This window comes from Nuphar pumila, chromosome 7, assembly GCF_984573655.1.
Source record: "Nuphar pumila chromosome 7, dmNupPumi1.hap1.1, whole genome shotgun sequence".
Lineage (NCBI taxonomy): Eukaryota > Viridiplantae > Streptophyta > Magnoliopsida > Nymphaeales > Nymphaeaceae > Nuphar > Nuphar pumila.
In genome coordinates this window covers 3,133,743-3,205,831 of record NC_143255.1, presented here as the reverse complement: position 1 = coordinate 3,205,831, position 72,089 = coordinate 3,133,743, and the positions used below count along the sequence as shown (strand labels likewise).

General features: G+C 36.7%; 2 protein-coding genes across 2 annotated transcripts; both read left to right on the top strand.

Annotated features, from left to right (window-relative positions):
* The first annotated feature begins 18,248 nt into the window (after nucleotides 1-18,248).
* On the top strand, nucleotides 18,249-25,731 carry LOC149830865 (protein MOTHER of FT and TFL1-like). Its single transcript, XM_090011898.1, has 4 exons — nucleotides 18,249-19,392; nucleotides 24,098-24,159; nucleotides 24,288-24,328; nucleotides 25,181-25,731. The coding sequence occupies exons 2-4, from the start codon at nucleotides 24,101-24,103 to the stop codon at nucleotides 25,384-25,386; spliced, it is 306 nt and encodes a 101-aa protein (XP_089868024.1). The 5' UTR covers nucleotides 18,249-19,392; nucleotides 24,098-24,100; the 3' UTR covers nucleotides 25,387-25,731.
* Nucleotides 25,732-43,734: 18,003 nt separating this feature from the next.
* Nucleotides 43,735-59,049, top strand: LOC149830864 (putative RNA-binding protein C1827.05c). Its single transcript, XM_090013529.1, has 9 exons — nucleotides 43,735-43,869; nucleotides 44,369-44,482; nucleotides 44,581-44,701; nucleotides 44,795-44,850; nucleotides 57,867-57,914; nucleotides 58,005-58,102; nucleotides 58,363-58,432; nucleotides 58,618-58,728; nucleotides 58,801-59,049. Exons 2-9 carry the CDS (start codon nucleotides 44,381-44,383, stop codon nucleotides 58,852-58,854), a joined length of 660 nt encoding a protein of 219 aa, XP_089869655.1. The 5' UTR covers nucleotides 43,735-43,869; nucleotides 44,369-44,380; the 3' UTR covers nucleotides 58,855-59,049.
* Nucleotides 59,050-72,089: the final 13,040 nt, after the last annotated feature.

The following is a 72,089-nucleotide window of genomic DNA, read 5'->3' as shown; positions in this document are numbered from 1 at the left end:
ATAATACTTTCAAAACAAGCAATATTTTGAAAATATCATATTTTTTTTAAAAGATTATATTAGTTTTAAAAAATCTTTCAATAAAAATGAGAGATTTTCAAAAGCTAGCTGATATTTGTGAGTCTGATTATGTTTTAAAGTGATTAGATGAACCATAGTTTAAAAACCCATTGGTCAACCCAGTGTCTCAATTGACTCAGCCTGGATCGCCCACTCACTCGGTCAAAAAACTTGTTGAACTCAATTTTTACAAAACTCAGTCGAGTCATGCATATATATATATATATATATATAATATTTAATATATAATTACATATATTATATAAAATATAATATAAAAATTATATATATTATATAAAAATATATAGTTATACATGTATTAATAAAATATTTATACAATAAATATATTATAAAAATATCATATAATGCATAACATATATAATATATTGGTAAAATACTATAAAATATAGATAGTATATATACATAAAGTTAACTTGACCTAGCCAACTCACCGAGTGGCTAGTCACTCAAGGATGAGATGAGTGATGAGTCACTGGGTTTTAAAACCATGGATCAAACATCTTGTTTTTCCAATGATGATAGCAAGCACAGTTAGCCAATAGAAAAAGACATTGTTACTCAACGTGAACTTGTATATTATGATCAAAATTACTGACATATCATGATCATTCTCAAATATCAACCACTAGTTACTGCAAAGACCTATTGGGAGATCTTGAGGTGAATATATTGCTTCATTGAACACACTTTTGAGTTCCATTCACAACCATACAATCAATTTGCCTTGTCAATGAGTGGGAGTTATATATATATATATATATATATATATATATATATATATATATATATATATATATATATATATAATGAAAAAAAAACAGCCAATGGCATGATCATTATCTTTTTTTAAAGGCATGGGTTAGGCAGAACCCACCAGTTACTATTAATCAACATATCACGGGTTTGAACCTGCAACGCCTTTCCGCAAAGAGACGTGGACTGACAGCTCCTACCAACCTTGCGGAGACCCCGTTGATGCTAATGACATGATCATTGCAACTTAAGTAAACAGTCGATCACCAATTGCCTTATCCACATGCTTCCATCAAGACTTTTTTGTTGCAATTAATTGCTGTTGGTAAAAAGGTTGCTTGTCCTGGGATGTAAGATTCAAGGAAATTATTATATCTTGTCAACCTCACTTTATTGCTTTGAATAAAATAAATTGTAAAAGTTTGCTCTTTCAAGTTTCAATCATGTTTACCAACAGAGGCTCTCCTTGTCTGGTGGTAGGAGCATGCGTTGGACGTCTGCCTACCCGAGATTGACTTTCAAAATAAATAAATAAAGTTTTAATCATATTTGTTGTGAGTGAAAAGGCTTATTTTTACACGAAGTGGGCACGTCTAATCTTAACATTGAAGTTCCGTTTGGGGGGTAGGGCTGTCAACCAATCGAATCAGGGTCAACCCAGACCTGCTCATCTAATTAATGACCGGGTTCAGGTTTTGCCATGTCAATAAAATGAAATCCCAAACTCAGACCCGCATAATTTAAGAAATTTACTGAAAATACATATAAAATACTCAGGTCAGGTACCCTACCAAAAAACTGGGTTGAGTTGGGCACCTGACAAAAATCACAACCCAAACCCGGCTTACATATTGCTAAGGTCCGATTCAGGTCGACCCAAATATTATTTGGTTCGGCACTTTTCATGCTCATGCCAGTGGCAGAGCCAGAAGAGTTTCGTTGGGTGGGCAGACTTTGGGTCTCGGGGACAATGCTATGGTCTTGAAGGGCGATCCATTTATTTGGATCAGTGGCTGAAATCACATTCTTTCTTGATGATTAAACCAGTCTCTTCAGAAATCAACTCATGGGACCAAAAATATTCATAAGTAGCAACAGTGTCTACAACCATATTGAGAAGAGGATTGCCAATCTACATAAAGAAACCAAAATTTAAAATAGTGAACTTAAATTCATAAGACCAACCTTTATATACAAAAATTGGCATTGCCAACTTGAATGAAAATACGAGCTCATGCCAGGTCAAACCAAATGCCAACTACTTATTAGCGCAGGGCTTCAGTATATTTGGCAATTTTGTTATGGCTTGCAAGGTCTTCATTGATTGGTAATTTATCATGTGCCATGTCAATGAGACTGGTTAACTCACAGCTAAGCCCTTGAGGTTGAACTTGAACCCAGATGAATGTCTATTGTGGTGTAGCAAAACACTTGCCAACTGAGGTATGTAGTGCCCTATTAGTAGTCATAAGTGAGGAATTGATCAAGAAACACAATCACATCACATAGACTATAAATTTATAGTGTTCAAGACTTTCTCCTGTTAGAAACAAAGCTCTTGATTTGTACTCTGGAAATTTCTCATACCATCCCACAAAAACCGAGAATACAAGCAGAAACACAGACACCCACAATGCAAAATCCATGTTTGGAGCAGAATGAAGAAGATCCATCACGTCAAAGGCCCAGAATCAAAGGAAAAAGAGTGGTAGTTTTCAAAGGCATGAGTGATGCTTATATTGAAAGTGAGATGGAATAGGGAGATTGGGGTTTCAGTCTCAAAATTTAGAACAATATAAACAAGAAATACACAAACACCATCCAGCCCCGATGGTGTTTGTGTATTTCTTGTTTAGCTCTTACGTATAACAAATTCAAAAACGCCCAAAAAAGGGACCGTTCAGAAAACATGAAAGAGAACAGAAGAAAGAAAAAGAAGGGGAAGAGAGAGAGATACCGACCTACTTCAAGCCTTCAACCGACGGTCCGGCGTTCCGGCATGACGGCAGACGACGGTGATGCTTGGGGTGGGCATGGGTGAAGCAGCAACCCAAATAAAACGGTGAAAATGAAATGGAAAACCTCAATCCCTAATTTTTTGAAATGTCCTGACTCCTGACTCGGCTGAGTCGTAGTAGACTCGGGGTTGGAAACCGAGTCAAGTTGACTCGGCTGAGTCCCAAATCGACTCGGATTCTATTTATAGGGTGGGCGACCGCCCACCCGTGGCTCCGCCACTGGCTCATGCCTGAGAATTTGGGTTCGTGTCGGGTCCGATACCTAATACAAACCTAACCCATTGACAGCCTTAGTTTGAGGGCGTTCAATGGGAGGTCTGTTGCTATATCTCCAATAACTTCTGCTGTTTGGGAGCAGAGTGTGGTGGTTTTCCCAACAACTTCTGTTGTTTAGAAGCAATGGTATTGCCAAAACACTGTCGTGGGGATGGAGTTAGCAACTTCAATACCATTCGTAGGAGAATGTTTTGGGCACCTATGTCCTCACACCACATTTTGTTTTTGAAGAGAGCAAATTAGCTCATCTCACCATGACATTGAGCTCAGCTCAGCTTGCCACAAGAATGAGCTGAGCTTGAACACCACAAGCTTGGCTCATTGGGCTCGCTTATTAGCCCTACTTATAAGTAAATAAAAAAATACCCTTTTTTTTTTACACGATTTGACTTGAAAAAAAAAATTGGTCTTAAAGTAAAATATGCCTCTACAAGAACATAGTTACTGATGATTTTCCTGAGGTGAAATTGGGGCAGTGAATAAAAGCCAGCCTATCGGTGACACTAAAGACATGCTGCAAACGTGTGGCGACCTTGTTTAGATATGAATTGTTTTCTCAAGGTGAGATACTTTCTAGAACGCTTTCATATGAATTTTTTTTCTAATTTGCCCCCATAAGTTGTCTTTTCCAAGGGAAGTTGATGCTGTCATTTGATTCAGTAAAAAATAGACATGTCAGGGCCCACCAGCCCTAACCTGAGGAAATTATCGTTTTATAAAGTTTTCAATATGACTAATATATAAAGATGCAAAATCAAAGCCAAAATGGAGTTCCCATGTGACATAGTTGCTGGCTGCCCATGACTCGTTTTCTTGTGCGGTTTTTCTCAGCTGTCTTTTTTAATGCAAAACTTTTCAAACAGCACCTTCAGTACGTATTTAACGAGTTTTTGCCGTTTCACGTATTGCTAACTATGGTTCGAACTAGAGCCGGCTTAGTCGGTCGAGCTTAACAGGCTGGTTGGTCTGTCAGAAAATCTAGGCCCGGCCAAACCGAGGCGAGCATCATGTACCGCCGTCTTATTTCTAAATCCTATTGTGCTTATTCTCACTTGGGAAACGGGGGAATACCTGTTCAAGCTGGTGAGAAAAAAATTTCATATGTAGATATGCCTCACTATGACCATCTCAAAAGTGGAATTCAAATTTCAATCATATTCAAAAGGAAAAGATGAAAGCAACCCATGATGAATTTAGATTTATCATTGGCCAAGTATATGAACATAAAGATTTTGTTTTGTTTTTAAATATTGAACATATATATAAAGAAAAGAAGCGGCCAATACCATGGTGAGACCATGTGGTCCAGCTCTTGGTCAAGATTTCACTTTCTGACGCAGGAGATCACATGATCTGATCACCAATTTCTACTAATCCAAACATGTAAATCGGGTCAGATGTGAAAAAAAATAAAAATTATTATAGTTTTTTTAACTAAAAGGCTCCTTGCCCACAAGGGTATCAAGCATTATAGCCTTTAACTACCAACTTGCACATATTTTTGTTGGTTAATTATTTCAGGATATTATAGTATGATCATCCACACCTCCTAGCATGTTATAGGAAAAAGATTAAAAAGGGAAAAAATGGTGTTCCATAACATTGAATATACTCATTTTTCGGAAAACATTTAAAATCTTAAAAAGAGAAGCATGCCCATGACTTTTAGTTCAGGTTCTTTTTTTTTTATTTATTTATATGGAGAAATCACCCCAAGTATCATAGACCTAGCCGCGCTGGCTGTATCTACCATACTTACAGTCACGGTCCTGGCAACGTAAAACTTGGTGAGCTTAACCCTTACCCCGAGTGCACAATTTTTGTGCAATCCAATCCTCTCGTGGAAGCTTGATATCCGAGATAGCAAACAGAACTATGTTATTGCTACTCCTGCGATATTGAGCTAGAGGAGGTAAGGAACAATGAAAATTAGACACTAAAATAATTAAAAAATTAACGAAAATAAACAAAAATTCAATCACCAATAACCAACGTACCTACAAATCCCACGTAGCAAATATTTACAGGCAAATGCAAACCCTAATCCTATGATCGATGCATCTTGGATAAGATCTAAATAGGAAAGATTGAGAAGAGTCTAAAACCCAATAACAAACAATGTTTGAAATGGATCCTGAATATTCAAACTCAATCATCCTTTGTTTTTTTTTCTTTTTTGGATCTCTGCAGCTCGTCATAACTGGATTTGACTCCTGCTCCAGTTCCACGAGTGCATCACTTTTTCTCATTAGATATTTAGATTTTTTATTTTTCTCATGTTTTTATTAGCAAAATATCAGAATAAAAATTAGTTAAAAACAACTGTTTAAATAAGAAAATATAAAAATAAATTTTTTTAAATAGATGATAATTAAATTTTTAATTGGTTGGGAAAATATCTATGATATTTTTTATCTTAAAAAAACATGCCAATATTTTTCACTAATTTTAGGATGATAATGTTGTGGGGCAAGAATTAAACATGCATTATAGTTTATTGGACCATTGGTTTTGAAGAATGGTATTCCTTTACTTTCCCACTCTAAAAAGGTCATAAAAATCTCTCTTTTTTAGAGGAAATAAAGTTGCCACGGGCTAAAAGCGAAGGCCCCTGTGACGTGCCCCGGTGTACCCCAACACCGAAACGGCCTTTCGAGCACACATCAGAAATTGAGTTAAACGTCGCTCATCAAGTGCGCGAGTGCAATAGCACAAGCACACACAATCACATAAAAAGAGCAGAGAGGCAAGAGAGCATAGAAAAAAGCAAGAAAGCAAAGACTTCTATTAACAAGTTAATGAGTAAAGAGAAACCCCAAAATCACCTCATACCCAGGGGTTCTTAGGTCAAAGGTCATTACATGCATTACAAGAAAGCAAAAGAGGTAACTACATCAAGCAACAAAAGTAAAAAGCTTGGCGGTCTGAAACACTCTCCCCCGCCTAAGTTGGCATCATCCTCGGTGACAATTGTGAGTGATCCTCCCTCACAAGTTGATGGTGCTTTTACATATTGATTGCTTTCTCTCAAGTAGCTTCACTCACTTGTAGACTTTTCCATTGCACCAAGTACTTCATCACCTCGCCGAGATAATTATTTGAGTGGTTGAGGATGACTTCTGTTTTTTTGCCTGGGATGTTGATTGTTGAAGTCATGCACTACAGGATCAAAACATGTTGAAATGTATTTCATTGTATATCACCTTCATCTTCATTAAACGACTTTAGGTTGGACACATGAAAGACTGGATGTACCTAAAAGTTTGTTGGCAAATCCAACTTGTAAGCAAAGTTTGCAATGTGCCTCGTAATGGTGAAAGGGTTATCATATTTGTGAATGAGGTCTCAACAGTGCACTCAGGGTAGAGCTTCACCAACACGTTATCTCCAACTATGAACTGTACAGATCAACGCTTCTCATCTGCCCACTTCTTTATGCACATTGTTGCCTTGTTTGGATATACCTTCGCCAACTCCGTCTGGTGCTATAATTTCTGACAAACTGGTATGTGTATGGTGCTTTTCCTACGTCCACGTGCAACAAGAGAGTGAGGAGTTTGTGGTTGCTAACCTATTGCAACTTCAAACGAACTATGGTTGAATGACTCACTCTTCTATAGGTTGTAGCAAAATTGTGTGACATCAAGCAAGTCCATTCAATCCCTCTAGTTAGTACTCACAAAGTACCGAAGATACTCCTCCAAGATGCCATTGATTTGCTTTGTATACCCATCAGTCTGGGGATGAAAGTTGGTGTTGAAATGCAAATATGTTCCTAACAATCGAAATACCTCACACCAAAACTTTTCAGTAAAACAAGCATCTCGATTACTAACAATGCTCTTTGGGATTCCCCAATATTTCATCACATTCTTCACGAACAACTTTGCAATGTTGATAGCTAAGCAGATAGCATGGACAGAGGCAAACACAAAGATAGCATACTTTTAGAACCTATCCACAACCACAAGAATTGAATTGCAACCCTGTGCTTTTGGCAGTTTAACAATAAAGTCCATGGTAATGCACTGCCATAAATCACTCACCACATGCAATGGCTCTAACAATCCTCTCGGTCTCTGGTTTATAGCTTTATCCTACTGGCAAATCAAGCAGGTCTGCACAAAAGCATCTACTGCATCCCGCATCTACGAATAATAATATGCATGCTCTAATAATGCCAACGTGCTCTGCTGCCTCGGGTGACCAACCTAGCATGTGTCATGGAACTCCTGCATCAAGCACCTTTACAGAGTTCCCCATTGCAAGATATACAAATGATTCCCAGTGGTGTGGAGCAAATCATCTTTAAACCAGACTCTTAGGGTCTTTCATTCCTTTGCCAATGTGATAATTTGTTGGGCTATCGGATCATTCTTCAATCCTTCTTGAACCTGCTTGAGAAGATCACTTGTCGGTTGGCTGGTTCTACCTTCTTCTTACAATGTTGTGAGTTCTACCTTTCAACTTAGGACATCTGCAACGATATTGGTTCTATCATGCGTATACTTTAGAACCATGTCAAATTCTGCAAAGAATTCCTGTCATTGAGCTTGTTTCAGACTCAGCTTCTTCTGAGTCTGAAAGTAACTTGTCACCACGTTGTCAGTGCACACAATGAATTGCGACCCCATAAGATAGTATCTCCACACACGGAGGCAATACATGATAACTAACATTTTTTGCTCATGCACAATGTAGTGTCGCTCTACATCCTTCAACTTGCGACTCTCAAAGGCACTATGATGTTCTTCTTGCAGTGACATCCCTCCAATTATAAAGTTAGACGCATCGGTCAACATTTCGAATGGCTTATGTCAGTCATGCAACTTGAGCACAAGCTTCTCAATCAACATGCCCTTTAGCTTCTCAAATGATTCTTGACAAGAATCAGACCACACCCATGGCCTATCATTCTTCAGTAGATCAGTGAGCGAGGCGACGATTAAAGAATATCCCTGAATGAATTGTCGATAATAATTGGCAAGCCCTAAGAAAAAATACAAGTCTAGGACTTTGGTAGGTGGCTGTTATTCTTGAATTACCCTGATCTTCTGATGATCCATCCTCAGCATGCCTCCTCCCATAATGTGGCCAAGAAAATGCACTTCCTTCTAGCCGAATAAGCACTTCTCCCACTTCACGTACAACTCATTACCCTTCAAAGTCTAGAACATAATCTGAAAGTGTTGAACATGCTCCTTTATAAAATTGATATACTCCACTATGTCATCTAGGTAAACCACGATGAATTTGTCAAGGTGCAGGTAAAATATTTTATTCATTAGTATAGAGAAGGTTGCAAACTTATTCGTTAAGCTGAATGGCATAACAAGAAACTTGAACGCCCCATACTGTGTCACGCAGGTGGTCTTGGCTTCATCCCCTTAGGGAATTCTAATATGCCAATAGCCTGATCACATATCCAACTTTGAGAAAACACAAGTTTTACCTAATTGATCAAACAATTCCGTGATCAAAGGAAACAAATATTTGCTTTTCACAGTTAATTTGTTCAAGGCTTGATAATCCACACATAAGCGCTTCGACCTGTCATACTTCACCTATAATAGCACAGGTGCTCCAAAGGGTGCTTTGGACGATTGAATGATCCCAGCTTTCAGCATGCCATCTAACTGTTTCCGCATCTCTTTTAACTCAGCAGCTGCCATGCAGTATGGTGCCATAGCATGTGGCCACGCACCCGACACTAGCTCACTCTCATAATCTACCTCTCTCCATGGAGGTAGCTTCCTCGACATCTCGGTGAGTATAACATCATTGAACTCCTTCAATACTGGCGTTAAGGCCATTGAGACCTCGACAATGCTCCCCTTTTTATCAATCTAGCGGATTGTCACGAGAAAGGTCTCATCCCCTTTCTTGAAACCCTACTTCAATTGGACCGTGAACACTAAGTGCTCACAAGGCTTTGCCATAGGCAATGAGGCAATCACGCAAGGTTGTTTCTCATCCTCAAAACTGACAACATTCAAATGAGGCATCAACACAACCTTGTTGCTTTAAAGAATCTACATACCTAGGATGACCCTGAAATCAACCACTGGTGTTATAGAAAATATGACCCTTTTAGACCAGCTCAAGATTCTCACTGGTGCATTGCAGACAACCCCATAAATAGGCTTGACTTTGAAGTTGGCCGCCTTCATTCGGCTCTCTTTCTTTTTTTATTGTAGCCCTAATCGCGCTGCCTCTTCAAGAGAAACAAAGTTGTGCGTGGTGCCCATGTCAACCAATTCATTGGTGAGTCACCCAATCAGAAGAACTTTCAAGTACATCAGCTCTTTGCTCATGGGTGGTCTGACGATAGGTGTCACCTTCATCGCGTTCATTTGCATAGCTGCAATAGTTGACTTCTCTACGACGGCATGCCCGACTTCAACTTGGACGACATTCACAGCTCTAGGCTTGCGGTTATCTTCATTCTCTGGATCACCATTTATGTTCGGACAACGATTTGCCCAGTGATCACACTGTAGCAGATGTAACAATCCTAACAATAATAATTTTGCCGTTGGTAGTTATTATTTCTCTACTAATTATTATATTGTCCCTTCTGTTGGCCATGATTCTGTCAGTTATCACCCTGTTAGTTCCCATTATCAGCATTGTTCCCTTGGTCATTCCTTCTTTTGTCCATTCTATTATTGTTATGATCATTCATGAATTATCTTCCTTGGGATGTCGTATTATGCCTATCAATCTCAGCAAGCTTCTCAGCAACAACAAGTGTCACAACAAGAGTATGCGGGTCTTATCGATTGAGCTATGTAGCTAGCATAAAGTGGAACAACTGGTCTGCATTACCCATGTTTTCAATGTCTAGCATCAATGAGGTGAATGCTTTAACATACTCATGAATTAACCTAGTCTGCTTCAGGGTCAACATCTTATTACAGACAATTCTACTCACATTCTTGGGCAAAAATAAGTCGTATGGTTCCTTTGTGAGGTTTGCTCACGAATTTACAACAGGACACCCACACTCAACATCACTTTTGCGACATCTCCACCAAAGTATAGTGTCATTCGAAAGGTACATCATTGCAGTGCGCAATAAATTTGCACCTTCCATCATACCCTCAGCCTCGAGGTGTTGGTCCATCAAGTAAATAAAGTTCTTGAGATCTCTAGAGTTCTGAATGCCTTTGTACTTTGCAGGCTCAGGCAACTTAATACGCGACCTCACATGTGTCGCTACTCCACCAGTTGAGGCATTCCTCAATTGTTGCTCCAACTGGTCATTCTTCTGTCGAACAATATGCAATTCAGTAGTCAAGATGTTGAACCTTTTCAGCAGATCATCAAACTTGGTGTTAAGACTCCCAATAAAGTCTTCATATCTAATGGTAAGATCTTTCACAGAATCTTTCACTTCTTCTATTGCAGTCTTGATCTCTCAATCAAGCACCCCAAAAGCAATATTAATATCATTAACCAACATTTCCACGTTGGTCACAATCGATGTCAAGTCAGCAACATCACGCATAAGAGCTATCATCAGTCATGAACTCGTCTTTGAGAGGAACCTGACTACCCTAAAGAATATCATTATGCTTCTTTAAAGGCATTCTCAATGAAGAATGTTAAATCCTTGTCTCAAACTTCAACAAGGCTCTGATACAAACTTGTCACGAGCTAAAAGTGAAGGCCCTCGTGACGTGTCTCAGTATAGCTCAACACTGGAATGACTTTTCAAGCACATAGTGAAAATCAAGCTAAATGTTGCCCGTCAAGCGCATCAGTGTAACAATACAAGCATGCATACACACAATCACATAAAGAGAGCGGGAAAGCAAGAGAGCATAAAAGAAGGCAAGAAAGCAGAGATTTATATTAGCAAGTTAACGAGTATAAAGGGACCCTGAAATCACTTTATACCCAGGGGTTGTCAGGCCAAAGGCCATTACATACACTACAAGAAAGCAAAATAGGCAATTACATCAAGCAACAAAAGTAAAAATCTTGATGGTCTGAAACAAAAGCATACATTCATTGAATGATCAGGTGAAGAGAGGTCACCCAACAAAGCGAAAGAAAGTGAATACAACTATGAACAATGGGGCTCCACTTGTCTAGTAGGAGCAGTTAGTGCACATCACCTTGTGCTAGGATGTTGCAGGTTCAAAACTCAATGGTACAATTGTAGAACTGGTAGGGGTCTGCATAACCACAACTTGCCTTTTAAAAAAAAGTGAATACAACTACTACCAACTAGGATTAATATGTATGTGAATAAGATGCCAGACCCACTAGTGATCCATTGGAAGTCACTAGTCGGCCATTTAGCTTTAGCAAAGAGCAAGATATCATTGCATATTATCATGTGAAGGCAAAGAAGATCTACCTGATTTTTGTTGATGTGCTCCTTTCAAATGTACCACCATGCCGATAGGAGCCATCATCTCCTAATTGTAAGCCATTTTTTGATGCATTAGAATTGTGGATGGACAAGTAGGAGAGATCGCAATGGGTTGGGTTTGACCTAGACTCAACTGATACCAAACCCTATAGGGTCAAGGTTTGTTGATAAATAAGAAGGTCTGATTACAAACTGAGTTGAACTTTAAGGCTCTGATTAATATATGGAGTCGAGTATGGTTTGTGAAACTTCATACCATACCTAAGCCAGACTCGAGTTTTGACTAAGATCTATAATTTTTTAATATAAAAATGATAAAAATATTACTTTACCGAGTATATATGGTTTGGGTGTGGTTCGTGTAATCCTTATTGGATCCGTGTATGGTTTTTCTTATGGTGGATTATATTGAACCTGGGTCCAGGCCTGATACCATCATCTCAAATCAGGTCTAAACCAAACCCGACCCATTGACACCTCTAGACCTGCACAAGCAATGTTGGCCAGACCCGAAGGAGGCAAAGATTTGAATGTGTCGCATAGGTGGAAGAGATGACAATAGCTCTCCAATTGAAACCCCTTAGCTTGCAACTTTATTATGGGTGTTGACCTGGTCAATGATAACCTGCCAAGCAAAGAATTTTGCCCTTGGAGATGGGTCAATGCCCCATAATTTAGTTGGGGGAAAGGGAGGAGGGGGGGGGGGGGGTGATAGGGTGATATTAAAAAATCACCACCAATGGTGATTTTTTCAATATACACCCTTATTATGGTGGTATGGAGTGAGGAGTCCTTTTAGGCTCCTTTCAATGGCATTTTTGTACCACCTTTTGGGCTCCTTCAAGGGCATTTTTATACCACCAAGGCATTTGGGTGGTAGAGACTAGGGATGCACACAAGTCGAGTTAGAGCCATGCTTGGGCTGGCCGAGCTTGAGCATGAGCAAATCTCGGCCCCTCAACTCAAGCTGAAAACTTTTAATTTAGTTTTTTTTAGTTTTTAAAAATCATGTAAAAAGCCTTTTTGAAAAAAAAATACAATGAGATTTGAACTCGGGCCACTCCCAAAAAAAGACCAACAACCTGCCCATTAAGGTAAGACTTTAAAACCATATTGTAAACAAATTAATATGTATATAAAGTTTACCTTTTTTATATACCTCTGCGAGCAAAACTTAATCAGGTTTACCGAGCTTATTCGAGTTGGACTGGTTGTTCAAGCTCGGCTTGTTTGCATGTACCTAGCATGAACCCTTTCAAGCTCAACTCATTTATTTTTCGAACAAGTTCAAGCTAAGCTTAAACAGGTCGATCCTGAGCTAGCTCGGCTCGTTGTGCAGAATGATATAAAATGTTCAATGAATAGATGATCTTACATGTCAGTTCAGTCAATAAATGTTGTATTAGAGCATACTCACAAAATCAATGATATTTTGAATTTATCATAATTTTATTTAAGAAATTTCAATTTCATTAAGATCCTCAAATAATTACAAGAAATTCAATATATCACCCGCTCTTAATATATCACAATACATATTCTAGTCTTTTAGTATTTCATATTTGCATACTTTTTATACTTTTAAGGCGTGTTTGAAATAGGGGGGAGGAGTTTTTGGAACTTATGTAGATCATATATGAGTAATGTTTTAATAGGAGTATATGAAGTGGTTGCCCTCTTCAAGGAGGAGGACAAATCAAGTGATTTGACAAAACACAATTTCCACCACCCTCCATCACTTCAATCACTACCATTCTTTGTGCAATCAGTGGGGTCCACCAAAAGTGCTGATGTCATCATTTTTATGGTTAATGATGATAATTGAAGTGATGGATGGTAGTGATTTCAAAACACAAAAATTTGTGTTTTGTCAAATCACCTTATGTGTCCTTCAAGCAGGGATGTAAAAGGTTCATATTTAGTGGTTAATACCATATTTGGCTAATCGGATGTTGGCTAAACAGAATCGGATTCAGATTTTGATTCAGTTTGTTAAAATCTCATGCCAGATTCACTTTTTTACATGGAAATGGATTCAAAAATCTGTCAAATTCGGATATTTGTTGGATTTATAGCAAAAAATCAAAACTATATATACAATTATAATTAGATATAGTTTTGGCTTACTAAATGCAATTTGAATTAAGTCAAGGGATATCGATAAAATCTGATTCATCTATATCCCTAATTGGAAGAGATGATGTAGCAAAGTACCAGATATAGACCTGAACTCTCTTGGGTCCATTCTAGGCAATTAGTTGGTTGGGTATCCGATTCATCAGGGTGCACCAAAACCTACTCGCATAACAAGCACTTGGGTTCATGTTCGAGTTATGACAGGTTGAGTAAATGAAATCTCAAACTTGACCTACATAATTTAAAAGTAACTAAAATTTTATTTTTTAAATAAAAATATTAAAAAATACTTGGTTCAAACCAGATATTTGGCAATCAAAGGCAACCTACTTGTTTTGTGGATCAGAAGTACTACACATTGGCATGCTTTCATTTGGTAAAACCTCGAGGTCCCTTGTTCACTAGCTTTACCTTGCAGCATGGGGTGGTTTGAACCATGGTCATTCTATGTCAAGTGACAAACCACCGCCTTCCCCGCGACCCCATTGCAGTCTCCTCCCCTCCGCAACCCCACAGCTAGACAGCCCAAGCTTCTCTCTCTCTCTCTCTCTCTCTCTCTCTCTCTCTCTCTCTCTCTCTCTTCTATGGCTCTGCCCTCCTTGTGACCTGGGTTGTGGGCATGTGGCCCCCTCTTTGCAGCTTTGTCTCTGCCCGCGATGGTCCGACCAGCCCTCACTCTCCTTCTCTTTCTCTCTTGATTATCTCTTGGCCTCTGCGCTCTCCACAACCCCCACCTGTGGCAGTGGCTCCCTTTTTGTGGCTTCGCTCTTACCTGCTACCCCATGGTCAGGCCTCTCTCTCTCTCTCTCTCTCTCTCTCTCTCTCTCAATTAGTGCCTTTCGCGACTCTGCACCCCCAACGACCCCACTTGTGAGCCCCTATCTCTCGCCCATAGTGACAAATATCGCGAGATTTATGAAAAATCTCACGATAATATCACGAGAAATTGCCTGAAAGTTTAAAACGGCAATTTCTTGTGAGATTTATGAAAAAAACATAAATACCATAATTTAAACATGATATTTATATTTTAAACAACTATTTATCATGAAAACCCCATGTATTTTTGTTTTTAAATAATTTTTATTAATATATTATTATAAAATATATTTTTAATTAAATTTTTTATTGTCAAGATTTTGCCAAAAAAAATGTTTGTCACTATGCACTCGCCTTCTGTGGCTCTACCCTTGTTTGCAGTCCCACAGACCCACAACGATGAGCCAGCCCCCACCTCTCTTTCTCTCTCTTAACTTTTTGAGTTTATGTGTGGCCCCCTCCAACGGCAAAACCATCTAGTGCACCACGCATGCCACTGTCGCAGCGCGCGTGCGGTCTACTCTTTATCTCTCTTGTGTTTAGGGCATAAATGCATAATTGATTATGTGAGAATTGGAGTTTTGATTAGCATTTAGGTTTAGGGATTTTTGTATTTTTTTTCCAATTAGCGTTTAGGTTTTTAATGAGATGAATATTAATTAGTATTTTTTGTATTTTTTAAAATCAACATTATACATGATTTACATGCTTGATTTTAGTTAGAAATTTGAGGGTTTTGTTCTTTTTTGTATCAATTAGTTATGTATAAAAACTATGAAATGGTGTTTGCTAGGATTAAAGTTTTTATTTTATTTTTTTAAATAGCATAAATATTTAAAAAGTTTTAGAGTTTTTTATGTTTTTTTGAATAGCATTTAGAGTTTTATTTTGTTTTAAAATATGATGAATATTTAATTTAGATATTTTTATATTTTTTAATTAACATTAAACATGATTTTATGTGCTTGAATAACATAAGTGAATAATTGATGATATAAGAGTTAGGGTTTTGATTAACATTTATGTTTAAGGCCTTTTGTGTTTTTTTTCACCCAAATTGTATTTAGGTTTTTAATGGGATGGATATTAATTTTTTATTTTTTTATTTTTTAATCAACATTATACATGAGCCACATGCTTTGATTTTAGTTAAAAATTTAGAGGTTTTGTTATTTTTTGTTTTAATTAGTTTATGTATGAAAACTATGAATGATGTTTGCTAGGATTGAGGTTTTCATTAGTTTTTTTAAATAACATGAATATTTAATTAGGTTTTAGAGTTTTTTATGTTTTTTAAATAACTTAGAATTTTATTTTATTTTTAAATAAGATAAATATTTAATTTAGTTATTTTTATATTTTTTAGTTAATATTAAACATGATTCTACATGCTTGGCTAACATATAAGTGCATAATTGACTATATAAGAATTAGGGTTTGCATTAACATTTAGGTTTAAGATTTTTTGTGTTTTTTCCTCAATTAGCATTTAGGTTTTTAATGCGATAGATATTGATTAGTTATTTTTCTATTTTTTAATTAACATAATACATGATTCATATGCTTGATTTTAGTTAAAAATTGTGGAGTTTTGTTATTTTTGTTTCAATTAGTTCATGTATGAAAATTATAAATGATATTTGCTAGGATTGAGGTTTCATTTAGTTTTTTTTTAAATAGTATGAGTATTTAATTAAGTTTTAGAGTTTTTGTATTTTTTTATAGAATAAGATGAATTTTTAATTTAGGTATTTTTATATTTTTTAACTAACATTAAACATGTTTTTATATGCTTGAATAACATAAATGCTTAATTGATGACATAAGAATTAGGGTTTTGATGTTGTATTTGCTTAAATGATATAAATTTTGGATTATGCTTTTATATTGTTATGTATTTTTCCTTTTTAATAATTGACTTTTGGTTAATACTTAGAAATTTAGTTTTTTTTAATTAAAATAGATGAAAATTTTAGTTTTTTTTAAATTAACATGTATTTTTTTTGTTTTAATTAGCTTGTATTTGTTTTAATGAATTCAGTTCTTATTCATTTCTTAAATACTTGTTACTTGTTAGTAATCATTAGTATACAATTTTTTAGAACTTATTTAAAAAGTTTCGGTTGGTTATGAAATAATTAAATAGGTTCGATTTAACTTTGTTAATATAAAAACACACATTAATATTTTTTATTAGAATGTGTGTGCAATTAATTAAAAATGAGCACGTTAATGTTTCATTTATTGACCTTATGATAAAGATAAATTGGTGAAAGACATAAAATTTATTAAATATATTTTATATTCCTCTTCAGTTTGAGTGGTTTGTATTTTTTTTATTGATTTATAAAATAATTATGATGTCATTATAGATTTTTGTAAGATTAACTAATTAATTGACTATTTATTTTTAAAATGCTTGTGTTTCTTTGTCACATCTTGCTAAATGCATTTTAAGATCAAAGCTTGAGCTTATTCACACTGTATTATTTATGAAAGGTACTTTCTTCGATCTTTATATTAAATAAAGTTAAATTTTATACTAACTTAATTTGGAGGTTCAAAATGTATTTGAATGATTTTTTTTATTTAAATATTAAAAGAAATTTATGTTTGTGTTTGAATGGTATATGTCTGTATTTGAATTTTGAATGTTTGAAAGAATTTATGAGCATGAAATAAATTTAGATTTTTGAATGAATTGATGGGTATGTTCTGAAGTACATATTTGAATGTTTGATGAACAAGTTAGGATACGTTTGAATGAATTTATATTTTTGTTTAAATGTTAAAAGAAATTTATATTTGTGTTTGATCTTTGAATGTTTGAAATAATTTATGACCAAGGAATAAATTTATATTTTTGAATGAATTAATGGGCATGTTATGAAGTTACATGTTTGAATATTTGATGGACAAGTTAAAATGTATTTGAATGAATTTATGCTTGTATTTAAATGTTAGAATGAATTTATGTTTATATTTAATGAAATTTATGAGTAAAAAATAAATTTATATTTTTTTAAATGAATTGATGGGTATGTTATAAAGTTACATGTTTAAATGTTTGACTAGAAGGTTAAAATATCCTTTTTATGAATGTTGGAAGCAAGACCTCAAGTTACAATGGGTTCTATGAATATTATTAGACTGTTTATGTTATATGATTTATAGTTGGTTGTTTGATACTTTGATTTATTTTTAATGAATGATTAGATGTAGCTTAATTATAACTTAGTATGATATTATTTAATTTATTTAGTGATTTTAAAAAAAATTATGTTATTTTCTCACGTTTTTGTATTTAGTTGATTAATAATATATTATTTGTATACAAAATCAAAAGTTAACAAAACTCGGATGAGTCATCGAGTTGACCTGCTTGGTTCATGAGTCACTAGCGAAAGAGCCAATTCTAGAGTCACTAGGTTTTCAAACTATGGTTATTAAATAATTTTCTTTATTATTAAAAACATTTTGTTTAGTTTCAACAAAGGTTCCTAATTATGAATATGATGTAGTTCTTTTTTTTTTTGCACTTGAATATAGTTTATTGTCATCAAAATTATTATTATTATTTGATAGCTTAAATTTCTTGCTCCAACCTGATTTTGGGTTCAGATTACGGTTGGGACTTATTAGTCAAAATTGGTATCCATATTCGAGCCAACCATGATCCGGACAGTATCGGATCCGTTAGTAGCCCTGAGGCCATTGAGATATGATCAGTTGATTTCCTGCTTCAAGAATTTCAAAACTTCATTACCCAACCGAATGGATTGAGCAATAGGGTCACCGGGGAATTCCTCCCTCCGATTCCTCTACAAAATTGCACCACCATGTAGTAGCTCAAGCATTTCCATGCCCCCATCATCGCAGACGGCCTTGACAACGATGATGTCTTCCTCCTCGACGGCACCTTCGCCTTTTGCGGCGACCTCGATTCTGGCAATCTCTACTGTGCCCACTTCCTCTTCACCCAAATCCATGAATTCATGTTTTTTCTTTTGAACGTCATAATCAGAGGATACCAACTGGTCCCAACCTCATTATTCCATTCAATTCTAAACCCAGATTCGGTGAATGAGTCTCCTTCCGATCTCTAGATGTTCCCCAAAGCGTCCTAGCAATTGTTGAATGTCCAACAAGGCTAAATGGTCGATGGATAGTGGATAATTTTTTGTATTTAGTGCCTATTTGTATGTGTAGAATACATTGATTCATGAGTATATGTTTTCTGGATATGTGGAAATTTCACGCCAGCTATTCGATGAAATTCCCCAATGAGATATTTGATCTTGGAATTCAAAGATTTTGAGGTGTGCTAAGCGGGCCATTGCCTATGAAGCATGGACACTCTTTAATGTGATGCAGAAGAAGAATGTGATCCAGTGGAGTTCCATGATTGCTGGTTATGTACAGCTTGACTCTCTAGGGATGCTTTATACTCTTGGTGTAAAGCCTGATGATACTGGCTTATTGGGATGCTCTGTGCTTGCACCCTTGCTGCCTTAATGTTTTAGGGGCGCTACTCTTTTGAGTTCATGAGTTCGATGTGTGATATGAATCCCAAAATCGAGCACTACAGTTGCATGATTGATCTCCTTGCGTGTATTGGGCAACTTAATTATGCAAGGGAGATGGTAGAGAACATGCCGATGAGTCCTGGTAGTCTTATCTGAGATGATCTAATGGCTGGATGTAGGCATATGGAAAATCGGATCTTTCATACTATGTGGCTAAGCATTTGATGCAACTGGAAACTAGCAACTATGGAGTTATTACGTTGGTGATCTGTTGCATCCCCAAATAGGGGAACTACAAGCAGCCGGTGGAGAGATAGGTCAAATGTTTATGGTTGTGAAATTTCTGTTCAACATTGAACACAGTTTCACTGCTTCAAGGAGGGACTTGCACTGATTATTGGTAAGCATGCTTGTCTACATTTTTCACCTGGAAAGTGTTATAGAATAATTTTTTGGTTAATATGGTAAATTTTTCCTTCATTTTGTTGTTAATTTTCCTTGGAAAGTTCACAACGCTCTCAAATTTCCATCTTCACCTTTCCCACCTATTCATCATCTCTTGCACACACATGTTGTAACTACATTCAATATTATCATGCAAATCTTTGGTGTTATATGCATGTTATTTGCCTTTCATTACTCTGAGCATAATGCCAGAGCTTCCCATGCTTCATGATCAGTAGCCAGTAGGATGCGTACAACATTGGCTCTCGGGACTCCCATATCCAGGTTACGGCATGACACTATAGTCAGCTTATGAGCTAAATAGCAATGGAATTCTGAAAAGTTAATGCAGTTGAAGCACAAGCAGTCAGCTTCATGTTTCATTGGCCTGAGTAGACCAAGCACACTAGCTTATTGAGAAGGCACGTTATTAAATAAAAACTGTTACATATTTTTGGAAATAAACCAAATACTGCCATATGCCCTCATATTGAGGAATAAGCCACAACACACGCAATTCCTCTTATTACTATATTTATTTTTTCTGCAATTAATGGTTCTATATAGGTCAAGTTTTAATACTTTCTTTTTTCCAAATAGACTTGTTCTAGCATGAATTCTGCACTTTCTCACTACGCCACCCAAAAAATAGTCCATGTTCAACTACAGTCTGTCCACAATAGACATCACAAATCAGTTCTCGAAATGAGAATCAGTGAAAAACATGAAGCCTAGTCTTCCATCTTCACTTGAGAATCAATGGTTTTTGTGCAATGTCGAAAGGGCCCTGATGTAGTGGGATTGTTTGGATTGTTACAACCTCTAGCAGATGGTTCGAAATCTGTCACATAGGTGCGGGTGTGAATGCGGTATTTTAAAAAAACTTGGGTGCGGGTGTGAATGCGGTATTTTAAAAAAACTTGGGTGCGGGAGTGCGGAGAGGATATATATATAAATATAATTTTGAACAGTTTCAAGTTATCACTATGTGTATGTGTGTGCATTTATGTATTTATATATATGATCTAGATAAAACTGGACTTGCTTAGGGTTAGTTGAATCTACTTTTAAACAGAAATGGACCTCAGTGTGGTTGACTTCACCTGACACAAAGGAAGCCGTGTCCAAGTGTCGCACCCGCATGGGTGTGGTGCTCTGTTAGAAGAGTCTGTATTACATAGTTCGAAATTGGTACGACGTCAGTATATATTCTGAAAAGACTATTCTCTTATTTCCTTGGATTTAGACATTTTATGCACAAGAATTTTGATGGAATGACTAGAAGGTAGAAATACAGAAAATACAAAATGCAGCAATTCAGAAAACAAGAAATCTCATCGAAAAATATTTCGAAGAATACCTTAAAGACAATGCACTTTTACCAAGTTAGCCTTATCTTTTAAACTTCTATATCTGAAGGAAAATAAATAAGGCCATAGCCTGTTCTATCCCAAGCAAAACAAGGAAAGGAAAAGATGGATAGAAAAGGAAAAGGAAAAGGAAAAGGAAAATGATAATTGTGATTTGTGCATCTCAGTATCTCACTGATCCTTTCTAAAATTGTTATAGACTCTAGATTTGTGAGTCATTATTATTGCTAGAAATTGCTATGTGCACACACACACACACACAAAGAGGAGTTAGGTCTATTTTCGGGTCCAAGTCTGGTTTGATCTTAGAGTAAGTGGGTCTGTACCTGGTTCATTGGCAATTGAGCTTGGTCCATGTGATCCACATGCACCTGTAAACAAGCAATGATGCTACCCATAGTTACCAGGATAAGAAGCAGATGCGAGAAGCGATACACGAAAGCACAAATTGAGAATCTTTTAGAAAGACTTGGACGAATGAAGCATGAGAGTTTAGGAAGCATAAAGATAAGAAAGTGAGAAACAATAATAAAATTGAGTAGAAAATAACATAAAAATATAATCATAATTTGTATTCTTCACTTAAAGTAAATTGCGACTATTTTTACCAACAGTAATGCAAGCATACATTTAAAAAGGAAAGTTCAATTTTTAACATGAGAAAGACATTAATAATATCAAGAAAGTACATTTTTATATTGGGAGAAAAAAGTTTTCCATTTTCAGGAAGCTAGTTTTTCCTACAGTTTCAGAAGCATGAAAAAAGTCTGGTTTCATGCTTCCAAAGAGAGCTTCTGAGGTTTTAAAAGCTTCCAGTGACTATAGTGCTTCCTACAAAGCAGATAGTCACGAAATTAATAGTCAGGTTAAGATTCATTTACTTATTTTGCATTATTCTGAACCTCATCTTTTGGTGCATCTGAACCTCAGGTTGCTATGAACCACAAATTTATTGTTTAAAAGAAACCGACATCCTAAATTAGTACTAGTAGGCCATGCCTAGTAGTGTGTAGGCACCTGGAAACCAGGTTGGAACCTGGCTAGCCCAAATCCTTCTGTAACGGATGCTTCAGGACAGAACTTGCTTAGCATGTGGTAAGTGAATTTACTCTCCTACTTGAAATAGATTATTTCATTGAGGCAATAGTCAGGCTGGGTCCAAGTTTACCCTGGTCTTCTGAGTCCAGCTCAAATCAAGTCTGGATTAGGGTATCATATCCTGGTCCAGGGGGCTCCAAAGCAAACCCAAGTTACACAGGAGAAACATTTTTTTTTCCAATCTTTTGATGACAAACTGTACCTTGCTTAGTTCTTGGTTCAAATCAAAGTTTCAATTAGAGATTCAGAGCTTTCTGGTTCAAAACCGGTAAGTTTTTTGGGTCTAACATAGGCAGGTCCCAATCCATTGAACTGCTTTATTTTTCACCTTCAAAATTATCCAATAAAGGAAATAAACTCTTCGCCCTTTGATACAACCACTTGCCGCAACCCATCTTTCCCCTTTGGGCCCACTCATTGCTATAAAGGATGCACAGGCTAGACAAGCTGGCGTCTGCCATCTTCTCTGGTGAGGTCTGAGGGCACTGCCAGCATGAAGCGAACGTATTCTCGCGTAGTGAAACCCTGGTCCTATGACAGACCTGATCCTCTTCTGGTCGAGGGAGTCATAGGAGATGTATTGAACTATTATGTGCCCAGTGTGAAAATGGTGGTCCGCTACGAAACCAGGCTGGTTGTAAATGGACGCAACATGAAGCTCTCAGATGTAGCCAAGGTACCACTGGTTGAAGTCTGGGGCCTCCCAGGTGATGAAGCCCTTTATACTCTGGTATGTCACATACCCTTCATTTGTATAGGATAATGATCCATGATTTTGATTTTCCATGTTTGATCTGTGGGTATTTGACCGTTTGATCTGTGAAATGAGCCCCATAGCAGAGTATTCGCAGAGTCAGGTCTGGATCATGGTGGTTTAGATTGGTCCAGAGTCAAGGATGCTCACTGGAGAGGTTGAACCATGGATGTGATGAGTCCAGGGTCCATCCATGCATGACTGGTTAGTCAGTGTATTGAGTCATGCAGATGAGTTTGCATGAACCATGTGCATGTTGCTGCTGGATATGCACTTTTGGTCTACTTTTTGCCTTGTTGCATTGCATCTTGGGACAGGTGGGTTAGCTTGGGTGATTCCGCCTTGAGCCGGTTTTGCTTTTGCATGTTGAAGATGGGGGGAGCTTTTCACAGATCCTTTATCAAAATTCATCTGAGAAAACCAACCTAGCATGCTTTTGTTATCACAGTACAATTTGTTCTCACAGTACAATTTGTGCTATGTATTATCCAATTAATTGACTGGGACACTGTGACAATGTAATGGCCAGGTTTTAGCAAACCCAACCTGATTTTTCACCTGAAAAGAGTTTTGGAACAATTCTGATAGATCTCATAAGCTTTAGATCGGCTAGTAGCATGCATTATTATTTGGAACTTTGTCTAGCTTTGGTTGTTTTGTAACCTGTGCCTATCTCTGATCCAAGCTTGGACTAAAGTCAGATACAAAATGCATGCAGATTTGAGAAAACCAACAGGGATTTTTTCCTGATTCTATCCAGTTTGGTTTTGTAATGAGTCAAGCCCAAAGCCAGGCCTCGTTATGCCTTTGCTAGAGTGGTCAGATTTGCACCTACTTTGTCTGGCTTGAGCCTGACCACCGTGGTGATTTTACCTTAGACTACCAGATTGGTAGGCTCACCCTGGTTTCATGCTGTAGTAACTGATAATCAAGTTGGCCAATATCTTTTTATAAGGATATAATGCTCATAAGATTTGTTAGGGTATTTATAATAACCAAATCAGATCCAATTGGATTTAGTATTATTGGGTCTAGACCTCAGGGTTGAATGGTTCAAATTTGGTTATCACTCTACTCTTATCGAATCTAAATTTATGCAACATAGCTTAATCAGATTATTTTTATTGGATTTAAACATACTTAGGCTTGCAATGGTTTTATAGCAGAAAATTTGATGCCATCCAACCATTTATCTGATTGGATCTGGTCGAGCCATGGAGACTTATCAAAGCCTATTTTTTCTTTTTGTTTGAGATTAAACTTACCAAAGCCTATTAAAGGGGTTTCAGGCTGGTCGGATATCCGATCCAGAGCAATGCAACTCACAATCGTGTATCTCTAGCATGTGTATGTGAATTGAAATGTAACAAATTTAAATTATGTGGTCTTCTAAAATGGTTTCACATTTTTTTGCTTTCCCCTTTGATGCTATCCATCAGATAATGGTCGACCCAGACACACCCGGTCCTGATGAACCAAATTTGCAGGAACGGCTGCTCTGGTATGCTGAATTTTCTTTTGTAGTTGTAAATGAAGTTCTTTTTCTTCTCGTATTTTTTATCATGAACAATGATTGTGCAAAAGAAGAGAAAATTGGCTCCTAACTAAGAAAGCGCAATTTTTGCACAGGTTGGTTACAGACATACCTGCTGGTTCCAATTCATCCCAAGGTTTGTGCCTTGTAAGCTCTTGTTTTTTTCTGTTTTATCTATCAGAGGTGTACTTTGATGCATTGTGCATGTACTTTTGTTATGGTAATTCTTACAGTTTTATGGCTCCATTTGAGCATTATTGTTGTCAGAAGATGACGCCGACAGTGTCATCATGCAGCCCTTTCTACAACATCATGATGCCTCCTGTGATGAGGCCCCATAGGAACATGACATCATGAGCAAAAAATCACTGTAATAAGTTAATAACTACAGAGGAAAACTGTGTATTTTCTCTATCACTTGATCTAATTGCTTTCGAGGCACATAATACATGCATGCAGGATACTACTGTTGCCACTATTGATAATAATGGTAATAATAGTATCGGTAACTGTGACAATGAGAACAACAGCAAGGAGAAGTATTAGAAAAAGAAGACAAGGATGATAATAATTCGGACAACCTTATTTTTATCTTCCACCTTAACCATCACTAATTGCTTAACTTGAAAAAGTTAAGAGGGATTGGACCAATCTGTGATTTGCACTGTTTTTATTGATTAAAAAATCTTGCTTACTATGACTGGAAACTGAAATAGCATTATTTGGCAATTTATATTCATGGTTTTCTTGGTTATTTTTGTTATTTACACTAACTATGAGGAAAGCGTATGTTCAGTGGTTGGAAGATGTTAACCAACTTTACATGTCAGATTGAATAATAATATCTAGTGATTTTCTTGGTCGTTCTGCTTTGACTAAGTTGGAAGATCTCTTAAATTTGCCATTAGATGTTAGATAGATACTATACATGTGTGTGTGTTGAGAGAGAGATTAGCATTGTGATGTTTCCGGGTTCATTTCCAAACAGGCACCGAAGTTGTTGAGTATGTGGCTCCTGACCCAGAGATCGGCCGCCACAGATATGTCTTTGCTGCTTTCAAGCAGAAACAACCGATGGGAATGCTTGAACCCATCCCTCCACGTGAAAATTTTTCCACAGATGCCTTTTCTGCATGTCTAAATATGCCCAACCCATCTGGGGCCATCTTTTTCAAAGCTGAACATGAACCGTAGCTTGCTGATAAATCATCAATAGTAGGCATGCTTTTACAGAGGCACAGAAGTTATTTGGAGGTTATACAAATATCTGGATATACGAAACACAAACAGTGAGATGGGAGCAGGGGAGTTAAGCAGCAAATGATGTTCTGGGAGCATGAGAGGTGCAAGGCTTCCTGCTACAAAGACATGGTTGAATTCATCCTTCAGTTACACCTGCTAGTTTCTTCTGCTATAGTGACTGCATGACTTTCTTGGCATTGACACTGGAGAAATGAGAACCCAAACCTCTGATTCAGTGACAATGCTCCTTAGAGATAGAAGTCTGATTTTGTTTGTTCATTAAATAAATATTTGTCATCTGTGCTTCTTTTTCATAATCCATCCTTCAATTACACCTGCTGGTTTCTTTTGCTTTTTTTTAGAGAACAGAATATATTGCATTAATGTAGATAAGTACTACAGATCTTATCAATAAGGCGACGTGTGATGAGATATCACACCCCTATAACATAAAAATAAATGAACATACAGATCCACAAAAACCATATAAAGGAGCAACAGAAAAATCCATACAAAAGACCATCATCTAGCTCACACCATGCCCCATCTCAGCCTTTGCCCCAGGCGGCATCAAGAGACCGACCAAGTCCCTCCTAGCCAGTAGATGGGGTGATCCGGCTATTTGTGTCTCACTCTGTCGTTGACCTCCCATCTTAGCTGGAATAGAATGTAATGAAGACTGCAAGACTTTCCTTTGAAGATGTGTTGATTCCGCTCTAGCCAAATTAGCCTCCAAGCTGTCAAAATCCTAACGTGCCAAACAAACTTTCAATGGTAGCCTTTGGACTGCATATAGGTTGCAATAAAAGCCTCCATAGGAAATGAATACTGTCTCACTCCAAAAAATGGTCCTTTCATACTTTATTCCGCAGGGAATGCATGAAAATGCAATTCCAAAATAGGTGGTGAGAGCATTCTTCGCAATAACAAAGTGAGCAATGACTAGCAAGGTGAAAACCCCTCATTTTGAGCCAGATTTATGTATTAACTGTGTCATGAAGTAGCATTTAACCCTTAAGGAATGCTCGGAAAGGTAGACCCACTTCCCATAAAGCCTTTTTCAAAAGCTATCAAAGTGCCGGTGTGCCTAGGGACTGGATTTTTTTGCAAATTTTATCTTCCACTATGTTCTAATGTGATTCCCTAGATACCCCCAAGTGAAGTGATAGGCCTAACTATTTCATTGGTAGGGCCCCTTCTTCCCAATTAAATATTGTTGTGGCAAGCTTTTGCAAGCCCCCATATTGATCATTGAAAACCATGACTTGACTCTTTTCTTCATTAATACATAGGCTCAAGATCTCTGAAAAATATTTAAAGATCACCTATACGGCCCACATATTTTTCTTTGTGGCTTTCCCAAAAATCAACAAGTCATTCGTGAAGAGAAAGTGTGATATATTAATCTATTCCGATCACCTTCCTCATTTCCACTTGAAATCATCATCGATAGTGCTTCCGAAGCCAATATAAAGAGAAGAAGGGAGAGAGGGTTCTCTTGCCGCAACCCCTTTTTTGGTTTTAAAAAAAATATCATTTTCCCCATTGATTGTTACTTCAATCAAAGTTGCAAAAAGCATTCCTTCCACCCAATGCCCAGGCTTCTCACCAAACCCCATATATTTCATACAATAAGATATGAATCTTCAATCAAGTGAATCGAAAGCTTTTTTTAGGTTAATTTTCAAGATAAAGGAATTCGTACCTGATTACTTGATAGAGAAGATAGCTTCATGTGTCAAAACACGAGTCATGAAACCGTCTATCGAGAATTAAGGCACTTTGCCATTTTGAGATGAGTTGTCCTATTGAACCTTTGATTCTTGTTGTCAAAATCTTGGAGATAATTTTAAAAGTTGAACCAACCAAAGAGATGGGTCTAAACCTTCCAATCTCATCGATACTTTCTCATGTAAGCTTGAAGAATTCTATGGAAAAACCATCACACCCTGGACTTTTGCCATTTGGAAGAGACCAAATCACATTATTTATCTCCTCCAAAGTGAAAGCACTAGAGCTGACCCTCCTTCCCTTCTTTGCTAATGAAAGCCAAGCTGAAGAATATATGGTATTCCACTGTCACCACATTAGTGAAGCACTTTTTGAAGTACTCGGTGGTGCTATGCAAAATGCGTGATTCATCCTTTCGTACTCCAATTATCATAGGTGGGATGTTATTTACGCTTCTTCTCGTAGAGGCACAATGGTGAAAGAAGTAGGCGTTCAACTTTTTCACTTTGAGCTATCGTAAGCACTCCTGCATCCTCTACTTCCCAATGAGATCAACAAGCCTTTGACATTCTATTTTCATGCATCCGAATTGTTTTCTTGCTGGTGTTGTATAGTTTTCAATTTAGCCTCACATTCATCAATTTGCTTGAACTTTTCTGAACAATGCTCTTTATTCCATTTGATGAGTTTAACTTCTCTCAAAACCAATTTTAGCATTGATTCTTTGTGCAGCCCATCCACTCACTTAATTTCATCATTCACATAATAACTCCACAAAGTGGGGCTCCCTGGTCCACCAAAGCTCTATAAGAAATCTTTTACTTCGAATGCCACTCATTCCAAGATAACCAGGTCCAACATCTGCAGCCCTCAAATCATGGTGTTGTTGAAGTATGTTTATGGGAGAGGGTGATGTATGCTCTCCCCCGATGATTCACTCAATCCCACGTCTGTGTTCGGGGGTCTGAATGAGCACCACGTATATAAACACATGGGGCTCGTATTCCCGTGTATGTTGACATCACTTAGCATTGGAGTGTGGTGTGGTTGCAAAGACTTAAGTAACCTTTCTTGTTATTCTTGCCATAAAATGATGGTTTGAGAAAATGACAAAAATGTCCTTCATTCAAAAAAGGAAAACAAACGGTTCAAAAAAAGGACAAACATGTCCTCCATCCAGAAAGTCGATGATGGTGTTGACTCTTTAAAGTCTACACAGCGAAATGAACCTTAGCCGACGATCCGATGGTGATCCGGCGAAACGATGGTGAGTCAGCGATCCGATGGTGATTCGACAAAACGAACCTGAGCCATCAAAAATGTTTGTTTGAACTTTTCATCATCATTTTCTTCTTCTTCCTTCTCCGTAAAACACTGTAAAACCCTCTCTCTCTCTAGAAAAGAAATCAAGGAAGGCAAAGAGCTGGCAATCCGATGGTGATCATCATCATCTTTCTACTAGCAGTAGCATCATTCAACTTGATGAGTTGTGAAGCTTGATTCAGAGTTTTTACCCTTACAGGAGGGGGGGTTGGGGGCTTCTCCCAGCGTGGGTAGCATAGTTTTTGTCCTTACAGGAGTGGGATTTGGGGGCTCTTCCCAGCGTGGGTAGCATCATTCAACTTGATGAGTTGTGGAGTCTGATTCAGAGTTTTTGCCCTTACAGGAGGGAGGTTTGGGGGGGTCCTCCAAGTGTGGGTAGCATCACTCAACTTGATGAGTTGTGGAGCTTGATTCAGAGTTTTTGACCTTACAGGAGGGGGTTCGGGGGCTCCCTTCGGCGCGGGTCCCGCTGCGCGGTCAGCGGGCGGGGGTCTAGGGAGGGCCGCCCTTGACGGGGGGCTTGGGGGTCAGCGCCCCCCAGACCAATTTTTTTTGGGGCCTTTATATGATATCTTTTATAAATCGCTACTCTCTAATATGATTTTCACTGTAAATCACTACTCTCTTATCTGATTTTCACTGTAAATCGCTACTCTCTGATCTGATTTCTACTGTGCAACACCAACCCATCCTTGTGCTATAGCAAGAGGAACAATCATGTCCCGACATTTCTTTATTTTTTTTTATTATTCTATGTTTTGCTTATTTAGTAAATCTGCAATTTCATTCAGCTTTTGCTTATGTTGGCAAATATGTGTTTCATATCCCATCCTATTCTTGTGTTAATTCTCGACTTTTGCTTTCATTTCAATTTTCTGAGAGTTTTAAATCTTCTGATTCAAGTTATTACCTCTGTTCCAGCAATTTGAGTTCCCATTTTCATTGGCCACTACATTTCTTTTATGTTGCGATTTCTTTTTTTTTGGGCATTTTTTTTTCGTATGATATTGATTACATCTCTGTATCAATTCCGATCTATCAGAACATTGTTAAAGTTTGATCCGATTGATTCCTTGGGATATCAATTGACTGTAATTGGGTTTCTAGCAAATTTTGCGATGCATTTAAACAATTAAAGAAAGCAACCTAAAGCTCAAGGCTCTCCAGGCCCTTGATGATTCATTTAGACCATCGATGCATCAACATGCTTCCAAATGCATATTTATATATGTCAATTTAACCATGTGTATGATATATCACATTCATATGCATGTGTTCACCATTCATGTCCATGTGTCTTTACGAAATCATTCCACATACATGCATTCACTCATGAATCATCTCAATTGGGACAAGTGAACAACGCATGCATTTATGTACATGCGAAACACACAACAATGCATGTATGCACATGCATTTGAAACAAACTTCATATAGTATGATGCTTAAGCATGTCACATCAAGTCAAAGCATATAAATAATTTTAATTCTTGACATGTCTCGGAAACCAAAAGTACATGCACACCACACATTTTGAAAATTTATATGCACATTCAGAAATGCAAACATATATCATGTGTAAGCCACAAAATATTAATAAGCATGTCTTTGTTCAATTCAAATGCATACTCAAGTCAAATGCATACTTTTATTCCTGAACTAGTTTCAATTAAAATATGTGAACATGCATGCCATGAGGTACATGCCAAAATACAACAATTCTATGTATGCACATGCATATGCAAGCAACCTTGCACTAATGTCTTAATCAAGCATAACATGTCGATTCTAAGCACAAGAGAAATATCATTCTTTCCTTGATTCACCTCTAGCAAAACATGCATACAAGTATATAAGCATGCGAGTGCAATAACAATAAACTTTCATGATCCATGTTTTCAATACAAGCACATGTCCATACATTCACATGCGTAGAAAGAAAAACTAAATCTCTAACACATGTAAACCAGGGGATAACATGAACAGTTTTCATATGAGAATCTGTATATAGTCATATGCAAATTGCTGAGTCAATGAACTTGAATTTTTTTTTGCAAACCTAATCATCACATAAGCGTTGATCTTAACTGTGCCTAAAAAATCAGTTTTATAAGCATCGATCAAGTCATTCAAACTATATCCAGCATGAACCCAATTCAAGAACAGAAAACGCAGATTAAGGTATATATATATATATATATATATATATATATATATATACAAGCATAAATCTTGATCATAACAAACATAAATAAATCTCGATCATAACCCAATATGAGTCCGTTTTTGTATAAAAACCCCATACACTGAATTTTTATGTGTAAAGAACAAAAAATACCCATATAAAAGGGGATCTATGGATCCTCATCCATGTAATTTAGAATGAACACATAGAATCACTCTTTAACCATGGATTTGCACTAAATATTGCATGGAAATCGAATCGGTATCCGATTTCTCATATGATTCAAAAGAAAGAACCCATACCTCAAAATCGATGCTTGAAGGAAAAAAAATATAGGGATGCTGATGGCGAGGAACGGCCCAATCAGGCATAGTCGGAGGTGTCTACCGAATATAGGGAAGAAGTCACGACAGGGAAAAGATTAAACGAAAGGAAAAGAGGAGAACAATCTTACCAGAACACGGACCTAAGTCTGCTGCCCCTGCCTAAGGTTTTTGTCTTCACAGCGTACGCGAGCTTATCCCCTGCCCCCAAGGCATCACCACACCTCGGCTCGCACAATAAAACCACATTTTCCCAATATTTCATTGTAAAGGAGGCAACTGATTGACCACCCACACCTCGTACTCTAATAAGGGAAGCTAACACCATCTAAGCCAAGAGGATAAAAATTAACTGAGAACCGCCTATAGACCAATTCCACCAACAGTGATGTGGATTCCATCTAAAACAAGTGCCTCCCCTGGATTAAGGAAAGGCAACATTGGTACCCTATATTTTAATTATCAACATGGTTAGAATCAATTGAAATCTAAATTTTGATGACTTCGACATGTCTAAGATAAATATGGGAAATACCATTAGCTAAATCGGATTAATGCAGAAACATAACCACTGACTGATTAAACTTATTAATCAACCTAAACCTACTGCAACCCTACCCTAACAAAAGGATAATTTGTAGAAAACCAAAGCAAACCTGCCTGACAACCCCGATGGAAAGAGGACTTTATCATTATACCTTAACCCCATTTCCAGTTAAGCTATGTAGCGTGAAAACTCATGCCAACACTACCTTACTGTAGAAATTAATATTTGCAACAAGGTTTTGTTAGTTAACTAACAGAGAACTCTCATGACATAAAAAGAATTTATCTAACTAACATACTTAACAATTTGGATCACAGAAATATTTTAACACACTTGTTTAATAGCGTATGATCTAAATATCATATTAGGAGAATTAAGACCCTCTTTCATCTCATAAAACATGCAGCGTGTGATTCATTTTTACCAACATATAAAGCGAATTCAATTATTATGTTTTTGCCCATGAAACCATAAAACACCCTATTACACTACTGTCAAATCAAAGTAATACCCGAACTGAATGAATAGCCAAAACCCCTTAGCATAACCTCATATATATATATATATATATATATATATATATATATATATATATATATATATATATATATATATATATATTCTGATCCAAACCATCGGAAATTCCCAAATTGCTCAATTTGGGGTTTTCCGACAACCCCCCACAACCACTCCTTCATAATAAAAAACTGAAATCCCTCCGTTTTCATATTAGGGTTAACAACACCCCTCTTAAACTTAGAAATTTGAAACCCTTAATTTCCATATGCAAAACCCCCTTTTTTTCTCTTCGATTTGGGATTTCTTGATCTCCCACTCACTCAATGACACACTTAATACCCTAAAGAAATCAACAGCAACCCTACATCGAAAATCTAAAATCTCAGAATTAGTCGATTCGGGATTTCCATTGTAATAAGCCCCAAATCCCCTTTTCACTTAGGGATTTCCGGTCGTCCCCATAAAGCATGTCAGACTTACGATACCTCTGAGGAAAAATAGACAGTAAAACCTACCTGTTCTGAGGATTTGGAAGTCACTGCAGCGAGAGGATGGTTGCCGGCGTCGGTTTCTTCTGCAGCCATGCGCGAAAAAGTGAGAGACGAGAGACAGAGGGTAGGAGAGAATGAGAGAGAGAGGTAAGGGATGAGAAGCAGAGGAGAGTGAGAGAAACAAGAGGGAGAAGGATAGCGAGAGGCAAAGTGGGCAGGTGAGGGCTCTAAATAGGGAGGGTGATCCCCGAAAAGGAAGGGGATTTCCACCCTCCACCCGATGGCCTCACACCCCACCTGATTCGCACAGCGTTAGGGTTTTGAAACCCTAAGGCTTTCCCTTTTTCTTTTCAGTGTCGAGTTCAACCTTGTAGCAGCTGAACCCCTTTAACTTGTTTCTTTTATTTTTTTTGTTTTTTATAAGCATGCGAGCTACGGGCCGGGTTCGAGACCCGGGTCCCGCCGTGATTTTGGATCCGCACCACCCACGCGATATAGATCCATGAGTTGGATCTGAATGGATCCAATCGTGGATCCCTTGATATACATATATATATATACATTATTTATTTATTTATTTATTTATTTATTTATTTATTTTATAAGTATATATATAAGGTATTGTACCTATATATAGAGAGATCATATATGGATCCTGGATCCATAACTTGGATCCATGCCTGAATCACACAAATTACGCCTTATTTATATAAAAATATTCAAATAGTTAACGAAAAAAATACAGTTATTACATCTTTTCCCCCTAAAAAGAATTTCGTCTTTGAAATTTCATTGCAGGATTCCCGTAGAGATCGTAGTATGAGGGGATTGGTATGACAAATCTATTGATTTATGACAAGTTATCTCCATCAATCTTGGCAAACCCTCATAATTTACCATAACACTTTATCTCGCTTTGATTGATTCGTTACGACCATGTCGATGGAACCTGGGCCAAGCCCATACTCAAAGACATCGGTCTAAAAATCGAGCCTCAAACGATTTTTTTTCCAGACTTAGCTAAATTTTCGAAAATCTCATGAAATGAATAAGCACAAAAATATGCGATATTACATCGTTAACCCCTCAAGATTGATCCCAAACAAATTATTTTCATACAATCACACTAAGACTTTTAAATTCACACCAAATGAAAATTATGGATGTAATCAATCATAAAGAGTCCATATGCTTTAAATAAAAGTATTAAATAGCCTTACCAGTGAAAGAGACTGTTCTTGTATCAGAGCCACTACAAAATCTTACACTTTGATCATCTTTTTAACATTAAGTTTTTAAATTTTGGTAAGTGAACTCTGTCCTGAAATATCAGCAAGTCGTGCCTCGTACTTCAGATCAGTCTTCTTCACTGGTAAGGCTATTTAATACTTTTATTTAAAGCATATGAACTCTTTAAGATTGATTGCATCCATAATTTTCATTTGGTGTGAATTTAAAAGTCTTAATGTGATTGTATGAAAGTAATTTGTCTAAGATCAATCTTGAGGGGTTAGCGATGTAATATCGCATATTTTCGTACTTACTCATTTCATGTAATTTTCAAAAATTTAGCTAAGTCTGGGATAAAAATCGTTTGAGGCTCGATTTTTAGACCGATGTCTTTGAGTATGGGCTTGGCCCAGGTTCCATCGACAAGGTCATAACGAACCAATCAAAGCGAGATAAAGAGTTATGATAAATTGTGAGGGTTTGCCAAGATTGATGGAGATATCTTGTCATGAATCAATAGATTTGACTTTTAGTTATAGCGAAATTGGATCATATATTTTTTTTTTAGATCTTGATACGATGTTATGTTTATGTCTTTCATGGATAGATAAGCCATTATGTGAGAGAATTATGCCTTGAGCAAGGTCTCGATCGAAGACAACTAGCTGCGCAAAGCCCTGAAAAATAGGAATAAGTGGAGGTTATTCAGGACAAAGAGTCTGTTAGAATTAGCAAGGACAATAAACAACGACGCGATTGTGATAAAATAAAGGAAACTCTATCCAATAATCAAGAACAAGCTAAGGGAATAACATGTTGTGTCTATCATCCGTGACTAAACAAGTAAGAAGTAGTAAACATACACTCTAACAGTCTTAGGTTAAGATTCTCCACTGATTTAGTACAGATTTTGCCATCAAAGAAATCATATATGAATTTTGTCGAGACCAACTTTTAGCTCCAAACTTCTCTTAGAAACTCATTGCGTGTTGTCTTGATCCTTATATGTTGGGATATATGTTGGGAGCTCGTACACATATGTGCAACCTTGTTGATACCAATCTCCTCAGACTACGATTTCTACAGGAATCCTGTACTGAAATTTCGAGGGCGAAATTCTTTTTAGGGGAAAAGGATGTAATAACTGTATTTTTTCGTTAACTATTTGAATATTTTTAAATAAATAAGGCGTAATTCGTGTGATTCAGGCATGGATCCAAGTTATGGATCTAGGATCCATATATGATCTCTCTCTATATATAGGTACATTACCTTATATATATACTTATAAAATAAATAAATAAATAAATAAATAAATGAAATATATATATATATATATATATCAAGGGATCCACGATTGGATCCATTCGGATCCAACTCATGAATCCATATCGCGTGGGTGGTGCGGATCCAAAACTGCGGCTGGACCTGGGTCTCGGACCCGGCCCGCAGCCCGCATGTTTATAAAAAACAAAAAAACAAAAGAAACAAGTTAAAGGGGTTCAACCGCTACATGGTTGAACCTGATACTGAAAAGAAAAGGGGAAAGCGTTAGGGTTTCAAAACCCTAATGTTGTGTGAAACAGTTGGGGTGTGAGGTCGTCGGGTGGAAATCCCCTTCCTTTTCGGAGATCACCCTCCCTATTTAGCGCCCTCACCTGCCCTCTTTGCCTCTCGCTATCCTTCTCCCTCTCGTTTCTTTTGCTCTCCTCTGCCTCTCATCCCTTACCTCTCTCTCTCGTTCTCTCCTACCCTCTGTCTCTCGTCTCTCACTTTTTCGCGCGCGGCTGCAGGAGAAACCGACGTCGGCAACCATCCTTTCTCTGCAGTGACTTCCAGATCCCCGAAACATGTAGGTTTTACTGTCTATTTTTCCTCAGAGGTACCGTAAGTCGGGCATGCTTTATGGGGACTACCAGAAATCCCCAAGTGAAAAGGGGATTTGGGGCTTATCACAATGGAAATCCCGAATCGACTGATTCTAAGATTTCAGATTTCCGATGTAGGGTTGTTGTCGATTTCTTTAGGGTATTAAGTGTGCCAGTGAGTGAGTGGGAGTCCAAGAAATCCCAAATCGAAAAGAAAAAAGGGGCTTTGCATATGGACATTAAGGGTTTTAGATTTCTAAGTTTAAGAGGGGTACTGTTAACCCTAATCCGAAAACCCCCAAATCTATGATTTGGGGGAGGGATTTCGAATTTTTGTTATGAAGGAGTGGTTGTGGGGGGTTGTAGGTAAACCCCAAATTGAGCAATTTGGGGGTTTCCGATGGTCTGGATCAGGAAAAAAAAATATAGTATGTGGGGTTATGCTAAGGGGTTTTGGCTATTCATTCGGTTCGAGTATTATTTTGATTTGACTATAGTGTAATAGGGTGTTTTATGGTTTCATGGGCAAAACATAATGGTTGAATTCGCTTTATATGTTGGTAGAAACGAATCACACGTTGCATGTTTTATGAGATGAAAGAGGGTCTTAGTTCTCCTGATACGATGTTTCGATCATATGTTGTTAAACAAGTGTGTTAAAATATTTCTGTGATCCAAATTGTTAAGTCTGTTAGATAAATTCTTTTTATGTCACGAGAGTTCTCTGTTAGTTAAATAACAAAACCTTGTTGCAAATATTAATTTCTACAGTAAGGTAGTGTCGGCATGGGTGTTCACGCTACGTAGCTTAACTGGAAATGGGGTTAAGGTACAATGATAAAATCCTCTTTCCATCGGGGTTGTCAGACAGGTTTGATTTGGTTTTCTGCAAATTATCCTTCTGTTAGGGTAGGGTTGCGGTAGGTTTAGGTTGATTAATAAGTTTGATCAGTCAGTGGTTATGGTTCTGCATTAATCCGATTTAGCTAATGGTGTTTCCCATATTTATCTTAGACATGTTAAGATCATCAAAATTTAGATTTCAATTGATTCTAACCATGTTGATCATTAAAATATAGGGTACCAATGTTGCCTTTCCTTAATCCAGGGGAGGCACTTGTTTTAGATGGAATCCACATCACTGTTGGTGGAATTAGTCTATAGGCGGTTCTCAGTTAATTTTTATCCTCTTGGCCTAGATGGTGTTAGCTTCCCTTATTAGAGTACGAGGTGTGGGTGGTCAATCAGTTGCCTCCTTTACAATGAAATATTGAGAAAATGTGGTTTTATTGTGCGAGCCGAGGTGTGGTGATGCCTTGGGGCCAGGGGATAAGCTCGCGTACGCTGTGAAGAGAAAAACCTTAGGCAGGGGCAGCAGACTTAGGTCCGTGTTCTGGTAAGATTGTTCTCCTCTTTTCCTTTCGTTTAATCTTTTCCCTGTCGTGACTTCTTCCCTATATTCGGTAGACACCTCCGACTATGCCTGATTGGGTTGTTTCTTGCCATCAACATGCCTGTGTTTTTTTTCCTTCAAGCGTCGATTTTGAGGTACGTGTTCTTTCTTTTGAATCATGTGAGAAATCGGATACCGATTCAATTTCCATGCAATATTTAGTGCAAATCCATGGTTAAAGAGTGATTCTATGTGTTCATTCTAAATTACATGGATGAGGATCCATAGATCCCCTTTTATATGGGTGTTTTTGGTTCTTTACACATAAAAATTCAGTGTATGGGGTTTTTATACAAAAACGGACTCATATTGGGTTATGATCGAGATTTATTTATGTTTGTTATGATCAAGATTTATGCTTGTATATATATATATACCTTAATCTGCGTTTTCTGTTCTTGAATTGGGTTCATGCTGGATATAGTTTGAATGACTTGATCGATGCTTATAAAACTGATTTTTTAGGCACAGTTAAGATCAACGCTTATGTGATGATTAGGTTTGCAAAAAAAAATTCAAGTTCATTGACTCAGCAATTTGCATATGGCTATATACAGATTCTCATATGAAAAGTGTTCATGTTATCCCCTGGTTTACATGTGTTAGAGATTTAGTTTTTATTTCTACGCATGTGAATGTATGGACATGTGCTTGTATTGAAAACACGGATCATGAAAGTTTATTGTTATTGCACTCGCATGCTTATATACTTGTATGCATGTTTTGCTAGAGGTGAATCAAGGAAAGAATGATATTTCTCTTGTGCTTAGAATCGACATGTTATGCTTGATTAAGACATTAGTGCAAGGTTGCTTGCATATGCATGTGCATACATAGAATTGTTGTATTTTGGCATGTACCTCATGGCATGCATGTTCACATATTTTAATTGAAACTAGTTCAGGAATAAAAGTATGCATTTGACTTGAGTATGCATTTGAATTGAACAAAGACATGCTTATTAATATTTTGTGGCTTACACATGATATATGTTTGCATTTCTGAATGTGCATATAAATTTTCAGAATGTGTGGTGTGCATGTACTTTTGGTTCCCGAGACATGTCAAGAATTGGAATTATTTATATGCTTTGACTTGATGTGACGTGCTTAAGCATCATACTATATGAAGTTTGTTTCAAATGCATGTGCATACATGCATTGTTGTGTGTTTCGCATGTACATAAATGCATGAGTTGTTCACTTGTCCCAATTGAGATGATTCATGAGTGAATGCATGTATGTGGAATGATTTCGTAAAGACACGTGCACATGAATGGGGAACACATGCATATGAATGTGATATATCATACACATGGTTAAATTGACATATATAAATATGCATTTGGAAGTGTGTTGATGCATCGATGGTCTAAATGAATCATCAAGGGCCTGGATAGCCTTGAGCTTTGGGTTGCTTTCTTTAATTGTTTAAATGCATCGCAAAAATTATATTTATTTTTATTTGCACTATGTTGTAATGTTCTATGTGTTACCACGGGTGGGAGTCCCGTGATGGTTTTTGCAGGTGTAGATGCGAGCTTTTGCCTTGTTTTTTCATGCTGAATTGCAAAACTCAATAATTGGTTTTTAATAAAAAGATAATGAATAAGAACAATATAATATACGTTCTGGGATCTCCCATCTGGAGAATGAGGATATTAGAGATCCGGTCTTGGGGAGATTGTGAGGATACAAAAACTCTGTGTGCTTTATTTTTGTCTCCTGAACTCGATATTGAGGTTCCTGATCTCGGCCACGGTTTTAGGGAGAGTCCGCCACTTTACCTGGGGTGGTGTGCTTGACACAATTGTTGTTTTGGTATACCAAGGAAGTGTCACTTGTGGGCGTAGAGTGTCCCTAGTGTTCCCGACATTAGATGTGGAGGTCTAATGTTCTGAAGGTGATTCAATCGAGGGCTAAGTTTGAAACCTAGTAATAAAATACAAATTGTGTGTTAAGCTACCCCGGGAACCTAACTTAACCTCGATGATTTTACCTGTTTGGTATATTCGTGTGCAACAGTAATTAATTAAAAAGAGGAACTAAAATTATATGCATTTAATAGGGCATGTATATGGAAATAAAAACTTTATTGAAAAATAATGAAATGTTTATGCATTGCACATAAATCATGCATATTTCTGCTATGCATTAGAACATGCATATGTTATCTGTTCCCTTAATTCTTACATGTTGGTGGATGCATGATGTTTAATCTCTATTATCTTGCTTACTTAAATTGTGATTCATGCTGTTGTTTAATGATTCTTCATACTTAGAAATTATTCCCTATTGCATGGATACTTAATTGAAGTTATGAAGTTGTTATAATTGCTTCACTCTAAATGATTGCATGAAGCATGGATACTTCATCGATGGTGAGTTTTTCGATTTTGGTATGTGTGGGATAGAAAACCAAAAGTATGTGAGTTGGTCGTGAGTGCAAAGCGATCACTTGAAAATTAATTCTCATCATAAAGAATGTGAAGGATGGTGTTGTAGAATTGATAGGGGCCCTTCGCTATAAAAGCCCTTAAGATGTATTAGACGAAGATGATGTTTTTGCCCATTCAATGTATGAGCAATTTCATTTTGTGAAAGAATGAAATGAATGTGATGTATGAGCGACTTCATTTTGTGAAAGAATGACGCTTTATTTCTCAACCTTTTTTTTCATCTGGATGCCCTATTTTCGCCAACCTTGAATCTCGGCTCCAACAGCTTTTTTGGTGAATCTCCTGCGATTGGTGCAGGCAAACAAGAATTTTTGGAAGAAAAAAGAATTTTACACTCTCCATGAGAAATTTTACTACTTCCATGCGATACTCCTTGGAAATTTTGCAAGCTTTTAGTAAGTTTGCACGGGGGTTGCGAAATTTCTCACAATTTTTGCATCTATAGTGCAAAAATTATGACACTAGTGAAATTTGTCAAGATTTTTACGTTGTTGGATGCAAAAAGCTTGAAAAGTTTGTGAAATTTCTGAAATATTTGCAGAATTCATGAAGTTTCGCATGTGGTGATGTGAAACTTTTTTCAGCTTGCAAAATTACTGTCGCATTAAATGCGATGTTTTATTTTTGGCAAAACACAAATTGACGACACTTCATTAGTGTCCTTTATCTTGTAATTGATTTTTGACGTAGAAAATAAAGGATCCTGAAAAAACACAAAAAACAACAAATATTTTAGACGAAAATACCTTTTTAATGATATTTTATTCATTGAAAAATGATAAACGAATGCTGAGATACAACCCCGAGAACATTTATAAGATAGGAGATAAACGCGCACAACTGCTCCTATCCCGGTAATTTTATGTTAATTTTTGACTACTTGTGCCAATAATTAAAAAAAAAAACAGAAAAAATAACAGAGAAAGATCAAGATGTTAACTTCTCAATGCCACCAAGCTCATAACGATATGATGAATGGTTGAAAAGAAATACCTTTTGAAACATAGCCTGCTTGGTTGTAATAGTCTGCAGAATAGTTTTCTATTTCAGTTTTAAATCTCAGAAATGAGAACCCTAGAAGAGTTTTCGGTTTTGACTCAAAACTGAAAAAGTTCATGATTTGTGCCTTTGATTTCTTATGATTATAAAAATAAGTTTTTTATGTCGGATGACTGAGATATAGATTTGAGAACAGTGGTTGCTCTGAAGATTTTTTAAAAAATTCTCATTGGGGTTGCAAAATATGTGAGGTTTGCACATGAAAAGGGTAAAAAGGTGCTGAAATTTTGAGAACCTGTTCATTTGGTAATTTGTGGGATAATTTTAAAAATACATCATTTTTGTCATATAGTAAGGTAAATTTTAGAATGTGTTTAACATAGTTTATTTACTATGTTAGAAGGTTTTGTCATATCTAATACACTAAAAGATTTCATTTTTGAGAAGGTGAAAATCAACAACTCACAGTTCATGAAAATAATTGTAGTTTAAAAATCATATAAATTGTTATATATGAGTCATCACATGAAAATAATAAATAGAGCATAAACATGATCCAATGGTCAAATTTTGCTTTCGGGGCTTAGACCTATGTAAATCAAGTGTGTACCACCACGAAAGTGCCCCATGTGTGTGAACTTACCTAAGGGCTATGCGTGATAGATAGTCTCCTATTTACAGAGAGAGAGAGAGAGAGAGAGAGAGTTTGGGTAGGGCTGTAAATGACCTGGCAGAACCGAACTCGAGGTGTTCATACTTGACTCCTTTTGGTAGCGAGTTGAGCGCGGCTCGAGCTAAACACGCTGAGTTCCAAATGACTTGTTTAAAGAGAAAAAAAATGTCACACAGCTAAAAGCAATAAGATTGGAACTCTAACTTGCAAGCCAAACACTTTGTCTATTTATATTATGTGATAGGAAATAATAAATAAAGTAACATAATAGAAAATAAAAAATAAAGTATATTCATCACTATTTAATGAGCCTATACAAGTTGAGTTGAGTCTAACACTTGTTATTGGTGGTTGTCTTGCCGAGCTCATTTTCTGAGTCTGAATGAGATTAGGAAGTAGAGTTGAATCCATGAAATTCTGACAAAAAATTTCTTAATGTGCTGGGCATCTAGATTTTTCGATCATGACCACCAACCCAGCCACCTAACCCCACCTTCAAATCTCTCTACCTACAAAACTTGAGAATTCTCACAAAATTCAACAAAGGGCACCATTAGACCATGAATTTTCTTTCATCTAGGAACAGTGTGACAAATATCGTGAGATCTACTAAAATCTCGCAATAATATCGCGAGAAATTGCCTGAAAGTTTAAAATGACAATTTCTCGTCGCTAGATTTATGAAAATAACATAAACACCATGATTTAAACACAATATTTATGTTTTAAACGGCTATTTATTGCAAAAAATTCATGTATTTTTATTTTAAATAATTTTTATTAATATTCTCTTATAAAATTTTTTTATATATTTTAATTTATTTTCTTATTGCCGAGATTTTGCCGAAAAAATGCGAGATTTATGGAATTTTTTCAATTTCTCGTGAGTTTTTGAAAAACGAGAAATTGTCGGTAAAAGCGTTTGTCACTATGTCTAGGAAACTTGAGTTTAAGATATGTGTTGTGTGTGTGTGCGTGCACGTGCAACTCGTTAGTCTATAGCTACTACCTTGATATGATTCACATCACACTTCTTCTGTAGTATTTGTACTCTCTCTCTCTCTCTTGCATTATCTGGAGTCAGTGGTTTAGAAAATAACATGACCTTGTATTAAGCACTACTATTAAGGGTGTCAACGGGTCGGGTTTACCCTAACCAAACCCTATGGGGTCTGGGTATGGTAACAAATAAGAAAACCCGATTAAGATTCGGGTTTGGACCCAAAGGTCCGATTAATACATGGACTCGCGTATAGTTTTTGAAATTTTATACCCGACCTAAGTTCCGATTAAGACCTGCAATTTTTCAATGTAAAAATGATAAAAAATATTATGTTACCGGGTATGGTTCGGGTCTAATTCATGTAGTTCTTATCGGGTTTGGGTATGGTTTCTCTTATAATCGATCTGATTAGACTTGGGTTTGGACCTGATACCATACCCAAAAATCTGGTGCAAGTCTGATTCTACCTGGGTCCGAACCAAACCCGACCCATTGACACCCTAACTACGAGCTTAAATTAAGCAAAGTCATGAGTAGAGTCATATAAAGTGTATTAGAAAGCAAATATCATGTGATTCCATTTGACATTAGATTTTGGATTCTTCTCGAGCTAGTTCAGGATGAGCCAAGCTCGAACTCAACTCGTTACGAGCTAACGAGCCCAGCTGGGCCAGGCTTGTTACCTGACACGAGTTGGGTTTGAGCAAACTAGGCATGTCTTTTTTTTTTGAAACAGGCTGAGTTCGAATATGCCAGGCTTGACTCGAGCTTGTACACCAGCCTACTTCTAGGTCCAATCCTACCCTGATCTAAAGTCCATAACTACTTGGATCTGAAACTAATCCAACCGAATCTTGGGTACAAATGGATTCGGTATAGTAGGATATCTTATTTGAATCTATTACATATTCTTGGATATAAATCTTGAAATAATATCCAAATGTGCATCTAGAGAGAACCCAAACCTTTCTGGATTTGTATTTAAAATTTAACTAATATTATCCACAGAATCGAAGCTGATCTTCTTTTTACCGGACCCAAATATCAAATTTGGATCTAGATTCAACTCTTATACATCGAATCTAGTTTGTGTCTGGTCTCTTACTCGGACCTGCTGTTGAAATTTTGGATTTTAATTCGGGTTTATCATGATCCCGTCATGCCTGATCCATTTGCATTCCTAAGGAATCCTAACTGGAGCAGGATCACAATGAATAACCAAAAACTACAGAAGTTAAAATCTTATATTTTCTTATCACGCACTGATTAGGACCAATTTAACGGTCTAAGTGAGGATAGTAAATAGTCGTATACTATGGACAAAAGAAGCCCTTTATAAGCAAATAACGTTTTAAACCAGATTTTAACTCTGTCAACAAATGTTCCGTTAACTTCAAGTTGATAAACAGTGCTATTTTAAAATAACGTTAGTTGATAAACGACGATATAAAAGAAAGACAATGTTAAAGAGAAAAAAACTAGATTAGGGTTTTCCTCTTTGGGGAATAGTTTTTCCCGCCACACCTGGATAAGTGTGGTCGGAAAAAACCATTTCCTGCGGGTTTTGAGTTTTCCGGGTAAAACAAACACTTGAATCCCTTTCCTTTTCGCTTTTCCGGTGAAAACTTCAAGGTGCGTTTACCTCTATCTTCTTTCCTTTTTTTTCATTAGCTGGAATTTTTCTTCTATTTTCTCGTTCAAATCCCTAAGATTTAGTGGTTTACCTTCCACCGACTATCTCCATACCTCCATACCAACTTATTGTGAAGGTTAGGGTTGATATCTTTGTAGATTTCTGCCAAATTTGTGTAGTTTTTTAAATTTTAAGTTAGGCTACTGAGTGTTGGGTTTTAGCCAATTCTCATCTTCGATTTTTAGCTTTATGGTTTCTTGCAGTGAGTTTGGGAAGTTCTCAGAAATTTCTAAACAAAAAAACTAATAAATTTGGAAAAACTGGAAAGGACCTAAGAAAAAAGATTGCAAAACCTAAAAAAAGAATCTTTTGTATGAAAATATATATTTCTTATCGCGATATTTTCAGTAAATTGCTACATTTCTTCCCCTTTTAGAATCCTCGTATTGTGTGATAACAAATTATTATTATTATTTTTTAAAACTTTCTTTGGTTAAGCCAATTGCTGAAATGGGGAAGAAGAAGCTGAAGATGCAGATGAAGGCTAAACGGAGTAGTGACAGTTTAGGAGGAGCGCCTTCGCGCCGGAGAAAAGAAGCTTCTGACTTCTTGGTATTGCATGATCATCTCTGTTTTTTCTTTCAAAGTTTTTTTTCTTTGTTTTCTCTGCTGCGATTCAGTATAGTTCTCATTTTTGGTCTCGTTTCAAGCCTTTGGAAGGCGGTCCAGGGAGGCGTTTACCTGAAGAAGATGAAGAACCAGCTGCATTGAATTCTGCAGTTTTGTATATCGGTCGCATACCTCATGGGTTCTATGAGGAACAAATGCAAGGTTCTAATCTAAGTTCTTGTTTTTTTTTCCTCCAAGCAGCTGTTTTGGATGAACGATTTTTATGACAATTTTGTGGTAAATTGTTGTTTGCAGGTTTCTTCAAACAGTTTGGAACTATTAAGAGATTGCGGGTGGCGCGAAACAGAAAGGTTCTGTTGCAAATTTGTACTCAACATTACCATCGAATTCAAGAAACGTTCTTTAGTACTTATATATTTTCATGATAATAGATATTTTGTATTATAAATTCATTTACAGTGACCTTGTTTTTCATCGTGTAATTTTCCTTACAACTTAGACAAAATAGAAGTTTGTGGGCTATTTCTTTGAACACATATAGTCTCAAGGTTAGGTTGTCTTACACTTGGAATTAGTTGCTTATTATGTATGTGGGGAATAATAACTATTTTTTGGGTAGTATAAGTTGTCATATGTAATCAATTTTATGGTACTTGGCCTAGGCAGGGATGGATTATTTTTTATTGGGTCACAGTTCATGAAGTAAGACAATAACACTATTTGTTCTATCATTTGGTATGAGGTGGCCTAGGAACACAAATACTGCATTCATGATTTAAGATGCTACGAAGTGCCATTTCAGATATTGTTTGGTCTAGTAAAGTTAAAACATAAATGATCTCCTTCCAGATTGTGAGTATTGAATAGGATAAGTCTTATGCTTTATTAAGGATATCATGTGTATGTCAAATCATTTAGGATTAAAATAATCATTTTCTCATGAGATTTTAGGCAGATTCATCCTATTATCCTAAAACAAACATTTATCAGGATCTTGATTTTGTAAGTTATGACGAACACATGAGGGCTTATAATTGATCTTGGATACCGAATTTTTTCTGTTGGTAATGAGGATGAGACTAAATAATAACAAACTGATCAGGGAGCCAAACTCACCATAAATATAAACCAGAGTGGACAGGCTGAAGTCCTTAACTCACCGTAGCCAATTCAAGGACGGAGTTGCATAATTTGGAAGGAGTGATGACTATAATTGCAATCAACACAATGAATAAGATGCATCCGATTCTGTAGCCACAATATTGTAGGAGATTGTTCTTAAAATTTGTGTAGTGATGAATGATTCAACCATTTTTGCTGAAATGATTTCTCTATTGGTGTAATGTAGTGCAGAATGTTTATGCGCTAACCTACCGAGAATTTCCATTGCATATTTGAAGCAATGATTACTAGAATCTTCATGATTAAAAATTATATGTAGATGTCTGGATTGACTAAGAGTAAATGATTTCTAGTTGACATAACGCCTCATATTGTGATTAATAAGGATAGAGAACCAATTGTTAGCATGTTTACACCTGAACCCATTACATGTAGAGGTATATGTTCTCAATAAGGTGTTTGCTATGATTAGTATGGGCTTGTTTTAGTAAGGAAATTTGACATTTAGATTTAAGTGTGTATCTAATGCAAATCATTTGTTGTAGTAAAAGGTCCAATTTCTCATTGTCAATAAGTGGAATTGGGTGAAAACTCCTATAACAGGAAAAAGTTAAAAGGAATAAATATCAAAATTGTGCCATTCTGGTAAGTGCACTTGAAATCAAGTTAATGAAAAAGTAGAATGGAGAGGAAACATGGAATAGTTCCTTCATTTTAGTTTGAAAGAGTTTTTAAATAATCTGTGAATTTTGAGAAGTCATGGTAACAAAAGAAAAAATAACCCAAATTAACAATATATAACATCTAAACCAGGGTTGGCAAAACCCACCGGCTTAAAACGGCTGACTCGTTAACTCGTGCTGAGTGAGCAACTCGCCGGCAGTCTGTGACTTGCTTGACTTTGCACAAAGCTCGTTGCTACTCAGTTGGATCTGGGTGACATTCAACTGAGTTAATATATTTGGCAAAACTTGACGACTCATAAGTTATACTTTTTGCAATTATTATTGGCTAGTCTATTTTTTGTTTAATAATATAATTTAAGTTGCTGGGTCCAAAGGGACAAGACATCACAACATGCTTTTTCGTGGATATAGCTGTATTGGTTGTGACCTATTCAAGCTAAACACCTAAGTGGTTCCATATTATTAGGTATAATCTAATATGGTATGAGTCATTGACAGAACTTGTAGTCGAATCTTGGTTTGGATTAAATAAGATCATAAATAAGTATGTTGCAGCCTACTTCTATTAAAATTGCCAATAAATGAAATAGATTTTGTTGATAAAATCCGAATAAATTTAACTTGCGAAGTTTTAAAGAGTCTTTGTTGGTTTTTAACATTTATTGATTTTTTTAAAGATGACTAGGAGTTTGGCTCTAAGACTAATTTTTATTCCCAATTGTATTTTTTTATCATGCTAGTTGTATTTTTTTATTTTTATTATGTTGTTTTATTTTTTAAATGTTATAATTTTTTTTAGAAATTTTATTTTTAAAATATCTAAAGGTAAAAATTTCTGAGCCAAACTAGTTGACTCAGCCAGTCATGCCAAGTTACGAATTGGAGCTCAAATGGTTTTTTCCTGAGTCACTAGCCCGACCAACCATGATCTAAACAAGTACCGTATTGGAGCATTGGAGCCAGTGTTGTGAAAAGTGTTGAGGCGTAGCGAGGCGCTCCACCAAAATCTGAGGCGAGGCGTAAAGCGTAAGCCTCAATTTTTTTTTGAAAACTAAAAAAAACTGTAAAAAATATCTAAAATTATAAATAAATAAAAAATGCTTTATTGATGAAGCAACAACCAACAAGAAATAAAAAGTCTCAAATAAATACTGAAAAAATATGAATTTAACATGTAAAAGTAACATTAATGCAACAACTTGATCTAATTAAGTATCTAAGAAACCAGAATTCACTCACAGCATGAGATCTTCTTATTTATGTTGTTTTTCATACATTAGAAACCAAAATTATCTTCAATTAAATTGATCTCTTGCCGCATTTGCAGGAAAAAAACAGAGCTAAAAAAATATCCAGAGAATAGCCATATGTAGTAGAGAAAGCATGGGCCCCTTCTGTGTTCAATCCAATTTCAGCAAGTAATGAAGTTAACTGACGCAAAACCGAAGCATAAGTGTTATCAAAATCTAGATAAAATCTCTCTCTCTTTGGGTCTCGGCTACTTGCCATTCTTCTACAGAGGAAGAACCGAAAAATCATTTCCTTATCCCAAAAACCCTTCTTCAGATTTCAAGGTACGTCGGTTCGTCTAGATGATGAGTCGTGGAGCCTGATTCAGAGTTTTTGCCCTTGCAGTAGGGGGTCCGGGGGCTCCCACGACGCGGGTCCCGCTGCGTGGTCAGCAGGCGGGGGGTCCGGGGGGGCTGCCCCTGGCGGGGGGCCGTAGGGGGGTAGCGCCCCTCGAAAGATTTTGTTTTGGGCTTATGTTTGCAACCCGATCTGATGATTAGCCCATCTCCATCCTCTTGATTAATTGGGGGGTGCCACCATGACTTGCGGTGGATTCTAAATCTGGGGCCGCTCGCTCGGGTTTTCGTTGTCGACAACCATCGACCGATCCATTTGCATAATCTCAGCAGCAGGAACATCCACGTCGTCGCTCTCTACACTAGGAACGATGAGGCCATTGTCGATGTTTCCTATGGTGTTGACGTTTCGGAGCTCGCTGATGCAGTAGATTTGGATAGCGACCCCATTTGACCAAAACAAGGTGAGGCGCGCCTCGCCTCAAGGCGTACGCCTCAAGGCGTATGAGGCGTGCACCTTAGGGCTTTTGCGCCTTATGCCAGCGCCTCAAGGCACAAAGCCCCTCGCCTTGAGGCGAGGCACGCTTTTTGCGCCTTGAGGTGCATTTTTAATAACACTGATTAGAGCAGTTATTTTCATGTACATCTAAAATTTGAACTTATATCAAGGAGCTTTTTCCAACGTTAAACGAATGAAAAGGAGGGGCATAGGAGGATATTTAAAAATTTAAGTGTGAAGAAAAAGAGATACAAGATGAAAATCTACGGGAGGATTGCAGTTTTGAATTGTTGGAGGTCAATGAAGTCAAGACTCAAAATGGAAGCAGGAATGAAAGAGAGGGATGGTCAAGGTTCCAATTTATTGATTTGAGAAAGAGTATTTGTTGAAGGGTTCTGGCCTATGTCACACGGACCCGCGCGGGGGCATCCCCCGGACCCCCCTTTGTGTAAGGGTAAAAATTTGGTAAGTTTGTGTTGTTAAGAATTACTTTTTTATTTTTGCTTTAAATTTTACAATATTTATGTGTTAATTTATTGTCAGCCGAGTCCCCGTGTCCAAAAATTTTGAAATTGCACTGGACCCGTGCCCCCACCCGCACCCATGTGACATAGGTTCTAGCTTATTGAGTATGGAAGCATACAACAACAACAACTACGCCTTCATCCCAAAACAATTGGGGTCAGCGATATGAACCAAAAAAGAAATTCATTTAGGGTCTTCCACATGAATCATTTTCCTCCAATCATTTCTATCCAATGCCATGTCCTCGGTGAGGTTCAAAGCATTCATATCCTTTCCTATCATCTCCATCCAAGTCTTCCTAGGCCTACCCCGACCTCTTTTAACTAATATATTTTCCCATTTCTCCAACCTTCTAACTGGAGCATCATTAGGCCTTCGCCGAATATGTCCAAACCACCGTAAACGATTCTCTCGCATCTTATTTTCAATGGGTGCAACACCTACCTTCTTACGTATCTCCTCGTTCCGAATCTTATCTTTTATAGTATTTCCACACATCCATCTAAGCATCCGCATCTCAGCTACACTCATTTTTTGAATATGATGTCTCTTGGCAGCCCAACATTCCGTACCATATAGTAAAGCGGGTCTAATAGTCGTCCTATAAAACTTTCCCTTCAATCGCAATGGCATTCTACGATCGCACAACACTCCAGTTGCACTTTTCCATTTCATCCACCCAACCTTTATCCTATGATTTACATCTCCATCAATTTCTCCATACTTTTGAATGATGGATCTCAAATATTTGAAATAATCATTCACCGGTATTTCTTGCTCACCAAGCTTCACTACACTCCCATCACTACTTAGTTGCTTACTAAACCGACATTCCATATATTCAGTCTTACTCTTACTCAACTTAAAACCTCTAGCTTCCAATGTCTGTCTCCATAATTCTAACTTAGCATTAACCTCAGCTCTAGACTCATCAATCAAAACAATATCATCAGCAAACAACATACACCACGGTACATTTTCTTGAATTGATCTCGTAAGCTCATCCATCACTATCGCAAATAGGAAAGGGCTTAAAGCAGATCCTTGATGTAACCCAACCGTTATTGGAAAATTGGTTGTCACCCCTCCACAAGTGCGGACATTGGTTACTACTCCTTCATACATATCTTTAATTATTCTAATGTACTTGAGAGAAACACCTTTCTTCATCATTGTCCACCAGAGAACGTCCCTAGGTACTCTATCGTATGCCTTCTCTAAATCAATAAAAACCATATGCAAATCTTTGTTCCTCTCTCTATATCTTTCACTAAGTTGTCTAAGAAGATGTATAGCTTCCATAGTTGATCTTCCAGGCATAAAACTAAATTGATTCTCCGATATCATGACAACCTTCCTCAACCTAGACTCAATCACCCTCTCCCAAAGTTTCATAGTATGACTCGAGTTTTATACCACGATAGTTTGTGCAATCTTGTATATCACCCTTATTCTTATATAAAGGCACCAAAGTACTCTTCCTCCACTCATTAGGCATCTTATTTGTTCGCCAAATCAAGTTAAAAAGATTTGTCAACCATTCTAAACCTTTCTCTCTCAAGCATTTCCAAGCCTCGATAGGTATACCATCTGGGCCAACTGCCCTTCTTGATTTCATTTTCTTCAAAGCCTCTGCAATTTCTTTCTTTTGAATCTTGCGCATGAAGTCACGATTAATCTCATGAAAAGGAATGGATAAGTCTCCAAGATCTTGAGCATGACTATCATTAAATAGCTTATCAAAATAATCTTTCCATCTCTCCTTAATCTCCTCATCTTTGACTAAAACCCTTTGCGTTTCATCTTTGATACATCTAACCATACCCAAATCCTTCGATTTCCTATCTCTCATCTTTGCAAGCCTATAAATATCCTTCTCGCCTTCTTTGGTATCCAACTTGTCATAAACCTCCTTATATACCTTAGCCCTCGTGTTTCGAACTACTTTTTTAGCTTTCTTCTTTGCTATCATATACTTCTCCAAATTCTCATTATCCCGACTCTTACTTGGATTTCTATAACACTCTCTTTTAACCTTAATAGCTAATTTGACATCCTCGTTCCACCATGATGTATCCTTACCTAGTGGTGCACCGCCTTTAGACTCACCCAATACCTCCTTAGCCACTTTTCTCATGCCACCCGCTATCTTATTCCACATTGATTCTGAATCCTCCTCGAGACACCAATCAGCTTCCTTAACTACCTGCTCTACAAACATTCCTTGTTTAGCTCCTTTCAGTGCCCACCACTTAATTCTAGGATCTATCCTATGTCTATCCCTTTTGCGGCATTGTCTAATTCTAAGATCTAAAATTAAGACTCTATGTTGTGCAGCTACACTTTCTCCCGGTATAACCTTACAATCGATGCAACAACCCCTATCTCTCTTTCTAAGTAGGAAAAAATCTATCTGACTCGTATTAACCCCACTTTTAAATGTTACTAGGTGAGACTCCCTCTTCCTAAACCAAGTGTTTGCTAAGATCATATCATAGGACAAACAAAAATCTAAAATCCTTTCTCCACTTTTATTTCTTTCTCCTATACCATAGCCTCCATGGATACTCTCAAATCCTACTAATGCCTACATGTCCATTAAGGTCACCGCCGATGAAAAGCTTTTCTCCATAAGATATCCCTTGTACTATTCCATCTAAATCTTCCCAAAATTGATGCTTAATGGAATCATCTAAACCTACTTGAGGTGCATAAACACTAATAATATTAATAATATCCGTACCTAACACTAATTTAATAAGTAAAATTCTATCACCCTTCCTACGGACCTCAACTACATTATCTATAAACTGACGACTCATAACAATCCCTACGCCATTCCTATTCCTATTTATTCCTGTATACCAAATCTTATATCCCCAAGGTTCTATCACTTTAGCTTTCTCACCTACCCATTTGGTCTCTTGAAGACATAAAATATCAATCTTTCTACTACACATAACATCTACTAACTCTACCAACTTACCAGTTAAAGACCCTATGTTCCAAGTGGCTAACCTAATTTTATGGTCTTGGACTAACTTCTTTACCCCCACCTGTCCAACAAAGTGAGGGAACCCTTGCCTATTTGACACCACACCCGGGCGCCGGTGTGACGCGTCGCTTCTGGGCGACGACCTAGCAACCCTTGCCCATTTATCACTGCCTCCGGGCCTAGAGAGTACAACGCGTCGCTCAGTAGGGAACGCCCCAACGAAATTCTCATATTGGTTCATTTTCATAGGATATGACAAAGTTTTTATGCTGGCTGTCACAGGCCTACCGCAACCCTCCTCCTTTATCCGGGCTTGGGACCGGCAGTGTATAACTAAACAGTTATACACAGGCGGAGTTATTGAGTATAGAAGCATGCTATAGTAAATTAAAAGTGTAAAGAATTGTATGTGAATTAAATTTTTAGAATATAATAAATGAAAAATGAAAAGAATGTTGCATCATAGTGCAATAGTTTCAGAGTACATCTAAACTTTGTAAAGAGTTGAGGGACTAAAAGGAAATTTTAGGAAGTAGATAAAAGTCATGAGTATATCTCACATGAGAGTTTTTTGGTTTGAGTTTGATGTTCATGTAAAATGTAAGTGATGTCAATTAACATTGTAATCCTAGCGTCTCCATGTGGACACGTGCCAACAAGCCCATGAGGCATGTGTAGGGATTATAATAAGGGGTAAAAGAGTTATGTTACAGTTAGGGAGTTAAGAATTTACTTAAGAGCAAGATTTGAGTAGCTAAGAAGTTAGAGATTGTGTTGTCCACATTAGAGGTAATATGTCATATGGTGAGGCGTCCTAATGGATTCTTGTATTGGATTTGGGGGAGGATATATCTTATTAACATCCAATCCATAATAGTAGCCCATAGGTGGAAGAGTTGAGTATTTCTCTTCTAAATTTTGAGATTTCTTAATAAGAAATTCATTAGAAGTTTTCCTCCCTCGAAAGGCCTTTGGTTTCTCAATTCATTCCTTTTCATCTTATAATCTCTCAATTTCCTTCCATTCTCACCGTGCAACCTAACTATGAGGGCCCTCTCCATCACATCTCACTACCACACCTCTCTGCTGTGCTGGTTGTCCCTCCATCATAGCATCTACTCTCTAGCAAGCGGTGCAACAGTTGGTATCAAAGCTTGAACCTGTCCTTGGATGATTGGAGAAGTCACTATTTTGGTAGCAATATTGAAAATACAGAGATTACCGAATAGCTGGCTAAGAACACTAGCGAATTAAGCTTTTCATAGAGCATTGCACCACCATTTCGGAGGTCTGCAACTTCATATCTGTATAGTGTAAAAAGTCATAGGTTGACAGAGTTCTCTTTCATAGGATTTAGCTCATGTCAGATCAAAGGGATCAATTCCTTCAATTGCCGAGAAACTTACCCTACCTAATTGGGGACCAGTTGCCAATTGATGAGACTTCGCGAGGATGGCAACATGAGCTGCCTAAGAATTACATGATTCACTAAAAAAAGAAGTGATTGAATTAAACCATGTGGAGTGTGGAATGAAGAATTCAGTTCATAAATTGAAGCCAAGAGATAAGGAATTCGACATATGCAATTCTTAGCTGGTTGAGCGGTTTCAGAATCAGATCATAGTGCATCACCGATGCATACAAGAATTCTACAAGATGAAGGCTCCACTCGTTGGAAGGAGTTATACATGCCTGGCAAACATGACTAAAGTTTTTAAAGTTTAGTGGCTCAAATCTCATAAGTTGGTTATGCAAAACGGAGGTTCAAGAATCATTGTGGCATACCAACGTCGGAATGCCTTCTATGTCTCTCTTCAAAAGGTTCGGACCATCAACTATCATAAACCATAATGTGGCTATATGTAAGATCGACAAATCGGGAGTGTATTGGATTATCAAGCCAAATTTGAACATGCTTGAGCAATTTGTAGTAAGATGGCCGGAAGGAGCTCCCATTGGTGTGCTCATTTCTGATATAAATCCTGAGATTGCCCTTGAAGTGTAAGGCCACATATCCTACAAGTTTTGTTCCGATGCTTTGATGTAGCGAGACTTGCCAAAGAACAAATGTGGTTTGCGGAACAACAAATTTCACGTGGAGATTTTCAGTTACTCCAAGAGTGTGGGTGCATATCTCAAATAATCTCACATACATTAGACTTTAATTCCAAGCTATGGCAAGGTCGTGGTGAAGAAAGTCATTGATCAAGCCTTGGAGGAGCGAAAACGATATGGATTATGTTACCATTGCGATGGTAAATGGAGTTTGAAAATGAAAGACTTTTTTGAAGAAGGTAAGCCTCCAATAAAATTCTTATTAAGAAATCCACAAAATTATAATAGAAAATAACAACAAACAACAACAACTACGCCTTCATCCCAAAACAATTGGGGTCAGCGATATGAACCAAAAAAGAAATTCATTTTGGGTCTTCCACATGAATCCTTTTCCTCCAATCATTTCTATCCAACGCCATGTCCTCGGTGAGGTTCAAAGCATTCATATCCTTTCCTATCATCTCCATCCAAGTCTTCCTAGGCCTACCCCGACCTCTTTTAACTAATATATTTTCCCATTTCTCCAACCTTCTAACTGGAGCATCATTAGGCCTTCGCCGAATATGTCCAAACCACCGTAAACGATTCTCTCGCATCTTATTTTCAATGGGTGCAACACCTACCTTCTTACGTATCTCTTCGTTCCGAATCTTATCTTTTATTGTATTTCCACACATCCATCTAAGCATCCGCATCTCAGCTACACTCATTTTTTGAATATGATGTCTCTTGGCAGCCCAACATTCCGTACCATATAGTAAAGCAGGTCTAATAGTCGTCCTATAAAACTTTCCCTTCAACCGCAATGGCATTCTACGATCGCACAACACTCCAGTAGCACTTTTCCATTTCATCCACCCAACCTTTATCCTATGATTTACATCTCCATCAATTTCTCCATACTTTTGAATGATGGATCCCAAATATTTGAAATAATCATTCACCGGTATATCTTGCTCACCAAGCTTCACTACACTCCCATCCCTACTTCGTTGCTTACTAAACCGACATTCCATATATTCAGTCTTACTCTTACTCAACTTAAAACCTCTAGCTTCCAATGTCTGTCTACAAAATTATAATAGAAAATACCAACAAAAAAATGGCAGTGCTCAACTCTTCTACTTAGTTTGAGTCTTAATTGGATATCATCTTCCAACAATCTAACAAGAATCTATTAAGATAAATCACTGTGGTTGTAGTACTTATGTGACACATTACCTTTAATATAAACCACACATTCTCTTAACTTCTTAACTACCCACTCTGGTTCCTAACTAATTCTTAACTCTCTAAAATATGACATGATTCTTTTACCTCCACTACGTATCCCATCCCATGGCCTTCTAAACATGTGCTCACATGGCACATGGTGACACTATGATTACAATGTTAATTGACATCACCCAAAGTAAGTACTCATGTGAGATATACTCATGACTCTTATCTACTTCTTAAAACTCTTGTTTAGTCCTTCAATCATTTATAACGTTTAGACTCAACAGTCTAGAGTCTAGACGACCCACTTCTACTAAATGTATTGTTCATAGGCTGCTACAATCTTCAAAAGTAGTCTAGCATGTTAGATACTAGTACAATATTATTTGTATGCTATTTAGATCAAATAGTGTCTACTATGCTTGTACACATTCAAAGCCAAGGGTGTTATAGGAATTAGCCAAAAAAAAGGTGAGAGGCACATTGCAGCTTTGTCTAATTCCTGGATATGAAAATTGTTACTTCATGATATTCAGTGTTGCATCTACTTTCCACCAGTTGCTACCTAATGAAGATGATTATGACATAAGCCAATGGTCCTACCATGAGAACTATGTCACACAGACTCTTCTAACAGGGCACCGCACCCACACCTAGGTGGGTGTGACACTTGGATACAGCTTCCTTTTTGTTAGGTGGAGTCAACCACACTGACGTCCATTTCTATCCGAAAGTAGATTCAGTTAACCCTAATCAAGTCCATTTTATCTATATTATATATAAATACATAAATGCACACAAATACACATAGTGTTAACTTAAAACTGTTAAAAATTATATATATATATATATATATATATATATATATCCTTCCCGCACCCCCGCACCCAAGTTTTTTTAAAGTGCCGCACCCGCACCCACACCTATGTGACATAGCATGAGAATGATAATAACTCCTGCTGAAGATGGGAATCCTGGTTTCTCTCTAGGTCATACTTGAATTATGAGATATTTCCCAGAGCATCTTTAGTAAAGCCTGCAAAATTTGTCTATGAGATGCCAGAACTTTATAGAATATGTTTTTTTTTGTCTTTTCACTTCGTAATCTTCTTGATTCTTAATAAAAACTGAATGTTTCTAGACTGGGTTAATCTTTGAGATTGCTGTGGGTGGTCATGATCTCGATCTGATTGTCCAACTGAACTTTTTCTAATTTTCTTTCCTTTGTGATGGATTTTGCAACCTTGCTAGCTATGTTTAGGAGCCAAAAGAGTGGTCGGTATGAATTTGATTTCATTATAAGATATTCAATTTAGCACTTGTCTGTCATTCGCTGTTTGCTCTTAAAAACTTGAACCAAAGAAATGCTTAGATGAACTCAGGTAAAACAGAAAGCGAACAAGCTGATGTTAAATATTTGAGATACCAGCTATATAAAGGTTGAATGTGTAAAGCATTTATTTATTTTGCTCACTTAATATTATCGGCAGAACCTTCACAAGTTGGGCAAGCATTATCAGCTTAATTTTTTTTGGACCGACTTTGCACAATACATCTAATGGAATTGTAACTACTACCTACTAAGAAAGGTTCACCTATAGTTAGGGCTGCTAAATGTGATGAGCTGCTCGTGGCTCAGCTTGTAAAGAGCTTGTTCGAAATCGTGAAATAAGCTTGGCAAGCCGAACATGAACAACGAGTGTTCAGCTCGGTTCAGATCGTATAGGCTCGTTAACTATTAACATGTATTTTATTTCATATAATGTACATGGTTGAAGTGTCTGAATTGCAGCAAATAAAATTAGTGTTCAAATGTTATTGCTCACAGCTTTGAAACAATGTATTTGTTTGTAGATGAGATAGTTTGAGCTTAGCTCAGTAGGTTTAGAGTCCAATTTCTATTATTTTCAATATTAGAATATGTACTCTTTTTGTTAAGGAGCTGGCTTGAGCTTGGCTCATCTAAGTCGGGCTTGCCATGTGCTCCAGCTCATCTTGGCTTGCCACAAAGAATGAAGCCAAACTTGAACACCCTCTGTTCGGTTTGTTCGGCTCATTTACCAGCTCTATCTGTAGTTATCTCAAAATCTATCTGGATTCTGTAGTTATCTCAAATTGTTGCCTAGTGAGTTACCTCTATACATTTTTGCTTGACTTAGATGTACCCTCCAACTACATTTTCTTCCTTTCCTTCAATTACATTTGCCGCTTCATTCTGCTTCTTTGTGGTGGCCACACTTTGAATGTAAAAGCCGAGAAACAGACAGAGCGCTCCACATGCACTAAAATCATAAGGTTTTCTGGAAACAAATAAGAAATCAGGGTATTTGCGAGAAAGTGATTTTAGTGGCCAGTAGTTGATGACTGGATAGCTACATGAAAAATAAAATGCTTCAATTTCAGTAGCATATTGCTGAATATACCAAATATGTTATCATAATATAATCATGATATACTACTTGTTCATACTTCTCCGCCGTACAAGTTTTAAACACAATAGGTTGGATAAGGTGCACAATGTTCGGTTGCGTGCCATATAAGATATGATGGGATAAGGAAATATTTCACAATTGAAAATTGGTCCATAAAAATGAATGATCTGGAGCTGTGCTTCATTGTTTGCAATTTGAAAAATTTCTTGTTTTGGCTTTTTTATAACTCCAGTTTAATTTTCTAGACAGGAAAATCTAAGCACTATGGATTCATTGAATTTGAATCACCGGAGGTATGACAGCTTATGGACCTTTACTTTTTTTCCCCAACTTCTCCCATACTGTGGTTAAGTAGGTGACTCCCTCCCTTGCTATTGCTGCAGGTGGCTAAAATTGTGGCTGATTGTATGCACAACTATTTGCTGTTTGAGCACATGCTACAAGTCTATGTTGTTCCACCCGAGAAGATTCATCCAAAACTGTAGGTTATTTCCTTGGTTGTTGTGCTGCTTGATTGCTCCTTTTCTTAGTGAACATTGACTGTGATGGTGAAGGTGTTGGTGAGAATGTAGGGCATGTGTTTGTGAGTCTGTGCTTCCATTCATACTGAGAGAGAGAGAGAGAGAGAGAGAGAGCTATCACAAAATGATGTGAGGAATCTGGTGCTGTTTCCAAGCGTTTTGATGTTTTATAGGCTTATGTTCTCTGATTCTTTCCATTGGAAAAATTTCCCATTGTCAGGTGGAAACAAGCAAAGCGTCATTACGATCCATCAAGAGGGAGAACAATTGAGCGGATGCAGCATAACAAGGTTTTTATCCAACATATGGATTCCCTTCTCTTTTGTGGATTTTAAAGTTACATAGTACTATATAAAACTTTGAAAAAAAATGTCTGATTACGTGGATCTTTTGTTTTCATTAAATGATAGAAATGCTCTCTCTTTAACTGGCCTACTTTAGATTGTACATCAGTGCTTGTTATGTTGCGTTTCAGGATAAGACTGCTGAGGAACACAAGAGAATGTTGGAAGCTATCTTGAAGAGGGATCGTAAGAGACGAAAGAAGATAAGAGCTGCGGGCATTGACTATGAATATCCAGATATTGTGAGTAAATCTTGCATGGAATTTTGATCTTTTGCATTTTGCTATGTGCTTAACAAGTCTGGGATTTTACAGGTAGGGAGCATGCAGCCTATTCCCAAGAAAATTAAGTTCTCAGAGGAAGAGTAGATTGATGTTTTGTTCATTTCTGTTGGTAGTTCATCTTAAAGGTGTAGTTTGGTCCCGTTGTTCATCTCCTGATACGCCGTTATGAAATTGCTAAATGTTCCAGATGATTTCCCTAGTTAATTGTAGGTACATGAGTAAAACTGATATATTGTCTATGATCAGAATACATAAAAAATGGATAATGCCATTTTAACCTGTGATTTTGGCGTTGGTGGATACACTTTTGACTAGAAGAAACGGAAAAGAAAAATAAAAGCTTGTATAGAAAATGAACCAATGGTTGGTTTAGCCAAAGGAACCAGAATCAGGATCGGGTGCAATCACATGATAAAATTTGTGCATTAAGCACCTGATTTCCATCAGATTGCACCTGATCTTTTCACAATGAACCATGATGGATTGGCAGCTGGTAAAAACAGTCAAACTATCTTGGCTGCCCCCTCCATCATATGGTGGCCTCATAACTGGCAGTCCCTAATCCGAAGATGGAGGGTGATCTGGTGCGGTGGGACACTATGGGTTTGCACATTTCACCTGATCTTTTTTCTGCCGTCGATATTTGGAAACTGTCTGTTCAGATCTGTCAAATCATTTTTGGAAAGTGATTTGAATCCTCACCATTCAATGTTTCAATCCCACGGTCTCCTGTGCAGGTTGCGGAGCCCATTAAAAAGTGTCTGCTGACATCATCATTCTCTGTCATAATGGTAACCATTGATCGGTTAAGATGTCAGATCACATTCTCAAAGTGATTTGACAAATCACCTGATCATCTGGCTGGGATGGGAATTATACATTTGGAAAGAAAATGCGTCTCTCTTTGTATTTGAGTGCCGATCAGGTAAGAGTGGCCTCTGACGCCGTCCATACATGTGATGATGGTTGGACCGAGCATCTCTTAGATGGGTCCCATTTTTTCTTTTTCAGAACCGTTGATGCCTTAGATGAACGGTGTCTAGGGTTTGCAAAATGAATGGCTTAAAACATGATTCAGCCACAGTATTTTGGATGTCATTCATTTCATGGATAGATGGCATCAGAGCGACCTCTGGTTCTCTGACCTGATCCCCACTTTGAATTTGCTCCAGGCCGCTGTCAACTTTTTTGTTTTGTTTTGAAAGTCTAGCTGGGGTGGGCTTAACCCTTACCAGATATCTCTTAATTAAGCCCAATGTGGCAGAGGGATTCGAACCTGGGCTTTCAGCTTGGCACAGGACCCCGCTTACCACATGGGATACCACCTCTGTGGTGGCAGCTGTCACTTTTCCAAATGCATAAACTCCCTCAGACTGCTATAGTTTCCAAACAGAGCTGAAGATCTTTCCCTTATATAGGTAGTCCAACTTAGCCGTCTTTGTTGATGTATCGTGTGCAGTTCATGTATAAAGTTTATACTATAAACTTAGCAACCGCTTGTTAGTCCATTACGAGGTACAGCCCATGGAGGACGTTGGCTTTTATATGTCCCTAAAACTTCAAGGAACGTCTTGCTGTTAGAAAATTATTAGATAGAGGCATCTACGTATTCAACCACAATACAAGGTATAGCGGTCAGGAACTGTGATCAAGGTTTTAACTGATCATTATGCAAAACATCACAGAGCATGTTCACTGGTAAATTTGCCAACATACAAGTGCATACATGGAAAATTTGCATACTTGGCATAAAAAAATTTGCGAAGTCTTTACAAAAACTGCTTAACGTGTCAGCTTCTTGAGGTGAATGCATTTCAAATACCGGCCGAAGGGACAAAATCATGTTTTTTGTTGTTTCTTAAACCCCACGGTGAGGGCACTTTAACTGCTTTGCTTGTCTAAACAAAGGTCAACTGAATGATTTTAGGAGCAGATGTGCCTTTCAAACATATATGAAAGCAGCTTGTTAACCCCTCGCCCTTCGTGCGTTTGTGCATGCTGTATTGTCCCAAACAAGTCATCTATTGTTTCATGGGGACCTTTGCAAAATTCAGCTTTCATATCCTCTATCCCCTATCCAAACGAGGCGAGGTGGGGTGGGGCCCCATTTTCTCCCAGTCCACTGCCATGCCGATGTGGTTTGTATAACTTTGGCATAAACTATAAAAGCTTAGGCTCACACTAAAACAATCATGGTTAAGTGTAAACAAAAGAACTGAAAAGAGTGTTTCTGAAGTTGTATTAATAAGAACTGAATTTTAATGGATCAAACTTTGAGATTTGGAGAAGAAAAATGCAATACTTATTAATTCAACAGCCGGGGAGACACCAATGGCCTCCCCGGCCAACCACAACACCTTGTCCCCGCCCTCCCTCTCTCTCTCTGTTTGTGTGTGCAACTCCCCTTCCCGTTCCCGACTCTCTCTCTCTCTCTCTCTCTCTCTTGTGCAGTGGTCAAACAACGAGAGTGTGACGGCAAGGCCAGCAGTAAAAGGCTGCTATCTCTCTCTCTTTCTTCCCCTTATTCTTCGTTCCTCTCTTTTTTTTCCTTCTCTCTTTCTTTCTCGTCTTCTTCATTCCTCTCTTTCTTTTCTTCTTCTTTATCTCTAATTAGGACTTTGATTAGAACTTGAATCAAATATTTTCTTTGATTAGGGCTTGAAACAGATTTCTTTAATTAGAGATTTTTATAGTTAATTTGATTGTGGCTTTTCATGTATTTGATTATGGTTATTTTTATTTTATTAGGGTTTGAATTTATGCTTTATTTTTCTTATAATTTTTTGTTTATTTATGACTTTTTATAGTTAATTTGATTATGGTTTTTCTTGTATTTGATTAAGATTGTTTTTTTTTCTTTGATTAAGGTTTGAATTTATGCTTTATTTTTCTTGTAATTTAGGGTTCTTGGTTTATTTATGACTTTTTATAGTTAATTTGATTAAGGCTTTTCTTGTATGCAATTATGGTTGTTTCTCTTTAATTTCTTTTATTAGGGTTTGAATTAGGGTTTTTATTTTTTTAATTATGGTTTATTTATGCTTTTTTTTATTTTATGGCTTATTTATAGTTTGTTTTTCTTGTTGTTTAGTTTTTTTCATTTATTATGATTTATTTTTTGCATTTTAGGGTTTTATAATTTTTTTATGGTTTTTACATTTGTACATAAAAAAATTTGAATTCTTATTTTTTTCTCAAATTGCCCAAAGGTTAAACATTTTTTTCATACTTGGATCCAATTTGAGATTCATATTTAGTGCTAAAATCCATAATTTTTTAATAAACTTTCATAATTAGATGCAATATGACATTAATTAAAGCATTTATATATCAAAAAATATCAATTCTTATTTTTTAAAAATTACCTAAATTTTAAATATTTTTTTGTTTTTAGAGCCAATTTGAGATCCATATTTGGGGCTAAAATTTATAATAAACATGTCAAAACATAGATAATAGTGGGGCATATTAGATTGTATGACCCATTATCCATGTGTGTCCAAGTTGTCTGCACAGTATAAATCAAACAACAGACATAAGGAACACAACTTTTGTGTATGGTTAAAACAACGTTGGATGGAGTACAGTTGTTATAGATTAGACAGAACACATGTTTTGTCTATTTTGTTCGTTCATTCCTATCTCAAGCCATCAAACATACCCTATATAAGTTGTTGCTCTCTTATGTTGAAATTTTCTTTTTATAATTGTAGATGTTTTTCTTTTTCTTTTTATTTTCTTTTCTTTTCGTTTCTTTTCATACTTATTAACATGGGAAATGACTCCATAGAAGAAGGTCAAAATGGCAACTAATAAAACATGATTTTTTTTTCACAGGTTGGTGACATACATACCTGGTGGATCCAATTCTACCCATGGTTTGCCACTTACAACCTCTTTCTTTTCACTTTTTGTATCCATTGAAGGTATATATAGTTTCATGCATTGCATGTATTTCAATGTGGTGTAGACTTGTAGTCCCCAATCACCTTGACATTAGGGTTGTCAATGGGTTGGGTATGACTTGGTTCCAACACGATTCAAGATTTGGTAAGAAAGGAAAGGACAATTAACTATATGAAATGGACCTGTGAAGTTCGGTTAGCGTATGGAGTTGGGTATGGTTTATGAAATTTCATACCAAACCTAGGTCTAACGCGAGTTTCGATTAAGATTTGTAATATATATATAATTTTATTGAGTAAGAACTGGGTCTGGTTTATATAATCTTTATCGAACCTTAGTATGGTTTTTCATATCGAAGATCTATTCAGGCCTGGTAGCAGCACCTTTTAGTCAGATCTGGGTCTAGCCCCATCCAATTTTAGTGGAGCCCGTTGACTCTTCTATCTAGGGCTTATGACTTAATTAATTAGGTGAGAATAACTGCTTAATTATATTTGTCGGTGATGAAATGTGACCACTACATGTACCTTGATATGAGATGGCATGGATTAGCCAAAACTGGCATTACTGTTTTGTTATATATTATTATTGATAGGGTATGCAAAGATATATATGTTGGATCAATCGGTGACCAAAAAGAGGATTTAGGAAAATCGAGATCTCAAGCCTAGAGGAACGTTCTTAAAATCACTATCTTTGAAACTTTAATCGCCCCATTTCAAAAAATCCGAAGATGCAAAAAGGGTTTGTTACTATTGAGTTCTCAAAATACAATTACGCTTGAACATCAAGAGAGTCATTGTTTCACAAGATTAGGTGACCTCTCCTACACTTGGCAAGCCAATTCAAAAATAAAAGTATAGAAAGTGAAAGATTGAGAATAAAAAAATTTGATGATCAAAAAGACAAAAAATAAAGAAACTTATAGACTTTAAGAAGGCCAAGACATTTTTGTAATAAATGAAATTAAAGATCATAAATCTAGCTGTTTAAAAATTGGACAAAAATTATCCTGAACGGTCGCCCGCCTTTGACTAACGATCAAGGACCTCCAAACTGTGCAACAGTCACAATGCCCCATAAACGTTATATAAATGCATCGTTAAAGTCTTTCAAATGACCATATCATTTGAAAAATGAAAAGTCAAAAAATGGCTTGGTCAAAACAGACCTCAGCACCTCGCCATTTTTTGACTTTTCACCCACATTTAATTTGCTGCTGTACTTGATCACCCACCATCTTTGGGGTACAGCCTATCAGTTTGTTGGGCCCAACAGGAGATGGTGGGTGATCAGGTGCAGCAGCACGCTTTTAAGTGTGCCATCATATTACATTGCACCTGATGATAATATGCCCTTCCATGACCGGGCCCCATTGGCAACTTAACGGCATCATAAGAGAAATTATTCTGATAAGAAAAGTGTCTTAAAAGTTAGTTTTGTCATTAATTTGATGTAGATGCTAAGTTGGACTTATAAAAAAGAAAATATTGATTTATTCAGTCCAACATTTTAATATATTTTTAGAAACTTAGCTGTGCTGGCTTAGTTCAACGGGTCGGGTTTACCCGAACCTGATCCCAACCAAACCCTATATGGTCCTAGTATGGTGATAAATAAGAACACCCAATTAAGACCCAGGTTTGGATCTGAAAGTCCGATTAATACATAGACACGGATATAGTTTGTAAAATTTTATACCAAACCCGGACCCGAGCCGAGTTCCGATTAAGACCCAAAATTTTTCAATGAAAAAATGATAAAAAATATGATTTTACTGGATATGATCCAGGGGTGGTTCATATAGTTCTTATTTGATCTGGGTATGATTTTTCTTATAGTGAACTTGATTAGACCTGGGTTTGCACTTGATAATCGGGTCCATGTCTGGTTCTGAACCAAACCCGACCCGTTGCACCCCTATCCATGAGTGAGTCGATTTGTTTCCTAGCCCTACTTGAAAAACAATGGACTTTGGTGTCACATCAAACGGATAAACTCATGTTAGATAATTGTATGTAGACAAGTTGTATCGGTGTGAGTGTATCACTTGATCTGCTCTCCACAAATAGACCCCAAGGGGTTGCCCACTTGGCTTCGAGCTTGGGGATAGGGACTTTTCCTCTTATTCCAAATTCGAATTCCCATGTGGACACTTCGTTCTGCAGCACCAAGGGACATTGACCATAGGTACAGTAGGCTAAGACCAGATCGACCAGGTCTCTGGTTCCAGAAGTGGTTTTTCCACAATCCCATGGAAAAGTAATCACAAATCTCATTGGATTTCGTCGGAAGAATCTTTGGAAACATTGGTATGTAAAATTATGTAGTGAACGTATAAATAATATAAGAAATCGTCCTCAAAAAAACATTTTTAACATGATTTTAGAAAGTTAAGAATGTGCTATGTCAAAAATAGGTGCCATTTGAAGATATTGTATTTTTAAAACCATATTATAATGAGATTTTGAAGATATCACTATATTTTAGCCCTTTAAGACAACCAATACACCATTGTTCTTTTTACAAAGTTTTCAAATATTGCTGAATGCTGATATTTTTTGTCATAAGCATAGCATCCCCAAACAGTTTTGGGATGAGACCTAGATGTGTTTGGATCCAGACCCGGTATCAGTAATAATCAGGCTCACATAGCATCCCTAGACAGTTTTTCCAGGCACACATTCCAAGTTCGGTGAGGGGGGGACACCCTCTGCTTGCAGAATTGCAAGTACTGACCCTCTGATTTGCTATGTAGTTCCAAAGGTATCTCTTTAATGTATCATTACTCTTTTCACAATCACCTTTTAGTACTCCCCAATTACCAAATCAATCTAAACATCTGCACGTAAAGAAAGGCACCACCTTAAGGTTAAAAAAAAGAGGTAAGGATTAAAGAAAAGGCATTGGAAAGAGGCCCACGCTCACTGTAGGCACGTAGCTTTGCTTGAATACTTACAGGCTTTTGGCTTGAATTATTGTTCATGGATGTCATACACTTTTACTTTCAAACTTTACTTAATGGTTGATAGTAAAAAAAGAGACAAAGGAGCATAATGATAAGTAGGGGTGCCCTAGCTTCTGGTTTGTCAAGGTATAAAGTTGCCCTACTCCTTCGGGTACTTGATCATTCTATCCTTAAAACTTTTTGCTTATACTAAAAATGATAGTACTATTTTTGTAAAATGGCACGTCTTAAAAAATGCCTCGCAATTTGTTGAAATTCCTTCAATGTCTAAAATTTTGTTTTTTTAAATTGTTAGAACATTTTTACCCTTTGCAAACTTCTTCTGAAATGCGATGAAAACTCAAAAAATAGGCACGGTACTAAATGACTCTGATTTTTGGTGTTTTTTTTAATATGGCCATAAAGATGTGATCTATATGCTTGTTTTTATATGAATCACTTTTTGGAGCATTTGATTCTGATGCATGGATAGGTTTTTATAAGGTTTCAAAAATCAAAGTCTTATAACTTTTATAAATTTTTTAGGCTCTAAATACTAATTTTCATATCCAAAATACATAATCTAAGTATTGATTTCTAGTAAATCAATCATGTTGAACGCATCTATGATATTGTAATTTCGAAAAAAATACCAAAAATCCAATATCATGTTTCATTTAGCATCGTTCCTTTTTTTAGATTTTCATTTATATATATATATATATATATATATATATATATATATATATATGTGTGTGTGTGTGTGTGTGTGTGGACCTCTTGACATTCACACAAATATGTTGTAAACCTGACATTCACATGCAAACCTCCTGACGTTTGCATATATATATTGCAAACTTTCTCATCTTCGCACAAATATATGGTAAACCTCTTTATGTTTGCATAAATATATTACCAATCTCTTGACAATTGCACAAATATGTTGTGAATCTTCTTACACTCACACAAATATGTTGTAAACCTTTAAATATATTTGCATGAATCTCTTAACATGTCACAAAAATATATATGAGTAATGCACTCGTTCGGATTGTTAGGCCCCTTAAAATTTAATAGTTTTTAGTATTTTTTCACATCTAACACCATTGATGTGAGCTGTAGGTTTTGTTTAGTGGAAACCATCTTTTGGATCATCAGAATCTGACTTGTAGATAGGTTTTTCTGGTGACCAAAATCAATGGCTATGGAGGCATTAATTTTCTCTTACTCATAAAAATATATTTTTACGTTCAAAACATATGATCCAAGAGTTAATTCCCACTAAATCGAGCAAGTTAAACATATCTAATAGTTCAGATCTATCATAAAATACTTCAAACTATGGGGCCTAACACGAGAAAAGAGGGCCTAATATGTTTAGTTCTCTCTCTCTCTCTCTCTCTCTCTCTCTCTCTCTCTCTCTCTCTCTATATATATATATATATATATATATATATATATATATATATATATATATATTTGTGTGTCAGGAGGTTCACAAAGAGTAAAAATAACTTAAAAACTTGGGAATCACAATTTTGAACATCGAGAAGATTTTGGCAAATTATGAATTTACAAGGACATACAATAATTTTTTGTTACTTATGTTGAATAACATGCTTATCAAATGGTGATTAGGTCATTAAAAGTAGAGGGCACATTTAGTTTCACTAGAAAGTTCTAAGTGGGCAAGAGCCATTTGCATTATATGGATATGTGGATTTGGGGTTCATGAATTCTACGGGTGGATACTAGGGTAAGTGTTTTCTATAATGGATTGTAAACAATTGACTTAGAAAAGTGACATTTTTTTTGTCATATCTAACATCATATTTGTGTTTTACATGTTTTGTTTAGTAGAAACCCGCTTTTGGATCACAAGAATCCAACCTGTACATGTAGGATTTTCTAGTTATCGAAAAAACCATCAGTTATGAACATATTGATTTTTTACTCATAAAAAAATTATTTTTTATTCAAAAAATAATGATCTAAGAATCTATTTTTACTAAATGGAGCATGTTGAACACATCTATTAAGTCAGATTAAGTCAAAACAACTTGTTGTTGGGGATCCTGTAGCTGCGCATAACAAAATCAGAGTGAAGGGGTACCTGAAGAAGCCATTGAAGAACCAGATGATGCTTGGTGGTTGGAACGGGATGAGCTTCGCTTCCCAGCCAGATTGCAGCCCTCCAATGAGTGTAGGCTCCTTCGGCAATTGGTGAGCAGGATCCCTCTTCCTTCTCTTTATGAAAAAATGCTTCAGAAAACGTAATTTCTACATTAACCCCTTTTTTGTGTTTTTCTCTTGATTTTGCTTATACAGGGTCGCTCATGGATACCCTTCTATAGCTGTAGCAGGGGATCGGTTAGCGTAATTGTTCCCTCCCTATATGTTTATCGGATGGAACACCAAAAAGAAAAGTTATCAAAAAGTGAGTAACTGCCACATATCGTGGCTTATCCCAACATTCTCCCACATGTTTCGATGATAAACCAGTAAACTTTATGAGAATTGCTTGATGAATAGATTGGCCTTTAAAAATCTATTCTACAGATCCTTAGTTAAATCTCTAATCTTTATGAGATTAATAACAACTATAATGAGAATCAATAAACTGTATGTGATCACTTTATTCATATGCATATGTCAAAATAAAGAGTTTAACAAGCTCATCCTCAATACATGTTCGAAATATAATCTCAGTGTTAGCCCTTTAATAAGAGGATCAACAATCATGTCTTTGGTATCAATATTAACAATATGTACTAGATGATTCTTTGTCCTTTCTTTAACAACAAAGTACTTTAATTTCATATGCTTACATAATGTAATACTTTTATTGTTATTCAAAAAAGACACCACAACTTTTTTATCACTGTAGACCTTTAGTGACTTCTCGAAGGAATCGACCACCTTTAACTGTGATATGAAGTTCTTTAACCATATGGCCTGCGAAGTAGTCTCATACAATGCTATGAATTCTGCCTCCATGGTGTGAGCAACAGTGGTCGTCTGCTTACCACTTTTCCAAGAGATTGCGCCCCCAGCAAGTAAGAAGACATACCCGGTAGTAGACTTTCTACTATCAAGACACCCTCCTCAGTCCACATCTGAGTAGCCAGTTACCTCAAGGTGATCAACTTTATGATACGTCAACATATAGTCTTTTGTCTCTTATAAATACTTTAAGACTTTTTTAGCAGCCTTCCAATGGGATATGCCTAGGTTAGATTAGAATCTACCAAGCATCTTTACTGCAAAGGAAATATCTAGACGTGAACAAGTCTGCGCATATTGCAAGCTGCCAATAACTGATGCATATGGATAAACACTCATTTGTGCTTTGTCAATTTTATTCTGTGGACAATCCTTTAGGCTCAATTTGCCACCTTTTGATATGGGTATTGTACTGGGAGAACAATTCTCCATTCCATATCGCTTTAATACCTTATTTATGTAGGATCTTTGGGAGAGGCCTAGAAAGCCTTTTGCTCTGTCTCGGCGGATATCTATGCCAAGTACATAAGCAGCCTCACCCATATCTTTCATATCAAAATGTGATGCAATAAACTGTTTTATCTCTGTAAGTAACTTTATATTGTTGGTTGCCAGCAAAATGTCGTCCACATACAACATTAATATAATGAACTTACTCCCACTTTCCTTAAGGTATATACATTGATCAATAATATTTTATGTAAACCCGAAAGTCATAATGACTTGGAAAAATTTAATATACCACTGTCGGGAGGCCTGTTTAAGTTCATATATTGATTTGTTAAGCTTGCAAACCAAACGAGCATCTTCAGAGAAACCAAGAGGTTGTTTCATGTATACCTCTTCATTCAGATTCTCATTGAAGAATGTTATTTTCACATCCATCTGATATAGCTCTAAGTCATAATGAGTTATGAGGGCCAAAATTATCCTCATTGACTCCTTAGCTGAGACTGAAGAAAATGTCTCATTATAGTCAATGCCTTCCATCTAGTGAACCCTTTAGCAACTAATCTTGCCTTCTGTCTCTCTATGTTACTTTTGGAGTTCTTTTTTGTCTTAAAGACCCATTTACACCCTACGGGTTTTACTCCCTTAGGTAACTCGACAAGATTTCACACTTGATTCTTAGCCATAGAGTCTAACTCTTCTTTCATGGCTTTTATTCAGTGCGAAGATTGTCTGCTTTCAACAACTTCTATAAAAGTCAACGGATCATCATTTATATCTATGAAATCATCAGGCTTCTGAAGGTACACCACATAATCAGGATGTATGACAGATTTCTTAACTCTTGTGGATCTCCAAACAGGTCATTCTTAAGGCTCAGATTGAACATGTTTATCTTGTTCGTGCTCTTCTGCATTGTCCATAATAAGTTCACTTTGGATTTGTGCATCAACAATCGAGTGATCAACTACATCATTATTAAGAATAACAATATGGTATCTCTCGGTGTTCTCCTTAACAAATGGTGAGACCGGATCATGTATTTCCTCAAAACCAAGGTTTTAAAGTGCACTTAATCCAACTGAACCATCTTCAAGAAATTTTGCATTATCCGTTTCAACAATCTGTGGTGAATGAGATGGGTAATAAAACTTGTATCCTTTTAATCTCTCTAGATAACCAATGAAATATCCACTGGTTATTCTTAGATCAAAAGCTTTAATGTGGAGGTTATACAACTTAGCTCCTATAGAACATCTCCATATGTGCATATAAGACAGTGATGGTTCCCTACCTATCCACAATTCATAGGGAGTTGTAGGCACTTATTTTGTATGAATCTTATTCAAAATGTGCACAACAATCCTTAAGGCTTCACCCCACAACTTCATGGAAAGTGTTGAATAATTCAACATGGCCCTGCCCATTTCTTTAAGCGTACGATTTCTCCTTTCAGCTACACCATTCTGATAGGCACTACCAGACATGATATATTGAGGCACAATGCCTTCCTCTTTGATAAATCGCGTCAATGGTACTTCCCTTTGCCCTATCTCAGCAAACCTACCATAATATTTGTCACCTCTATCAGACCTGACTATCTTAATAACTTTATCGTTTGTTTTTCTACTTCTTTCTTAAATTTCTTGAACATCTAAAAAATATCAGATTTTTTAAAGATCAGGTATAGATACATATACTGTGAATAGTCATCAATAAAGGTGACAAAATATTTTTCGCTTGTGTAACAAGGGGTAAACGATTCACATACATTCGTATGAACTATCTCTAATATCTCACTACTACGTTTGGCACCCTTTTTATATGTGTTCATATGCTTAGCCTTTATGGAATCAATACACGGGTCATTATCGATAAAATCTAGAGATTTTAAGATCCCTTTATTTACAAGTCTCTTTATTCTCTTTTCAGATATATGATCCAACCTTCGATGCCAAAGCATGTAGGATTTATCATTAATCATGCTACGTTTATTCCAAACCAATGCATATTCATAAGTCAAAGACTCTTGAGTTTGAATCTTCATGTTTAATTTGTACAAACTATCATAAACTAATGCAGAACCAATTTCAATTGAATTTTTGTATATGAATAACTTAAAAATTTTAAATTTAAAGCAATATCCAAATTTATCCAATATTGAAATTGAAACTAAGTTTCTACTATATGATGGAACAAAAAAGACATCATGAAGATTCAAATTTACGCCTATATCTAAAGTGATCCTGCAGGTCCTAACACCCTTCACATGCGAATGCATCTTGTTCTCCGAATAGATGTTCTTCTCATGTATTGTTGGTTCCCTTATGTTCAAGAACGACTGTAGACAGTTGAAAATATGAACAGTACCACCAGAGTCAATCCACCAATTATTTTCAGGAATTTGTAATAAATTACATTCATGATAAACAAATGATAAATTACCTTTCTTTTTCAACCACTTCTTTTACTTTATGCAATCTACCTTCTTGTGTCCCTTCTTGCAAAAGAAGCACTTTATGGGAGTAGAGTCAGATTGCTTGCTTTGGGATATCTTATCCTCTGTTGGCTTCTTCTTAGCATTTTTTTAATGCATTCTTCTTTAGTCCTACCTTGCAGCCATGAGAAGTTATATGTGCGCTTTGCACCTTCTCTCCTTTCAATCTCTCTTTCTCTTCAACACACTTGGACATAAGTTCATTGAATGTTCATTCATTATTATGTGTGTTGTAAGAGATTTTGAAAGGTCCATACTCCAAAGGTAAGGACGCTAGAATCAAATACACTAGGAATGCGTTAGAAATGGTCAGCTTCATATCATTCAACTAAGACTCTATGTTCTTCATTTTTCAAAATGTGCTGGCGAATATTACCCCCTCCAGAATATTTCATAGTTATGAGCTTTGACATTAGGGTACTCACTCTGTCCTTATTTGAACTTACAAATTGTGCTTCAATAGCACTCAAAAATTCTCTCACTGTCCTGCATTGTGGGATAGCACTACGAATACTC

Bases quoted from the DNA above. Each gene is read 5' to 3' on its own strand.
- LOC149830865 (XM_090011898.1), top strand. From the start codon at position 24,101: ATGGTCGACCCAGACACACCCGGTCCTGATGAACCAAATTTGCAGGAA. The intron at 24,160-24,287 runs GTATGCTGAATT...ATTTTTGCACAG, and splicing joins TTGCAGGAACGGCTGCTCTG to GTTGGTTACAGACATACCTG. The intron at 24,329-25,180 runs GTTTGTGCCTTG...ATTTCCAAACAG, and splicing joins TGGTTCCAATTCATCCCAAG to GCACCGAAGTTGTTGAGTAT.
- LOC149830864 (XM_090013529.1), top strand. From the start codon at position 44,381: ATGGGGAAGAAGAAGCTGAAGATGCAGATGAAGGCTAAACGGAGTAGT. The intron at 44,483-44,580 runs GTATTGCATGAT...TCTCGTTTCAAG, and splicing joins AAGAAGCTTCTGACTTCTTG to CCTTTGGAAGGCGGTCCAGG. The intron at 58,103-58,362 runs GTAGGTTATTTC...TCCCATTGTCAG, and splicing joins GAGAAGATTCATCCAAAACT to GTGGAAACAAGCAAAGCGTC.